This window comes from Lontra canadensis, unplaced genomic scaffold (genome assembly GCF_010015895.1).
Source record: "Lontra canadensis isolate GAN:19392208 unplaced genomic scaffold, GSC_riverotter_1.0 scaffold32, whole genome shotgun sequence".
In the NCBI taxonomy this organism is placed as follows: Eukaryota; Metazoa; Chordata; class Mammalia; order Carnivora; family Mustelidae; genus Lontra; species Lontra canadensis.
In genome coordinates this window covers 16825531-16897619 of record NW_022631026.1, presented here as the reverse complement: position 1 = coordinate 16897619, position 72089 = coordinate 16825531, and positions in this window count along the sequence as shown.

Here is a 72089-nt window from a genome sequence, read left to right as displayed (position 1 = left end):
AAGTTAAGTAACCTAGATGAAATAGATGCATTAATGGAAACCTATAAACTTCCAAAACTGAATCAGGAAGAAATTGACAACCTGAATAGACCCAGATAGTAATGGGATTGAAGCAGGGATCAAAAAACTCCCAAAAAACTAGAGCCCAGGACCTGACAGATTCCCTGGGGAATTCTACAGAACATTCAAAGAAGATATAATACCTATTCTCCTGAAGCTATTTCAAAAAATAGAAGCAGAGGGGCACCTGGGTGGCTCAGTGTGTTAAGCCTCTCCCTTCAGCTCAGGTCATGATCTCAGAGCCCTGGGATAGAGCCCCACATCTGGCTCTCTGCCCAGTGGGGAGCCTGCTTCCCCCTCCCTCTCTGCCTGCCTCTCTGCCTACTTGTGATCTCTCTCTCTGTGTCAAATAAATAAATAAAATCTTTTTTAAAAAATAGAAGCAGAAAGAAAACGTCCAGATACTTTTTATGAAGCCAGCATTACCCTAATCCCCAAACCAGGCAAAGATCACACCAAAAAGGAGAATTTCAGACCAATATCCCTGATGAATATGGATGCTAAGATTCTCAACAAGATCCCAGCTATAGGATCCAACAGTACATTGAAAAGATTATCCACCTTGACCACCTTGACCAAATCCCACTTGACCAAGTGGGATTTATTCATGGGATTCAAGGGTGGTTCAACATTCACAAATCAATCAATGTGGTAGAACAAATCAATAAGAGAAGAGAGAATAACCACATGGTCCTCTCAATTGATGCAGAAAAAGCATTGGACGAGATACAGCATCCATTCTTGATTAAAACCCTTCAAAGTATAGGGATAGAGGGAACATTCCTCAACTTCATAAAATCTATCTATGAAAAACCCACAGTGAATATCAATGGGGAAAAGCTGATAGCCTTCTCTTTGAGATCAGGAACATGACAAGGATGCCCATTCTTGCCACTTTTGTTCAACATAGTACTAGAAAACCTAGCAACAGCAATCAAGCAACAAAAAGAAATAAAAGGTATTCAAATTGGCAATGAAGAAGTCAAACTCTCTCTCTTCACAGATGACAAGATGCTTCATATGGAAAACCCAAAAGACTCCGCCTCCAAACTACTAGAAGTCATACAGGAATTCAGTAATGTGGCAGGATACAAAATCAATGTACAGAAATGAATTGCTTTCTTATACACTAACAATGAAAATATGGAAAGGGAAATTAGAGAATCAATTCCATTTACTATCACACCAAAACCATAAAATACCTGGGAATAAACCTAACCAAAGAGGTGAAGGTTACGTACTCAAGGAACTATAGAACACTCATGAAAGAAATTGAAGAAGACACAAAGAGATGGAAGAGCATACCATGCTCATGAATCAGAAGAATAAACATTGTTAAAATGTCTATACTGCCTAGAGCAATCTATACTTTCAATGCCACCCCAATCAAAATTCCACTGGTATTTTTCAAAGATCTGGAACAAACAATCCTAAAATTTGTATGGAACCAGAAGAGATCCAAAATTGCTAAGGAAATGTTGAAAAAGAAAAACAAAACTGGGGGCATCACATTGCCTGATTTCAAGCTTTACTACAAAGATGTGATCACCAAGACAGCATGGTATTGGCACAAAAACAGACACATGAGCCAGTGGAACAGAGTAGAGATCCCAGATATGGACCCTCAACTTTATGCACAAGTAATCTTCAACAAAGGAGGAAAAAATATACAGTGGAAAAAGACAGTCTCTTCAACAAATGGTGCTGGGAAAATTGGTCAGCTATGTGTAAAAGAATGAAACTTGACCATCCTCTTACACCATACACAAAGATAAACTCGAAATGGATAAAAGACATCAATGTGAGGCAGGAATCCATCAGAATCCTAAAGGAGAATATAGGCAGTAACCTCTTCAACATTGGCCACAGCAACTTCTTTCAAGACATGTCTCCAAAGGCAAAGGAAATGAAAGTGAAGATGAACCTTTGGGACTTCATCAAGATCAAAAGTTTCTGCACAGCAAAGGAATCAGTCAACAAAATAAAGAGGCAACCTACAGAATGGGAGAAGATATTTGCAAATGACACTACAGACAAAGGGCTGATATCAAGATCTATAAAGAACTCCTCAGGAGCAGCTGGGTGGCTCAGTGGGCTAAGCCTCTGCCTTCAGCTCAGGTCATGATCTCAGGGTCCTGGGATCAAGCCCCACATCAGGCTCTCTGCTCAGCAGGGAGCCTGCTTCCCCCTCTCTCTCTGCCTGCCTCTCTTGTCTACTTGTGATCTCTCTGTCAAATAAATAAAATCCTAAAAAAAAAAAAAAAAAAAAAAAAAGAACTCCTCAAACTCAGCACACAAAAAACAGATCATCATGTCAAAAATGGGCAGAAAACATGAAGAGACACTTCTCCAAAGAAGACATACAAATGGATAACAGACACATGAAAAAATGTTCATCATCATTAGCCATCAGGGAGATTCAAATCAAAACCACATTGAGATACCACCAAAAAGCCAAGCAAGATTTTGGTGCTTTTGGCCAAAAGCAACAAGACAGTAAATAACAAATGTTGGAGAGGATGTGGAGAAACGGGAACCCTCTTATTGGTGGGAATGTAAGTTAGTGCAGCCACTTGGGAAAACAGTGTGGAGATTCCTTAAGAAATTAAAAATAGAGTTTCCCTGTGACTCTGCAATTGCACTACAGGGTATTTACCCCAAAGATACAGATGTAGTGAAAAGAAGGGCCATCTGATCTCAATGTTCATAACAACAATGGCCACAGTCGCTAACTGTGGAAAGAACCAAGACCCCCTTCAATGGACAAATGGATAAAGAAGATATGGTCCATATATACTATAGAGTATTATGCCTCCATCAGAAAGGATGAATACCCAACTTTTATATCAACATGGATGGGACTGGAGGAGATGATGCTGAGTGAAATAAATCATGCAGAGAAAGTCAATTATCATATATTTTCACTTACGTATGGAGCATAAGGAATAATATGGAGGACATTAGGAGAAGGAAAGGAAAAGTGAATTGGGGGAAATTGGAGGGGGAGAGGAAATATGGGAGACTGTGGACTCTGAGAAACAAATTGAGGGTTTGGGAGGGGTTGGGGGGTTAGGTGAGCCTGGTGGTGGGCATTAAGGAGGACACATATTGCATGGAGCACTGGGTGTGGTGCATAAACAATGAAATAAAACAATAAAATAAAATAAAACATGCAATACTAAAAAATAAAATATTTTTTTAAAAAAGTAAATATACCATATGTACTCTTATATAATAAGTTATTTTTAAAAACTTGTACTCAGCATTATGTTTGTGAAATTCATCTTTATGTGTCTACCTGTAATTTATGTGCCACAAATCAGTTGTCTATTTCACACGGATGGACATTTGAGTTGTTTTCTTTTTTTGGTAGTTTTGAAAATACAATGCTATGTAACAATTTGGCCATTATCTCCAGGTATGTATTAAAAGGAATTCTCCATGCCATGTATAATAATTGGGAACTATTGGTATATAGAGTATGCAAATATACAAATTAAAATAAAAATGAAAATTAGGGGTACCTGTGTGACTCAATTGGTTAAGTGTTCAATTCTTGATTTTGGCTCAGGTCATGATCTTAGGTTTGTAAGATTAAGCTTTGTGTTGGGTTCCAGATTGGGATAGAATCTGCTTAAATTCTCTCTCTCCCTCTTCTTCTGCCTCTCCCCATGTTCTCTTTAAAAAATAAAATCACTCCAACAAGTGTACCTATTGACTCTCTTAATGTAGTCCATACACATGACTATTTTTCTCTGTGGAATTAGCACATAACCCTTGTTACCACAATGAGGTGATCAAAGATTTTCAGTGCTACATTTTCCAAAGTCAAGAGTCCACATATGTGTATATCTACTTCTGGGAATCCTTTTATGTTCAATTTTCCTATCGAGGTGTCTATCTGGTTTAAATATATTACTTCCTGGTTCTGGTTCAAGATGGCGATACAGGAAGACTCTGAACTCACCTCCTCCACAGAACACACCCAAATTATATCTCTTAATGGAATAATTCGTCCTAAAGATGACCTGAGTAGTGACTGAACAGCTACTGAACATCCAAAAATAGAGAGAATGGCAAGAGAACAGAAAGAGAGAATAACATATGCCATACTTTAACAGGAACCAGCATATATAGCCACAACTCTAGCAAGCCAGCAAAAGTTACTAAGCACACATAGTTTGCATAAGGGATACCATACATAAGACCACTTCCTTCAATGTGAGGAGAAGTAACTGTTTTTCTTAATCCACAAAAACAAACACAGGAAGTCAAACAAAATGGAAAGACAGAGGAATAAGCTCCAAAAGAAAAAATAAGAAGCCTCAGAAAAAGAACTAAATAAAACAGATAAGCAATATGCCTGATAAAGAATTTAAAGTAAAGATCATGAAGATACTCACTGGCCTAGAGAAAAAGAATGAAAGAAATCACTGAGTCCTTCAATAAAGAGATAGGAAATATTAAAAACCAAGAAGAATTGAAAAATACAATAAGGGAAATAAAAAACACACTAGAGGGAACCAACAGTAGATTAAATGATGCAGAACTTATCAGGAATCTGGACGATGATAATGGAAAGCACATGGAATGAATAGTAAAAAGATAAAATAATTTTTATTTTAAAATTTATTTTATTTTATTTTATTTTTTATTTCTTTTCAGTGTTCCAGATTTCATTGTTTATGCGCCACACCCAGTGCTCCATGCAATACATGCCCTCCATAATACCCACCACCAGACTCACCCAAATCCCACCCCTCTCCCCTCCCAAACCCTCAGTTTGTTTCTCAGAGTCCACAGTCTCTCATGGTTCATCTCCCCCTCTAGTTTCCCCCAACTCACTTCTCTCCATCTCCCCATGTCTTCTGTGTTCTTCCTTATGCTCCACAAGTAAGCAAAACCATATGATAATTGACTCTCTCTGCTTGACTTATTTCAATCAGCATAATCTCCTCCAGTCCCGTCCATGTTGATACAAAAGTTGGGTATTCATCCTTTCTGATGGAGGCATAATACTCTATAGTATATATGGACCATATCTTCTTTATCCATTTGTCTGTTGAAGGGTATCTTGGTTTTTTCCATGGTTTGGCAACTGTGGCCATTGCTGTTATGAACATTGGGGTACAGATGGCCCTTCTTTTCACTACATCTGTATCTTTGGGGTAAATACCCAGTAGTGCAATGGCAGGGTCTAGGGAAGCTCTATTTTTAATTTCTTAAGGAATCTCCACACTGTTTTCCAAAGTGACTGTACCAACTTGTATTCCCACCAACAGTATAAGAGGGTTCCCCTTTCTCCATATCCTCTCCAACACATGTTGTTTCCTGTTGTTAATTTTGGCCATTCTAACTGGTGTAAGGTGATATCTCAATGTGGTTTTGATTTGAATATCCCTGATGGCTTATGATGATGAACATTTTTTCATGTGTCTGTTAGCCATTTGGATGTCTTCTTTAGAGAATTGTCTGTTCATGTTTTCTGCCCATTTTTTGATATGATTATCTGTTTTGTGTGTATTGAGTTTGAGGAGTTCTTTATAGATCTTGGATATCAGCCCTTTGTCTGTAGTGTCATTTGCGAATATATTCTCCTATTTTGTGGGTTGCCTCTTTGCTTTGTTGACTGTTTCCTTTGCTGTGCAGAAACTTTTGATCTTGGTGAAGTTCCAAAAGTTCACTTTTGCTTTTGTTTCCTTTGCCTTTGTCTTGAAAGAAGTTGCTTTGGCCGATGTTGAAGAGATTACTGCCTGTGTTCTCCTCTAGGATTTTGATAGATTCCTGCCTCACATTGAGGTCTTTTATCCACTTCAAGTTTATCTTTGTGTATGGTGTGAGAGAGTAGCCAAGTTTCATTCTTCTACACATAGCTTTCTAATTTTCCCAGCACCATTTATTGAAGAGACTGTCTTTTTTCCACTTGATATTTTTCCTATTTTACAAAAAATTTAAAAATTAAAAAGTTGGTAAAAGTAAATAAGATAGATTTTAGGGATATACTTATGTGTAGTAGAACTATATGAATAATAAAAACTTGGGATAATGGTTATATCTGGGAGGGTGAGAAATAAGAGGGCTACATAAGATTCTTCTAAGTTATTAAATTTCTTTCCTTTAACCTAGATGATGGTTTGTCTTTATTACATTGTTATTTTTTAAAATACTGACCATGAATGATAAATGTATTCTTTTGAATGCTGGCATTACTTCTCACTCCTAGGTCTGGTTTTTCTGTATCAATTTCCCATTTGTTTCACTTTTAATGTGAGCAGCTAATTCTGTATTCATTCTTTCAGAATCTGTAGGCACTGGGTCTATCAATATCACAAATCAGAAAGAAACAATGGCTAATATCTGTCTAAAGGAAGGATTTTAGTGTATGTTTGAAAACCTTTTCATTTATGGTGTCAACATAAAGAAATGTAACCTCTTATTTAAGGACACTTGAATTTGGTTAAGGGATCTTTACCTTGAGCAAATAAGTAAAATTGAGTTTTTGGGGGGGCATGGATCCATGATAATGCAAGAAGGCTTGAAGACACCATGTGCCTCTGGTTTTCAGGATATGTGGCTTTATGCCTTTCAATCTCTCAGAGAAAATATTATATGGGTATTAAAACAGCCTTGAAGGAGAACAAGAAGGTGTTAAAAGATGTTTATAGAGAAGCTGGTCTACCTTTATATCTTAGTCATGGTGGAAGTTTGAGCTGACTTTATATAATGGGCCCCAGCCCAAGGGTTTTCTCTATTTGTTTTTATATACTATTTTGTTCACTTGCTTATTTTTTGCTTGTTTCTGTTTTTCTAATACTGTTGATAGTCAAGCTAATTTTTTCTATCTACACCAAAATCTTTATAAATCCATGTTCCTCTTTATTCAGGTCAAGGTGCTCAAAATTATGGAGTCATAATCCTTTATAGGTCTTGGCCACTTTTAGATCCAGATAGAGAGTAGTATCAAATCTATGGCATTTAGTTTATTCTCATCAAGTAAGTTATGATTATCTAATGCTATCTGGTAACCAAAATAGCTCATGTGTTTGTGTTCCATCATCCCAGACATCTACATCTCCTCTCATCAAGTGCTTAATTCAGTATCAGGGAGGAACTTCTCAATTAGCAAAGAGACTTTTACTCTATTGCATAGTATAGCAAAAGAAAATATGACTTTGGGATTGACGATCCAGTTCTATTGTCACTTCTTATTAAGTTTATGAACTAATCAGACCTCTTACCAGGCTTCAGAGACATACATAACTCAGCTAAATTGGAGACTAAGGGTATTCTAGGTAATAAAACTTTTAGGCAGCCTGTGGTCAAAAGGCATGTCTCGACATGACTTGGATACCATCAGGAGACACCCAGGTCCCAAAGAGAGTGATTGTAAAAGCTACAGTGTAGAAATGAAGCCAACAACTGAGAATTAGTAAACATAGTCTAGCTATGGGGAGCCATGCATGTAGTGGGGTTTAGAGTAGATTCAACTCGTTCTACCAAATGGCATCTTTCTTGGTTAGGTCTGTTTGAAGTGTGTCATCCACTCAGTTCCTAAAGCATTTTTGCCTTTGGAATTTTAAAGACTTCAACTGGACACTGAAAGTAAACTGAGTGAGTTGGAATAGATTTGCTTTTACACTCCTTCTTACTCAGGCATTCTATGATATACAAATGACTTTTACTAAAAATCTGTGCACACCTGGATAAGCACATTGCAAATACTGATTCCTTATGGGGGGAAGAAAAAAAGAAAGAAAGAAAGAAAGGAAGGAAGGAAGAAAGAAAGAAAGAAAGAAAGAAAGAAAGAAAGAAAGAAAGAAAGAAACGAACCAAACTTCTGGATGAGTTAATCCAGAGAAAGGACAGATCAGTTTTGTTGGGAAAATTCAATCTTCCCTACTGATCATTGAAGAATCTTATTAATGATATCTTCAAAATCCCACTTTGACCAGTATTCTGGAGATTAGTAGGCAAGGATATATTTTTTTAATCTCTTATATTCATGGTCCTGAGACAATTTCTTTATTTCCTCTAAACTTCTGTTTCCTTCTATGTAGAAAATGTGTTATTTCTCTTTCATAGGTGTTTTGTATGAATTAATTGTTAAATGTATAATGTCTATTAAAATTCCTGGAAAGATATGAATGTCCTTTAAAGAAGATTATTTTATCATGCTTACCATTATTATTCCAAGTAATGGTCATTTCATAAACCTACCAATTGATTGTTGAAGGTTTTTTTTTTTTTTTTTTTTTTAAATGCCTAAAAAGGTACTGTCTTTCATACTGGGGATAGAAGGAGAAAAAGTTTGCATAAAGACTGTGCCTCAGTTAGCTTGTGATCTAACTGGGGTAACAAATCATACAGACATGTGTAAGTAGAGCTTCAGGTAATAGAATCCTGAAGAATACCATAGAAAATCAAGTTCAAACTCTTTTAATCATACTGGGCAACAAGGTTGGAGATAATTCCCTAAAACCTAGAACTTACATGTGGTAGGTCCTGAGGTCTTGAGTTCATTGGCAGATGAGGCTGTCTGTTAAGGAATATTGGCATATGTGGGTGGAGAGGCAGTGGGGACACATGAGATACCATCCTCTGTCATTGTGTTTTTGTGTTCATTAATTTGGCATACACCCTGCTTTATAAACTAGGTATTTCTTGTGACATAATAAGAAATATGTATTTGGTCATCTTTGTCCCTAGATCTGATTTCTGGTACACATCTCCTGAAACCTTAGAAAATCTGGAGTAGTGAGAGTGTCTTTTGTATGCTAATGGGATGACTGGTAGCTTGGACTCTTATATAGCTTTAGGATGAGCTCTGGTCACCAGAAAGACAAAGGCATGATTAGAGGAAACTTCAGCCCACCCCCAAACCCCTAGGTGGGGAGAGGGGCTAGAGGTTAAATTCAATCACCAATAGACCATAATTTCCTCAGTCATGCCTGCATAACGAAACCTCTATTAAAATTCCTAAAGGACAGAGTTCTGAGAGCTTCTGGGTTGGTGAACACATTGAGGTACTGAGAAGATGGTTTATGGAAGTTCTGCTTACCTGACTCCCCATAGCTTGCCCTGTATATCATTTCCATTTTACTGTTATATATGGAATTATTTTATTTATAATAAACAATAATATTAAGTAAAGTGCTTTTCTGAGTTTTGTGAATTGTTCTCTCAAATTATCAAACTTGAGGAGAGGATTTGGGAACCCTTCCTTGAATTTGTAACTGGCCAGTCAGAAGAACAGGGAAGAACACCTGGGACTTATAACTGGCATCTTCAGTCGGGGAGTCCCATGGGATTGAGCCCTTTTAGCTTGAGAAATCTGATGCTAAATCCAGGTGTGTAACATCAGAATTGAATTGAATTGTAGGAAACCTAGCTGGTGTCTGGAGAGTTGAAGAATTTGTTGTTGGTGTCAGAAAACAGTGCAGACTACTCTGTTCATTCATTTGGCAGATACTGTACTTTTTAAGTTGTATTTTTTTTCCTGGTGAAAAAGAAATTTATAACAGTAGCTCCCAGAGAAAGATGTGTCTCAGTATAATTTCAGCCACAATTGGAGAGAACCAGCTTCATAGAAGGTTGGATAATGGGATCTGTGTGCCTGATTACAAAGGTATTCAAAGAGATCCAGAGAAAGCTTCCCCTGAGTAGAACCCAGGCCAGAAGTGAGAATCTAGAGGGGGCTTGACTGCACAAAGCACATTGTGGCAACAAAGTTAACAACTTTATTCTGTGAAATGTACCTAGCCTGAAAGTTGAACTATCTCTTCAGCATGGGATCATATTTTAACAGCCAAGGGGCTTCAAACTAATACTTGTGGAAAAGCCTCAGGAAATAGGCCAAGCTCTCTGGTCAGTGGCAGGAAAGTGATCCCTGCATGCTGGCTAGGATGCGTGAATCTGAAGATGAACACTGTTTCTGATCTTGGCTGTATCTATTTCATGACTTAGACAGCTTGATGCTATCTACTGGCATGTTAGCAGAAAAATTACACATATATATTCTTTTCCAGAGCTTTGTCAGTAGATATATATTACCTGAAAGAAAGAAGAGAGGTGTCCATGCTAGGAGAGGGATGGGAGGAGGCAAGGAGGAAGAGTCAAGCCAGAGAACAAAAACGCGGAGGAGAAGAGCTGTGGGAGAGAACACATTTATTCCAAAAACAATTTACTCAGCCAGTCATTTTCAGTATTCTTCTTGCTATTACTGAGGCAGAGGAAGAAATACGATGCCGGAAGAGAAGACTCTTTATCTCTCTCCCTCAGCCAAACCTTCTGCTGACAGACTCTGCCCAAGAACCATTTTTCTCTCACTTGTCTGTGACAATTTATGTGGATGGCCACAGGGTTGAGTGACTAAGCAGAGGAGATGGGCAGAGGATCCCCCACACTTACCTATGTCCCTGTCCCCTTCCATACCTGCTGGCATTATCAGATAACAAGGGGAATGTCAGGGCTCCCCTGACAGACTGTGACTCAGTTTCCACAGAAGGCAATTATGCTCAGGGAATGGCTGGACTCCACAGCCATTATGAAGGTTTGGTGGGTATCATCATTATTAATATTATGTTCATGTGGGCTCTGCCTTCTGAGGATTCCATATGCTATACAAGCATATTTAAAAGAAACATCCTGCTCTTACTTATAAATTCAGGACCATGTTTTGTAACTCATGGCAGGTGAATATTGGGCTGATTTTGTTTGTTTTAGGAAAACAAATGTGGAATCAGAAGTTGAGATTCAGGTCTAAGACACTAGACCCCTGTAACTGATTCTCTAGTCTATCTGTCATTGGCTGAGCAAGGATCTATCTTAATGACAAAATTTTCTATCCCCGGCTTATGTAATAGTTTCTTAAGGACCCTACTCTCCAAGCTACAAAGAAGTATACCATGTTATCCACTATGCTTATCTTCTTAGTCAAATCTTGTCTCTCTTAATTAATATTCTTATAATCCAAAAACTTGTGTCTCTATTCCATTCACTTATGGACGTGATTTTAAAAACAAAAACTAAAACTAAAATAACTTTGTATCTTCTTTCTGAGTCATTTTGGAGGATAGAGTGTGGAACACAGAAATACTATTTTCCAGAATAGTATAGGAAACCATGTGAATGAAGAGAAGGGTGACAAGTGTGAAATGTTACTTATGTTATGTCAGTTTTGAAAGTGATTAGCAAATTTTGGGTGACAATCATGACAAAAGAGTAATGCTCTTTTAATAATTCTCCATAGATAGAGTATTTACATGAAGTGGTAGATGGGGCTGGAGCAGTTCAGGACTAGTGAATAGACATTTCACTTCCACTTTGATAGTTGACATTCTACTTTTTACAAATTTTTGATCTTGCATATACCACTTTATGTTTAAAAAAAGATCAAGAAAATGAAATGAGAAGCCATTGATGGAGGAAAATGTTTTCAAAAGAAACACTTGATAGGGGCTCCTGTGTGGCTCAGTCAGTTGAGTCTCTGCCTTCAGCTCAAGTCATGATCGCAGGGTCATGGGATTGAGCCGCACATCAAGCAGCAGGAAGCCTGCTTCTCCCTCTCCCTACCTACTTGTGCTTTTTCCTTTCACTATCTCTCTCTCTCAAATAAATAAATAAAATCTTTTAAAAAAAGATACACTTGATAAAGGACTATTATCCAAAATATACAAAGAACTTTTTAAAAATCAACATTAAGAGCACAGATAACACAGTAAATGGACCAAAGACCCTTAAAATATATTTCACCAAAGAGATATAGGTGGAAGATAAACTTATGGAAAGAAACTCTACATCACATGTCATTAGAGAAATGCAAATTAATACAATGAAATGCCACTGCACACCTATTAGAATGGCCAAACTCCAGAACACTGGCAATACCAAAGGCTGGCAAGAATGTGGAACAACAGTAATTCTCATTCACTGCTAGTGGGAATGCAAAATTGTACAGCCACTTTCAAAGACAGTTTAGTGGTTCCTTACAAAACTCTGTAGTCTTACCATAGGATTCAGCAGGTGCTCCTTGGTATTGTCCAAAGCATTTGAAAACTCATATCTATACTAAAACTTGCACATGGATATTGATAGCAGCTTTATTCTTTTTTGTCAAAACTTGGAAGAAAGTGGGATGTCCCTGAGTAGGTGAGTGGATGTTGAAATAGTAGTATAACCAATCAATGGAATATTTTTCAGCACTGGAAATAATTAAACTGTGAAAAGAGACAGAAGAAACTTAATTTTGTGTTAAATGAAAGAAGCCAATCTGAAAAAGGCTACATACTGTATAATTCCAACCATGTGACATTCTACGTAAAAGCTATGGAGACCATAAAAAGATCAATGGTGGGGCACCTGGGTGCCTCAGTCATTAAGTATCTGCCTTCAGCTCAGGTCATGATCCCAAGGTCCTGGGACTGAGCCCCACATTGGGCTCTCTGCTCAGCAGGAAGCCTCCATCTCCCTCTCCCACTCCCCCTGCTTATGTTCCTGCTCTCAGTGTCTCTCTGTCAAATAAATAAATAAAATCTTAAAAAAAAATCAATGGTTGCCAGAGTTGAGAGGGATTGTAAATAGGCAGAGCACAGAGGACTTTTAGAATAATGAAAATATTGGGTATGGTGTTTTACTGGTGGATACATACCATAATACATTTATCTAAACCCACAGAATATACAATATGAAGAGCGAACCTCAGTATAAACTATCGATTCTGGGTGATAATAATGTCGAGGTAAGTTCATCAGTTGTAACAAATACACTACTCTGGTGGGGGTGTTGATAATGGGGAGGCTATGCATGTGTCTGAGTAGGGAGTATATAGGAAATCTGTGTACCTTCTGTTCAATTTTTCTGTGAACCTAAAACTGCTATAAAAGTAGTCTATTAAAAAGTCAATTATTAAAAGCATAAAATATTTAGAAATATTTTTAGAACAATTATTAGTATTTTATAAGATAGAATCTTAGCTTTCTTAACTTATTAGTAGTGAGTGACACATAGTAGGTGTTGGGTCAACATTAGTTGACAGAAAATGTGTATATATGCATGAGTGTCTACTCACTCATGCACACACACCACTCAATAACTCAAAATACTTTTAGCCCTACAACCTAAGAAACACTTTAATTTAATCCAAGTTGGCCCTACTATACTAGATGAAGCAATTCCATCTCAAGAGCTTTCCTAGAAATTTTGTTTTTTAATGATCATGTCTGTATTTTGTTTTGGTTTTAAACTAACCAGTAGTTTTGTAATCAGACTTTGGTTTAGAGATTTTGCTTTTAAAAATCCACTGACTATTTCTGTATCCCTTGAAAGTTGACAGCAGAACTGGCAAAATGTCAAGAATGATTCACAAAAATGCCAATACAGGATATTCTTCAACAGAAGGAATACATCTTTGGAAGATTCTCTGCCTGAGTTAATTAGTGTTCTTTTTGAAACCTTTCAGAGAAATATCTTAGAACTGCTTTTATTAGTGGTTTTATCCATAGCATACAAGTCATGACCAGGCTTTTAGTCTGGCCTTAATACAGTGATATCTGTTCTGACAATCCCTGTCCTTTGATTGGAAAAGGGATTTCAAGAAGACTCATTATTAACTCTTGTTATGAGAAATTGTCTCCTCAGTGTGGAGTTTAGTATTTGAAGTGATTTTTTTTTTCCTAGTCCTAGAATATGGTTGGAATTGAAAGAAATGCTCTGTATTTGGTGGAGTCGGGTGGGGTATCAGCCCAGGATGGCACTATGTGGAAGTCCTGGATATTGGTCTTTCCCTCTGTACTACTCCCCCAAACCTCCCTACATAAAGAAATCTTTTTAATCAAGGTAAATTCTCTTCCCTGTCAAAATGCATCAGCCGTCACCCTGAAGGTTGAATGAGGATGACAGATTCTGAAATATCACTCCTGAACAAATGTCCTTTTACAGCTCCTGATCCCTTTCCCTCTTTGCCTGTCCCCATTCTAGATTCCTTGATGCATGTGGTAGGTGAGATAAGATGGGGAACATTTTCTCTCTTGAGGAGCTGTGCTTATTCTGCAATCATATACTGAGTTTAAAGCCATTTCATCAAGGTATGTCAAACTAAAAATAGCTTCTCCATACATTTCTTTCTGTTCCTCTCTCCTTGCCGAGAGACACAGTCATTTTACTTTCTAAACAATAGTCCTTGCATTTAATACATATCTGTTCTAATAATTGCAGGGAAAAAAAAGTCTGAGAGAAATAACAAGTGACAGGTCATAAGTAAAAAAGATATAGGAGAAATTAGAACAACATAGATGTCTGGGAGAATTTTTGGTAAAAACAAAAAACAGGAGATGCCTAATGTGTAGTATTAAGTCAAAGTTGTGGGAAGGGGAGGAAGAAATGTTTCCATAGTGTCATCCACAATAATTACCCTGAATCATCAAGTAAAGGCTTAATTCCATTAAAAAATAATTATAGAGCATATTTATGTAATACTTTTTATTTGTCAAAGCATATTCTCAAACATCATTTCCTTTGATGTAGAAGGGTAATGTCAGAAGGAAGGGCAGCTTTATAAAAAGCTATTTCCATTTTATTTGGAAAAACTGTGGGCTAGAAAGGTGAAATGGCTTTCAAATGTCCCACAGTAACAGAAAAGTCAGAATCATTGTCTGCTGATTTTAATTTTCCCTGTGCACCATATCTGATGCAAACTCACAGAAAGTCTTCCGCCTCGTTAACAGATAATGGTTCATTTACCCCTGAGTTATTAGGTCCATCTTTCACCGCAGCTCAAAGAAGACATCAAATAACATATGGGTAGAGCAAGGCAGGTTCAAGCTGCTGAATCAGAGAATGGATGGAGATTAAGAGACACAGGATTGTAGTAAAAGATTTAAGTTTTTATCATCCAAAAATTTGGAAGAGAATAAGCAAATAATGTGATGGATTAATATTTTGAACATTTATTGAGCACATATGATGATTCTAGAAACCATATTATGTGTTTAGGGTAAAAGGATGATACATGGTTCCTTTGGGAGAAACACACTTAAACAAATATAGAAAAACCACACAGATGATTCTTCTAGTTAAAAATGACAATTTGAGTCCTATGCATTTAATTTAATTACCTCCCCTCCCAAATTTGCATTTATATGAACATATATACATATGTGCATATTTACGTATGGGTGTATATAAATATACATATGTATATATCTGTATGTGTATATGTCTATGTGCATATGCACACACACACAAATAAGAAGTTTATATCAGTATAGATAAGAAAATGAACAGTGTATAAAATGTCATGTTGACAGCATCAAATTGAAGGCTGGACCAAGAAACCAAATATCCAATAACTGGAATCATATTACAAAGAGTTATTAATGTATAATCTCATAACTAGGAGCGAGGGAAAATTTTGGACCAATAAGTAAACTAATCACTCATGACCAATCACAATTTGTATATATGTGTATAAATTATCTTCCTAAACTTATTTATAATGTTAGAGTTTCTTCCCACCTACCGTCATTATCCACCCTTTCCTGTCACCTTTATTCTAATTCACTTGAGGCACCATCCATCTCAGCCTAGGCCTTGTGGCTAGTGGAATATATTCAGTAGTCACAACTTTGGCCTTAAGAATTCTTTTCTGCTCTGGCTCACCATCCTGTGGTCTTGTGATGCACCATGGGAAGCATCTGGGTCAGATATCTGCTATCCCTGAAAGAGATGTTTGGCACAAACTAAATCTGACCTTCTGCCAGGCCCATTCTATCCCAGCAATGTCATAGCCTATCTAGAAAAGTAAGAAACCTAAGTGCTTGCTATTTGAACCTATTAAGATATTGAGGTGGCTTGTCACAGAAAATCATTGTATCAATAATTTGTACCCATGTACCATAGGTCCTCTATACATGGCATGGGGCACATGCTATTTTAAAGTAGGGGCATTACTGAAGAGGATTTGTTAATAAGCAAAATCACATCCATTAGATAGAGGAAGGGATAGCGCAGCTAACTTCAGTGTATCATAGCTATCATGAGGGAGAAAAATCCAACTATTTTGCAAATAGCAGCAAGATTTGGTACCATATATTGCTCTTTCCAGTTGTAAGGACAAAGATATGCCAGTCAGATAGGAGTACCACTAGGGCCAGCAGCAGGGCTTGGAGAAGAAGGATAGGGGTCCTTGAGGAAAGTTTCAATTTTTGGAAATACAAAAATGCACTGAGCCTTCTCTGGAGTTATGCCAGATAAGGAGGAGGCCTTGCAACTACCTCACAACTTGAACATCTGCACCTCCTAGTAAACAAGGACCAGGCACCTACGAAGGTTGAGTTGCTACATCAAACACAAATGATAACAGCCCCAAACACAGAGAACTAAATTTATGTCAGAAGAGTAAAACTTTCTCATGGAACAAATTTCTATAGTTATAACTCCCTTCTTACTCCTCATTTACAACTGGCATCCTTATCTGGCAAAATAGAAGTGCAGAAAATAGCACAGAGCAAGACAGTAATCTTCAGTGGTTTTCTGAGGAAATGTCTCTGTTTTATTTGGTGTTTCTGTGATTGTGACTGCCTCTGGTCAGAGCTCTGTGAAGGCATAGTGTAAGCCTGATGACCTCAAGGATTTTCCTGATGTCCATACAGAAGTCATTCACGTGGCAAGATTCAGGCTCCCTTGTTGATTACCCAGGTCTTCCCCATTCCTCTGATCCCTGTCCCTGTGTTTCAGAGAACTGGAGGATTGCCTTCCATGTATTGAATCTTAGGTTGGAAAATAATTTTTATATCAAGTAATCCAAACCTATATTATATCTTGGAAATGTTCTCACAATATCGAATATGTGAATATGTGAATGGCATCCTTCCCTGTTTGGTCACACTGATATGGTTTTCTAAAATACACATATTTTTATATAACATTGTAAATATAAATGAAAATTTAGCATGGTGCAGTCAAATATACTGGCTCTGTTTACCATCTTGAATAGAAACTTGGAAGCATTTCCAGAATCTAATGAACAAAATTGACAATGGATTATAAATGGAAGAGATTTGGAGGTTTTGTTTTGTTTGGGAGCCTGAGAAATGAAATTATATAAGGAAAATACATGTAGTGGAAACTGAGTACAATTCTTTGTATTGCTAACATTTAAGGACCAAACAGCAGAAAAGACAAGTCAAGAAAACTTAGAAGAAATTTTCAGGTTGTAAGGAGAAAAATCAGGATATTACATGGTCCTAGAAGACCAAGAGTTTGGAAAATAAGTGGGTAACAAAAAGTGACAAATGCTATTGGAAAATGGGTACAATAAGGATTGAACTGGCCATCAGATCGGAAGGTTGGATACTCCTGGTGACCTTGGGGAGATCAGTCTCAGGAAGGGGTGTGGGCCAGATTGCAGTGTTAGGAAGTGAATGGAGTAGGATGGAGTGGAGATGGCAAAAGTTAATAGCCCTTTTGGAAATTCAGTCAGCTGCCATCTCTCCTATGTTCTGGTAATTTTTCACTTGACTCTCTTCCCCATAGGGCATTAAGATCTTGAGGGTAGGTACTATGGCTTTAATTTTTGTATCACTAGCATCTAGCACAGAGCCTGGCACATAATAAACATTCATTAATGTTCCTAAATGAATGAATTACCAGCTTTGGTGACCAGTAAGCACTATGTTGACAGGTATTTATACAATCTTTGGCTAAGGAGCCAGGGAAAGCATGATCCCCCTGGAGAGAGTTCTTTAAAAGCCTTAGCAATGCTTTTCTGTGCAACCTGGAATAGATAGATTGCCGAAACTACAGTCTGCAGAAACTGCAAGGGTAATTTTAGGTCATCAAGATGTCATTTCCCTAAATGGAATAACTAGTCTCTTGCTGGTTGGAAATCAAGTGTATTCTTGTCATAGAGCTTTCGGTGCGGATACTGGTGATGGCCTTGCTGGTTTGAACTGAAGCTTTTAGCCCTCATTCTATAAGCATTAGATTTGGATCCACATTTAAAATGGAAAATGCTATTTAAAAATATCTGATAGCCCATTAAAGTTTATCGTTCTGTCATCTTACCATCTCCTCTCAAAAGGAAGTGCTGGGCTGTGCTCCTCTCTGCTGGAAGCAGCTTTTACAGTGACACAGCACACAAAAGCTGATTGTCTCTTCTTGAAGGGGTACGATCTTCCCATCTCTGGATAGGTCACTTTTTAGAAAGCATTGTTCCAATTCAACTAATTTCAGTCTGATCATTTTCTTCTGTTCAGACTTCTAAAAGAGCATCCATTTTGCAACTCTAAATTCCATTCTGATTTTTCTAAGGTTTCATCTCTCATAAAGATTTTTTTCTTTTTAATGTTTCCAACCAATGCTAATGTAGTCCTATACCTCCATACATATATTTGAATATATATTTGTGTGTCTATAAATATATATCTATATGTATATTGTAAAAATTTTTATACATGCATGAATTTTATCATTAAGGAGACTAACAGGAATAGATGGGTTCATTTGTCTATAAACAGTGGAATGCTGGCCACCTGTCTGTGATACCCCCAAAAAAGTAGGTTTAGTGTTTACCTTCTTATCTTTTCCTGTTTGGGATGAACGGAGCAGAAGATATTATCTCTACTTAAGCCTTCTCTGAAGTCTAATTCGCTAATATGCCTTTTGTTTCAGTCTGACATGAGGGTCCAAACTGATGGAGATAATAAGCTCAAGGACAGAGGCATACTAAAAATGGTGATACCCTGGATTGAAACAAAGTATCTTTCTCTCATTCTCTTGTTCCTCACCCTCATCCCTTTCAATCTCTATTCCATTCAAGATGTTTAAATATCTAGACTCAAACTTTCTGCTGAGACACCTTTTTCTATTCAATTTACCATCCTTTTCTCCATAATGTTTCCCTAACCATTATACCCATTAGGGATCTCTTCTCACTCTGAAATCATTCAGCATTATTTACCCAGCTCTCTCTGTTCTTCATGTGCAATGATGATATTTTATTTTTTTAGTAGTATATGGCTACATTCTAATCTTTTTAGGTTTGGGATACTAATTATTTTCAGCTCTGTTTCTCCTTTAGTCTTAGAGACTTAGAGAAGGTGTTAGAGAACACCTAGACATAGTAGGTGTTCAATCAGCCTATTTGTTGGTTCACTGACTAGATCATCTTTTAAAATTCTATTTTTAATGTCTGATTGTGGTTTGCAATTTTATGTAACCTTTAGTTAAATGGCTCTTCTCCTAGGCAACCAGTTTGGTCTGATCCCTTAGGACACTGCTCAAGAACAAATTTGTTTTATTTCAAAATGGCAGACAATATTTGGTTGTAAATTTGATAATCATCAAGATAACATATATGCCTATCTGAACATCTCAAAATAATCCAAATATTTGTAGAGTGATTAATGATTTCAGAGAATATCTTACTCATAATATCTTATTTTTTTTCACAATCATTTACAGCAAGTATGTAAGCCAAGTATTACTCCATATTAGAGAAAGTTTAAATGTCTTAACTTGCTGAATGTCACAAAGCCAGCAAATAGCAAACTGGAACTGGAAACCTGGTTTTCTGATTCTAGGACTAGTGGGGTTTTGTTTCTTTGTTATTTGCTTGTTTCTCTTCTAGCAAAGTGTTCCCTTGGATATTTAAAAATTTTGTGTGCTCCCTCATTTGTTTCCCTGGAAATTAGAGCATTTATATTGTTTTTATTTAGTTTTGCACTCAATTGTGGTAACTCTGTCTTCTGTGGCTATATGAAAGGTTTTCCCATAGTGAATTTTTTTTAGCAAATTTGTAGCATGGTATTTTAAACAGAGTCCTTCAAATGAAATTTTAAAAGGTTGGCATGTTAGGGCTGACCTTTACACAGAGTGAATCCAACTTGACATTTCCCATGCTTTAAGATGAGACTTCTCCATGATTGCTTCCTCTCCCCACCCTGCCTGCCTTAATTATTCCTGATCTCTTATACTAAAGCTTTACTTAAGTGAACTCCACTGTACCTACCACTGACCTCCCAAAAGAGCAGGTCAAAAGCAATTACCATTACAAAGTGATTGGCTTTTTCTTAGTAGAACCAAAACTTATAAGAAGAGTACTTTTACTGCCTTTCTGTGGTTGAGTCAGTGCAGAAAGGCTTCCCTGCAGAGCCTGACAAATCATCCCACACAAAGCAGGCTCCCTAAGTATAACGTCATGGTTATCAGCAGAGTCCTTAAATTCTCCCAGTTAAAGAAAGATACTAAACATTAAAAGCAGGATAAGGATATATCTCTGTTCTGGGTTAAAAAGTGCCCCCCAACTGTATGTCTAAACAGGACCTCAGAATGTAACTTTTTTTGAAAATTGGGTCTTTGCAAATATAATTGGTTATGATGAGGCCAAACTGTTTTAGAATGAACCCAAAGTCCAATATATCTTGCCTCCTTATAAGAGCATAGAACACAAAGAGACACTGACACAGAAGAAAAATGGCAGGAATTGGAGGGATACAGCTACAAGGCAAGAAATTCCCTGGATTTTAGGCAATACCAGAATCTAAGAGAAAACCATGGAATAGATCCTCCCTTTGAGCCTTCAGAATATGACTCTGCGGACACCCTGTTCTTGGCCTTTTAGCCTCCAGAACTGTGAAAGCATGTATTTCTGTTGTTTTGAGCTGCTTGATTTGTGACAATTTGTTATAGCATCCCTAGAAAACCATTATAAGCTTCCACCCTTGCAAAACTTGTGTTTTCTTTGAGGAGGCAGCATACCTACAAAACCTAGTGTTAGGCAATGGCTGCCTTGGTAGTTGAAGTGTGGCTTAGCCAATTCAGGGAGGGGAGTCCAATGAACTAGTGTGATCAGTGTAGTGACCATGGGAGGTATGACTTCACATGGACTTTGAATGTTAAGTGGAACATAGAAAATTCTAAGGAGTGGAGAGGAGAGACATTCTAGGGAGATGACTCTTAAACTTTATACTGAATTTAGGGGAGTGGGTGGGAATTATAGAGAACACTACACTAAGAATAAGTCCAGGTTTTTATATTGTACCCTATAGATGGAATGGGGGCATTGAAGATTGCAAAACTCTGAAGAAATGCATTCATCATCTTTCACTGATTATTGATAAGGTTACTTATTCCATTTTCAATATATTAAAAACTGTATAGAAAAATAGAAAAATTAAAAAAAAAAACTGTAGGGAAGTCTGTATTACTTAGAGAAAAGACAAAGAAGACCCAGCTTTGATTTTTCCCAGTATTTTGTTTTGAATAAATCACTGTCAGTTCTTGTCAGCCTGCTTTATTTGGTACAGTCAATGAGAGCCTAGTGTCCTGTGAAACTGTGTCTCAACCTGGCATGCTGTGAGACAGTCATTGAGAGATTGATTATTCTTTCCTTTTTCACTGGAAGAAGTGTTTTCTTGGGAGGCTATTCCTGGTGGGTCTTCCAGGGCAGGTATGCATGTGAGGTCTGCTGCTACCCTATCTTGGTTGAGAATCAAGACCTCTGCACTTGTAATATGTGCATATTTACATGTCTTCTTCCAGAAAGTGAGCCAAACCCATCAAGGCATTCTCTTATATGAAAGGACATTATGGCAAATATTTTTTCTCAAACCATGATACAGTGGTATTGCTTTTGGTAACAATCAAGCAAATTGTGCATCAGAAAGGCTTTTACTTATAGACTATGACCACTCTGAAGGTATTTACTTTGGGAATACCTGAGTACAACACAATAAATTAGGTCAGAAAAATAATGGAATGTGAGATTCCATGATTGTGTTTATTGTTTGCACTTTGATTTTGATAGTTAATTGGTATATTTGCCATTGATACTGAAATATTTTAAATGATCAGGAGTTTCTCTCTATTTTAAACATGTATTTCATGTTCGATAAATATGTAATAATATCAAAAGTCCAGTAGTGAGCAAATTAAATAAGGTAAAAAATATTCACAATGTGAGATATTGAATGAATGAATGAATGAATGAAATTATACATCTAATTTCACCTATACTTCTGGCCACACATATTTTCTAAATATATTTTAAAATACGTGTTTTCATAAGGCATTTTACTAGGTGAAATAGGAATGTGTTCATTTTTGCTTTGAGGTTGGATAAAGAGTTACATGAAAATGTGTAAGAAATTCCTTCTCTTAATTCAAAATCTGGTGGGTAGGTGGGTTCTAGTAAATTAAAAGCTACTACATAATATGATATGTAATAGACTGTTCTATCTCAGGTACAGTCTTGGGGCCAAGGTTGGAGACCAATAAGCACCATTTCTTAGGAGCTCATATGTTGACTTTACTAAGAAAGCTATATTGTACTCTGTGGCAAAAGAAGGATAGAATAGCAAGTAGGCTCAGAGAAGAAGAATCTTTTCTCTGGAAAGGAAAGCTCTAGAGAGGAGAGACTTAACAGAAGAGATGGTTGTGACTGTCAACATCTTCAGGAGAAGGTTATACCATATAATTGCTTGGGATGTATAGTCTCAAGGATAAAAAGGCAGTGGTCAATTGATTCCAAACTTGCAGTGGTGGAAAAGTATTCTCTGGGCTTTCAAGTTTAGCCAACCCTCACACACTTCCAGGATTATCTATTTGATTTTCACTGCCCAGCTTAGGAAGTTTTGTTTTATTGTTAGTTTTTTGTTTGTTTGTTTTGAAAATAATGTTTTTGGATCATTTAATCCCTTTTATTAATGCATCACCTCCCCATTTCCATATTTCAATTAGATGTTGTAGATAACGTTGCAGGAGTGTGTGCAACATTGTAGAACCAGGGGAAGAGACTAACTCCACAGAGAGGAATGATTAGGCAAAAATAAATTATTAATAAGTATGTGACAAAGAGTTAAATTACATACAGTGACTTGTTCACCACATGATTTTGTACAGAGAAAATGTTAAGGAGTATGGAGTAGACGGTTGTATACTCTGTGTCTACACAGTTGTGAGTGTGTATGAGCCCCCTAGAATTTTGGGAATGAGAGCACTGTACATTCAAAAGAGTATAAAACAAATACACAAGCAAATGCTGTGCTTCAGGTCCCCAAATTTCCACTCAAGTCCTTTCCATTCATCATCGAGATGTTTCCAAGATAACTTCAATATCAACCCACAGGCCATTGTAAATCAGAGTCAGTTGCTGGAATTTCTAGGGAGAAATTAGTGGGACCAGCATTCTGCTGTGGCACTTTCTGCTAGTAGGTGAGTAGGAAGCCAGCTGAGCAAGAGTACTGTAGGTGTACTCTTTTGGGTGGGGCTATAGGAGATTAACAAGAATCTGATAGTGAGTTCAGACCATCCCTCTGGCTTTACCTTGGGCAATGCACCTTCATCATGTGTCCCCTGTAGGCTTATGCCACCCGTATAGAAATGCATTCCAACTAGATCCTACAGAAAGCATCTCCCTAGACACCAAACATAATACAACTTCTAGAATGAGCTCATTTGGTTTTTTCCTTCCTAAATCATTGAGATCAAGCCTCAAAACATGCCTTTAAGTCAACTTGCGGGATCAGTGTATCTAGCACTTGTTTTTGATCTTCGGAGCTGCTATAACAAAATACCCAGACTGGGGGGCTTATAAGCAACAGAAATTTATTTCTCATGGTTCTAGAGGCTGAGAAGTCAAAGATTAAGGTGATGATAACTTGGTCAAGTCCAAGATCATGTTTGGTGAGGAACTACTTTCTAGTTCATAGATGGTGACTTCCCCCTGTGTCCTCCTATGGTAGAAGGGTGGGGGAGTGCTGTGAGATCTCTTATAAGGGCACTCTTGGCCTGGTCATCTTTCTTTAAAAGATTTATTTATTGATTTGAGAGAGTGTGGGAGGGGGGCAGAGGGAGAGAAACTTCAAGCAGACCCCACCATGAGCGTAGAGCCCAACTTGACTGGAGGCTTGATCTCAGGACTCATGAGATCATGACCTGAGCCAAAACCAAAAGTTGGATGCTCAACTGACTGAGCTACCCAGGCACCCCAGGGCCCCACCTTTGATACCAACTCTTTGGGAATTAGAATTTCAACATCTGAATTTTGGCAGGCACAGACATTCAGACCACAGCAACACTACATGAAGTCATTTTATCTTACTCGAATGTATCCCACAAGCACAGTGGGTACAGCTTTTCCTTTCTCATTTCAAAAATTCCCCTGCTTAACTTGAGGTATTGGAGTTGCCTAATGTCTGTGTATATTGAAAATATACACAGTCCCTTTAAATGGCACTTTTTGAGATATTGGTACAGACTACCCCCCAAATCATTTTCAATTTATTAGGCTTTCCGTTGAGCTTTTAAAGAGATGTGATTTTTAAAAGAAAAGAAAAAGCCCTCTTTCCACATTTGAGAATGAATGGAACGAGCAGAGAAAGAGAAGATTTTATAAACATTAAAAAAGAAAAAGGAAGAGAAAAGGCAAAGTTCTTTGTTGTTCTATACTTCAGGATAACCTGGCATTACTCTTACCCTGGGCATGGAAGACTAATCTCGAGAACTTCTGTTGCCTCAGGCTTTAGGACCATGGTTGTAGAGGTCAAATGATTTCTGAGGTACTGTAATAATTTTCAAAACCTTCATATTCCCTATCATTTGTAGAGCTGCAGAATATCAATTAGGGACTTTGTTACAACTTTGAATAAGTTTCCTACCTCTTCACCACTGGAGCAATGGATATTTGACTAGGCTTTGAGCTCTGTGAAAGAGACCATTATTTCCCAACCTACTCCATCTTTCTAGTCCCAATTCCAGTTGAGTGCTCATGATTATGTTTTAACAGTAAATTTTTTTGAGTGATTGGGTAAATGAAACAATTATTGAGACAGATGCTAACTGTAGAAAAGGCAAATATAGGGAATCTAGGATAGTAAAATGTAAAACCAAATAGGATTAGAGAAGGTGGCCATCTTAGAAACATAGACATTGTGATCAAGAGTAGAGAGTTGTCTACATTCACTTCCCAGGGAATTTTCTATGTTTTGGAATTGTTTTAAATATCTCGTAATAGAAAACATCTCTCCTAGTATAATATGTTCTTTTCTGTGTCTCTTAGTTGAAACTTTTTTCAAAGAGACTAAAAGAGGAAATTACTACATTTTGGTCCTTCTTAAAATATATTTTTATTGCGGGGGTATTATTTTTTATACCTGGTAATTATGACATCTTACTCTGTCATCAAGAAAAGTCATTATCTGTCCGTTAAATGTGTGATTTTCTCATTAATAAGAGTGTTGATGAAACTGCTGGTGATTAAACTGCAGTCTTCTATCTGAAGTTGTTCACATCCCTGAAGCTCCACCTGGAAAGAGCCCAGAGAGCTCAGAGTTGTATTGAACTCATAGCGAGTCATTGAATCAATTAGTTTTTGTTTTTGTTTTTGTTGTTAATGGCCAAACTAGAGATTTAATTCGGTAGGCTGTGAGTGTAAACACATTATCCATTATCAATGTCCTGATTTGGCCACAAATAAAGCCTTTTAATAATTAGATTTTACCAATTTAAAAAAAAATACTTACCATGGGAGAGGGGTGAATAAGCAAATGTGGTTACCGTAATTATCTCATTTAAGCTAACAGCAGACACATATATTTCCCTCCATCCCCTTCCTCCCCTCCATTTCCCTCTTTGTTCCTCTCATTATTTTCCCCCTCTTTCTCTTCTTTCTTTCTTTTTTAAATAAAAGAATACATGGAATGGGAATGTAAACTAGGAGACATCTCTTTCCTCTCTGCCTCATTTCTAGGAAGGGAGAAGTGGACTTTGGACTTTCCCCAAAAACCTCTGCTTTTACCCTTGGGGGAGAAGAGGCCTTGGGTTTAGGAAATAAGAACACTGTCGTATTTTAGTGTGAGCCATTGTCTGTAAATGCCCTTAACTATCACCTTCTTCTTAACATTATACTTCCCAAGAAGCTTCCCTTCAGACCATGGAAAGGTGCACTTTGGTATGAACAGTGATTGAAGTTCAGGAATCTCAAGAGATTTGGTTGTGATTTAGTGTCAAGGATTTTCAGTTGCCAAATGCTGGAGTCAGAAGGCCTGGTCTTGGGAACTATTTTACTTAGTCTCCTGTCTGGGCCTCTGTTCTTCTGTAACATGGGCATAATATCTCCTTTGCCTGCTTCACTGGTGTGTTCTGAGGATAAGATTAAATAGGGCAAAGAAAGCATTAATTATAAAAGAAAAAAAATGACCATGGAATTGTATTATGCTTGATAAAATAACAAAAGAAGTCATTAAGAGAGAGAAAAAGCAACCCTCATTAGAGAGAATTTATTGACTATATACCTATCCAACAAGGACTCCTATGTAGTATATAGAGTACTCCTAAAAATCAATAAGAAAAAGGGGAAACAATACAGTAGAAAAATAGACAAAAATGAGAACATAACTTCTCAAAGGACGATATCCAAATGACCAGTAAAAAACATGAAAAGGTGCTTAACACTATTAATTATTTGGCATGCCACAGACAATGTCCAAATGGTAAATAAATGTATGAAAATGTGATCAGTTAGGGATAATTTAATAAAAAATGTGATACCACTATACTCTCATCAAAATTGTTAAAAAAATAGTAATAATATTGCCTTAAAAACTGCATGTTGAGTATGCAGGGCCACTGGGTTACTCATCATACAATGATGATGATAATGGTGTGTATTTCCATAACCACTTTAAAATACTGTTTGTTAGTATCTACTACAATTGAACATATGTACACTCTAGGACTCAACAATTTCACTTCTGAAATTTTCCTGTAGAAATTCACATATATATTCACCAAAATACATGGACAAAAATTTTCTGCAGCAGAACTATTCATAATGCTATAAATAAGTAATTACCAACAGAGGAATATACACATTGTGGTTAATTTAAAAAATGGGATGCTACACAGTAATGACACTGAATGAATTACAACTCCATGCAACCATATGGGTGACTCTCAAATTTAATGTTGACTGAAAGAAGGAAGACACAAAGGAATTATCATGTGACTTCATGCATATGAAATCAGGCAAATTAGTTGTTGGTAATAGAAGACAGGGAAGTTTTCTATTACCTCCTTGGGTGGAGGGTAGTGACTGTTGAGAGGCCATGAGGGAGACTTCTGTTGTACTGGTATTCTTTTTCTTGAGCTGCATAGCTGATTACAAGCAGGTATTGAATTCTCAAAATTCAACTGGCTGAACACTTATGATGTAAGCATTGTTCTGCATGTCTATTATGCCTCAATTATGAAGGTTAAAAAAATAGTATCATATAAGTTGTCTTGAGATTCAGAAATGATGGAAAACTTTTCCAGTAGAAATGCATTTTTATTTGTCAGAAATTCTATGCATGGGAAAGAAAAATTATGACCTGTATCTAGTCAATGAACAAGTTCAGACTAAGAAAAAATTGGTGTAGATTTGAATTCAATAGAGAAGAATCAAGGAGTTAAAGAAAGGAGAATATTTATGGTATAATTCTGGATTTATGTGTAAACAAGGCTGACTAGAAATTGGAGTAAAAGTGGCTGGCATGAAGTTCTGGTAGAACTCCAACTTAAAGAGTTTGTTCTGAATTCTGAGATATTCAAAGAGTTTGATCTCTTACCACAGAATTAAAAAAACAAGTAGAATGACAGAAGGACCAGGTGTGGGGTCTGACGTCCAACATGGAATGAAGGGGAGAGCTGAGATGGAAGAAGGGGCAGTTAGATACAATGAATAAAGTCCTTGGTCATGAGGTTACTGAGGCCTGTAAATTCTTTTTATTTAACCAGACTATCATGTATTATGACAGCAATTAAAGTCAACATCTGTTCTAAAGGTTCTCACAGAACTGGAACTTCATCATAAGTTTATGCATTTGTCCACATATTCTATATATATTTACAGTGAGGAATCTTAACTATTCTCACATTAATATATGGGAAAACTATAATTTGTGTTTTTTAAAGCATCGTTAAAAAACCTGGCGGTCTTCTCTTCCTTCTCAGCCAAAATGGAGTAGTAGATTGCACTCCATTTATGAACCGGCAGTACGTTAACTTGCAGCGTGGGTAGGATTACCATAAATTAAGGCAAAACTACAACGCTAAGCAAAAGAACAGAATGTGTTTGGCAATGGGCTATCCTTGACTTTGTAATCATTTGTTTTAGTTCTAATCTGCACACTCCAGTAATCTGCCAGCCAAAGAAGCTTGTGAATTAGCAAGGTTTAGCTGTTTATAAAACACATGCATAAATATATGCGGGGACTTTGCATACTGGGTGTGCGCTTCTGTGTGCAGATGCAACTATGTAGGAATGGGCAAAACTCTGGATGTCTTGGGGAGAATGTGAATGTGTGGGTCTGTGTATCTGTGTGTTGAGTGGGTACGTATGGCAGTGTGTGAGGAGGAGTTGGGGTTGCCATGCACACAGTTGTGCTGGCAGGAATGTTCTCATATAGGACTGACAGAGCCAGAGGTTTGTGCAATTGCTGCCTCGTCTGTTCAACCACAATCAGTATAATCATGGAGCAGATGGGGATCTTTAAGATGGTCTGTAGAAGGGGTCACAGCGAGAAGAGGTGGCATGCTCAGAGTCACATGGATAATAGAGAACTACTCCTGAAAATAAATGAAGAATGAAGGAACTTTTAAGTCCATTGAGTAACACTGGCTCTGAGAGTTGTGATCAGAATCAGAAGTCAACAATTGGAAGGTAGGCGGTTCCCATTCAGGGTACTCTCAGTGTCACTTTATTTGCTTTTGTGTGGTAAAATGGTGGCCGTTGTCCCACTTGCTGGAGCCTCTGGAGGCTAAGACTGAAACACAGGGAGGATATAAGGAGACATTTTTCTGTTTCTTTAAGAGATCCTGGGTGTGAACCTACCAGTGTACCTATATGTGTGTATACATGGCTTTAAATATTCAGAAACTATGTAGTGACAATATACTATGAGGTCAATAAGGGAACTCCCCTTTCATGCTTACCTTTGTTTTAAATTCTCCTAATAAGAGGAAACAGCTTTTTCTTTTCCACATGACAGGAGGTAGGTCATCTGGAGCAGTAACAAGTGTTGTTTAGAACCCTTCCCAAAAACAGGGCTGAAAGCTGGACAGACAAGACAGTGTGAAGAGATCAGGAACAGGGGAAGTATACAAAAGAGAAGAAGGGCTCTTGAGCTAAGTTTCATTGGTGCAGAATTTGCTGAGCATTGGCTGTGTGTGTGTGTATGTGTGATGTGTGTTGTTGGGCATGTACACACATGAACACATTTTGAATATATAAATTACCAGCACATTTTCTCTGTTGTGAAGTATTTAAGTGCCAAGATATAGGTGGTTCTTGGAAGTGCTTGCAGAACATATGCTGTGCTATTCTACCATCTGTAGCCTAGGACTTTGGATCATATTCTGTTGCTTTGGTTTGGGGCAAGGGAGAAGGAAATGAGCAGATTTCTCTCTCATTTGTGATCCTCTGCCCAATGAAGTCCTATTTACTCTAAACTTAGATGGGTCTAGCTCATGACTTTCCTTGGGGTACACTTGAGACCTGATCTTTCAAGTTAAGAAACAGGTATGTTCTCACTTGAAGGGGAAAATTTTTACCCTTGCAGACAACGCTGTGGAAGCAATTGTACTTAACCATGTGTTTGTCCAAATTCTTCAAATATACCAGTTTTTTGCTTCCCTCAGGACTTCATGAATTTCATGCCCAACTGCAGTTGTTTTCCTTGCCTTGATGATATAGTCTAGGTACTACTAATCTGATCACTGTCTACCCATAGCTTTTGCAACAAAATGTAAGCTCTTAATTTAGCTACATAAAACTGTTCATGGCCAGATTCTGCCTACCTTTGCTGACTCATGTCTCACTACTATTTTATCTGTTCTGTTGTCCCTACCACTTAAATGTATGTGAAGTTACACCAATTCGGCACTCTGTAGGATGCCAGATATGTTATTTCTTCTGCCTGGAGAGATGAGGGGCAGTAGGTATCCCTCCCACAGCCCCCTGCTCCACCGAGCTCTCCATTCCTGATGTCACCACACCAGACTCTCATAACACTGTGAGCCTTCAAGCTGTCCTGGCTGAGTCATAGAAAAAGAAATCTTTCCATTTGTCCTCTACAGATAAGGAAACTTTTTTTTTTTTTTTTTTTTTTTTTTTTAATGAGAACAGTGTGGGGGAAAAAATAGAAAGAAAAAAAAAAGCATGCAACAAAACGTAGATTTTAATAAGTTATACAAAATGGGTTCCTTATTAAAGGAACTCTCCCAGTTTTCTCCAGTCCTGCCTTGGCTGAACCAGGGAAAAAACAGATTTCCTGAGACCACAGCCAGTATTCTGCCACTGTCTTGGGAGGTTTTCTCCTTCACTCCAGGGGACATTGCTGATTCATATTGCTTTGTTCTGGAAATTTGAAAAGGACAATCAGATGTTACACTGTATGATTTTTCATCTCCATGCTCACACAGAGGGCTGCAATGAGGGCATTGAGTGAGGTGACCTCCAGGATTAGCCCTCCCCAGGTCTCTCTCCCTAATATCCTCCCTTGCATCCCTAGCTGAATTTTTAGACCTTGCAGCTGAAACTTGCTTTTCACTCATCCTCAGGGTGTTCTGGCATGACCAGACTTGGAGTAGAAGAGGCACACTCCGTAATTAATTACGATCTGGGACCTCTTAATGACGCAGCTTGTCAGATGGCAGCAGTGATGTGAATGGAGACTTGAAGCACCACTTGTGGGGTGATAAGCTCCATTCGGCTCTTGGCTGTCTCTTGGTTGCCATGGCAACATCTTTGCTCTAGGGCTCTGTGACTATGTGAGGGGTTGCAGGGATGAATTTGTGGCAGCCTTTGGGAGTCAGTCCTGAGGCTGAAGGACCACTCCCCCTAACCCACTAGGAGTAGTACTTTCTCTGCTCTATCAGTAAAAAAGGAGCATGTGGCATTGCCATTTTGAGGCTGTTGGTTTGTGTTGTTCAAAAACATACTTGAACGCTGGGTTGTGAGGAGTTGGAAAGCTGAAGAGTAGAACAGGGGTTCTTGGCTGCTGAGGACTGGCATTAGCGGCAGTGAGGAATGAGTTACGACTTCAGACAGTAAATAACTTGGGAAGCTTTGATGCACTGAGGCATTGTCTGGAATGCTGGATGTTGTAGAGTAGAGCTGGCTTTTTTAACTCATGTTTGCCCTATGCTGGTGGTTCTTAGGATGGATCCTGTCTCTTGCTCACTTTCATATGTTTATATGAACTCTGTTTCTTTTTCCAGTCCCTAGGAATCTCCCCTGCATTCCAATTCCCAGCAGGGCCATGGTTTCTGAGCTGGTGTTCTTTTTTTTTTTTTTTTAAGATTTATTGAAGTATAAGTGACAAATAAAAATTATATATGTTTAAGGTGTAGAGCTTGATGTCTGGATACACATACATGTTCTGAGATGAAGTCTGTGGGGAGGCCTGCAAGGCATGTGGAGGGTGACCATTTTGCCCACGTATGGGGTGGCCTCTGCCTTTGCTCCCACTGTTTGTGTCCATTCTCATACTGTAGGATGTCTGTGCTTTAAAATATTTAGAGAGAGAAAAGTTTACTTACCCCATTCCTATTAGGGAGAACATTGCAAGAATTTCAAAAAATATCTTAAGTATTTTGAAATGCGAGGTAGTATTCAACAAGGGGGATCCAAGTAGTGAAAGCTGGTGTTGAAACAGGTTTTTGAGGAGAGTGACAGCTGCCACTTGAAGGGTATTAGTTTCACTTAGTAAGTGAAATAAGGAGGGAATTCAGGTCAGGTTTTGGACAGAGATGAATTGCTCTACAAACAGCAAGGAACAGAATTCGAAATTTAGGGACATTCCAGAATGGAAGCAAGAATTGGATAATAATCTAGATGCTAGAAACAGGGATGTGATAGGTGATAATCATACCCAATGCTTCCTTAAGATTAATACTTATGTTCTTTTATTAATTAATCTTTGGCATATTACCCAGTGTACTTCTCATAAGCCAAGATAGCAATAATGACACCTTCTAAATGTGTATAAAGTGAAGTAGTTTTCTTGCATTATCTCACTTACACTAAGCAGGTCAAGATGGTTTTGCTTGTTTTCTAGATAAGAACACATTGAGTATGTTTTCTAGATAAAAACACCTTAATTTTACCAAATATTATTTCCTGGTATAATCATCTGTTTACATGGAAAGTCTCAGACATAAAAAATTACATTAAATTTATGTATAATTTATTTATTCATCAACATATATTCTTTCTTAAAAGAATAAAAGTGCAGGCAAATTCAGGTTATAGCGTTATTGTATCATGGATGTCAAGGGTCAGGCAAATTCAGGTTATAGCGTTATTGTATCATGGACATCAAGGGTCATCTTCCATACAAGGATTGGCTTCTAGAGTCTAGTGTGGATTTCTTGGTGTGTCTCTGTTCTTCTCATCTGCACTAAACAGTGTGAATCCTACCTTGTTATTCACTGTCATCCCTCCCCTGGAATTCTTATTCTGGTCTATTCAAGTCTCAATCAGTATTTTCTTGTCTTATAATTAGGAAAAGGTGATATGTAGTTTCCACTCTTGGGGTTAAGGTCCTCAATCTCATAGATTAATCTGTTACTCTTTTCAGAGTACCTATTGTTTTTTAGAAGGGGGTTTTGGGGAAAATTATACTGGAGCCAGTTTGCTGCTGAGAGAATATGAGTCAAATTTTAGAAGATGGCCCTGCTTTAAGTAACTGGGTGTTACAACACCAAAGGAACTTGCCCTAAGCAGGGCTGTTAAGTTTTATACATTATTTTAGAACAACCTTGCTTCCTGCAAGTTTAATATTTAGAGACAGTACTTTTACCTTTGGGTTCTCCAATTAGGTTATAGAGAGGGTATCTCAAAATATCTCTTAAGGTCCACAAAAACTCAAATGACTTCATAGTCTCTTATGAAGAGGGCAAGGTATAGTGAGGACAATGAGGACTATGGCAAATAAGCACATAAACTTATATATAAATATGTATTATACATATAAATATATACATATATGAAACACTGTACCTTCAAAAATTACAAATCTATAGCCATAAGGAGTTTGAAGTTTTTCTGACTAAAGTCCTCTGAATATTATTGGACTAGAAAATTAATTCCAAATTTGAAAAAAAATCAGAAAGGGTCACAGATGAAGAGTTTAGGTTTTTGATTCTTTAGTCTGCAATGAATCTTATAGATGGATGCGCAGTACATTCTGGTGAAGGCTCGTCAGCCCACGGAGACCCTGGTGGGAACCTTGAATTACACTGTCTCCAGAGCCAGGGATCAGAAATGGGCATCCCAGGAAGACATATTTCTGTCTCTGAGCCTCTCATCACCTGGAAGGGGAGGCAGCCTTGAACAATGACAGTGATGACTGAAGGTCAGAGTAGAATTAATTCCTTAACCAGTTACTTGGTATAGCAATAATTCAGACTTTACATTAGATTATTAAGAGAATGACTTGGGGTAAAATATATTTTGTGTCTGAAGATTGTCTTACTGAGTCTTGTTTTCAGTGTGTTGTTGATACAAGTCACTTTGAACCATTGGATTTTTTCTTTTTCACATTTAGATTCATACTTCAGTATGGTACATTACAGCTTCAACCCAACTGCTATCAGATTCTGCATTGGGAATTTGGTTGAGATAAGAGGTTATCAAGTAAACAATTAGAATCATGAGGGAGTAGGGAAGGTGTTCTTCTAGTGGTGTTGCTTCAGGGGATATGTTTGTTAGCACTTGGCTTTGTTGAAATGTGCACATTATATTTGGGAGATCTTGAGAGGCTTTTTAAAGTTTAATTGCTGCAAATCTCTTGTTATCATGCTTTCCTGTGAGATTTACACAGCCCTAAATGCTTTCCAGTATGAAAATTATTCTTTCCTATATTGTTTTGCCTGAAAAAGTAGAGTGTGATGAGCTGTAGGAAAGAATAGCCTTTTTTCTCTAGAGTCAGTAAAAGTGTGTGTGTTAGTTTGCTACAACTTCCATAATGACATACCACAGATGGGGGGGGGCTTAACCAACAGACCATTATTTTCTCATAGTTCTGGAGGCTGGAGGTTCAAGTTTAAAGTATTGGCAACCATGGTCTCTTCCAAGACCTTTGTTCTTGGTTTGCAGATGGCTACCTTCTCCCTGTGACTCACACAGTCTTTCTTCTGTGTGTACACATCCCTGGTATCTCTTTGCATGTCCCAATTCCCTTTCCTTGTAATGACACTAGAGAATTGGATTAGTGGCCAATCTAAAGGCTTTGTTTTAACTTGATCATCTATGTAAAGGTCTAATCTCCAAATATGGTCACATTCTGAGGTCCTATGGTTTGGAGATTCAACAAAGGGATTTTTAAAAAGATTTTATTTATTTAAGAGACAGAGAGAGCGAGCGCATGAGCAGGGGGGGGAGGGACAAAGAGAGAGGGAGAAAGGCTGAAGCATAACTGCTTTCAGGGTTGGACCAAATGACGGGTAAGGACTCTTTTTGGATATATAAGTATAGGATTCTCTGATTCTGGAACTTGCTTTACCTATGACTTCTGAAAAATCAGACCTTAATAGAAATCTGTTTTTCTGTCTCTTTCATGCACTGTGTTGGCCAGCTAGCACCAGCTTCCCCCAAAGAATTAAACTCAGACATGACGTGATGTTTGTTTGTTTGCTTTAGTATTTTATTTTTAAGTAATCTCTCACCCAACATGGGGCTCAAACAAAGATCAGAAGTCATATACTCTACTGACTGAGCCAGTGAGGTGCCTCTGTAACCTAAGTGTCTCCCCACTGTCACCATCATCCCCATTTATAGCCTTCTCAAAGTCATCTTTTCTTAATCAGAAAAACTACCAGATAGGGACAATGCAAGTTGCTAAGGAGAGAGGACAGACTGCTAAATACTGTTTCCTTTAAGGGAACTGCATCTGTTGACACATCCTCATGAGAAGTGATGACTCAAGAACAAGCAGAATAGAGATTTAAGAGAAAATTCTAGGGTAAAATTATAGTGACTTAATTATTAAATATGGTACATGGAAAAGGGAGACATCTAGAATGCCTCTGTGAGTTCTGACTTCTCTGCTGCTATGGATGGTGGAGCCATTAACCAAGATCACTAGTAAAGAAGTGAAGTTATTTTAAAAGTTATCTAAAGGCATTTGTATGTGTATGTGTGTGTGCATATGTATGTACAAACACACAGACACACATATCTATAGTTGCCCACTGACACATTTTTAACTGTGCCAGCTAAGCAGAATTTCTGCATTCTTTCAAAGAAGCCCAGTCACAGAGCTTGACTTCTTGAATGGTTAACAGAAGTATAGCCCCAGGCTAAGGTGCCTGAGAGCATTTCTGTTTTAAATGGAAAATGGGTAAGTGCAAGAACTGGACCATATGTAAACACATGGCATTTATAGCTTAGACAAAATAGCCTGTGTTGAAAAAAGGAATCTGTAGTCAAGGATCCAGCATATAGAATTAAATAATACATGCATTAAATCAAAGGAATCCAATCCTACAATTCTTTAGTTCTTTTGTACAATTCCTTTTTATCAAAAGGATAATGCTCCCTACTCCTCAGTAACTAATTAACAATAAATAATGTGTGGAAAAGGTTGAGAAATAAAACATTCATAGCAAGCATTTCATTATGTGATTAAAGATCATTAGATGCATTAACTGCCTTACTAATGAATGCATTGTTAATTACTTGTTAGCATTTTGTCCAGGCACATTACTTAGAATACTGCTGACTCTTGTGAGGAGATATGTTGGTAGTTGAAAGTGGAAATATTGGGCTATTTTTAGAGAAGCAGCAAATCTATGAGGTTCCTCTAAGATGATACAAATACTCCTTTCTGAAATTAGTATGCAAAAACCATCAATGTTAGTTGACTATTGATATTTAGATGCAATAGAAGCAGAAGGTATGTTGATCTTCTCTGGCCAAAAAGATGAATCTCTTTATGTGTGTTATGCTTTATTGCTAACTTAACTTTAACTTTTTTCTTCATTCTGAAAGATGGAGTTCAAAGGCTGATGACACTAGGTTTCAATATTGCCAAATCCACAAGTGGACCACTTAGGGATCATATAAGCTTAAGTGTAGAATAACCCATGTTACCCAACACAGAGAGAACATTTGTTTTGTTCAAGAGTCTCAGAAATTTTCATTGATGAAACATGGTGAAGTAGATAATTACAGCAGATGCCTAACCACATCCATGTAACCAGCTCATCAGAATAATTTTGTTCAGCACTCCATTTGTAAACATACTGAGCTGTGTCCAGGCACTCTTATCTCATGGCCTACAGGCTCCATACCCCTGTTCCCATGCCTATCTGCTCCTGCCACTGGTGCTAAGCTTATCACGAGTCAGTAAATATATTTATGCCAGTTGCCCTTGCCATTGTAATTGCATAACTCAATTAAATATTATGTAAGTCAATGAGCCATGAGTGTAATGAAAAAAATGTTTCAAATTGTTTTTCTGAGAAGGTGAGGTGCTAAAAAATTGTTGTGAAATTAGGTGTGGTTAGACAATTATGAAAGATAGAGGAAATTTTGTAAAATTTTTGAACTCTGGGCTCAGACAGGCTCTTTAGAGAGTTTGCATTCTCATTCTCACTTAAAGATACCAAAAAAAAAAAAAAATGGAATTGTAAAGACCATTCATCATAAATGTGGCTTTTACAAGAAAACTATGGCACTCTAATCAAAGGGCCTGAATACAAAGAAAAACCTGGTCCTACATCTTAAGCATAGCTAATGATTGTACACTTATATATGTTAAGTGACAATAAGGTGTTTAAGCAATGCACATGCTTTATTTTTTCTAAATTTTTAAAAGAAGATTTTACTTATTTATTTGTCAGAGAGAGAGAGAGAGAGAGAGAGAGACAGCACAAGCAAGGTGGGTGGCCGACAGAGCCGGCAGAGCAGGCAAAGGGAGAAGCAGTCTCCCTGCTAAGCAAGGAGCCTGATGTGGGACTTGATTCCAAGACTCTGGAATCATGACCTGAGCGAAAGTAGAGGCTTAACTGACTAAGCGACCCAGGCATCCCATGATAAACATGTTTTTATAATGATTCTCTGATTTACAGACTTTTTTAACAGATTTTTTGATCTATTTGATTTGATTATTTGAGTTATTCTGAATGCACTAGATAGAAGAGCTTTGACTGTATATGAATGAAAAAAGGAGTGAGTGTACAATAGGTTTATAATGTATTCTCACTTTAAAAAATATACAGGCATGCAAGTATATCTATAGAGAAAGTTAGATGAGAATATTAATATTTAATGTTGGGGATGTTTATGCCAAGTTTTTAATTTGTTATATATTTCTATATTAAATGTTCCTATAATTCTTCCCATTTCTTTTATATTGAGATGGTAAACCACTGAATACCTTTTTATGGTTTTATTTTTAAGTAAACTGTATATTCAGCTTGGGGTTCAAACTCACAACCCCAAGATCAAGAGTCACAAGCTCTACTAACTGAGCCAACCAGGCACCCCAACCACTAAATGCTTTTTAAGGTGCTATTTTTTTTGCTCCTCTGTCTCTATCCTCATATCTCCACTAGGGACATTAAACCATTTCTGAAAGTGAAGCTGGTCTAGGTTGCTTCCAAGATGACACAAATGGACTTTGCAGCTGAAAGACACCTTTTAATGTGTCTCATTCTCATGGTCTCTTCTTGGTCCCAGGGACAATTTAAAGGTGGTCTCTGTGTGTTCTAGAGATACAAGTGCTCCCTTTTCTGTGTTTTAGTGAGCCTTGATCACCACATCACCATGGTTTAACTGACTAGTTAAGGTTGTAGAAAACTGAAACATTTTGAATCTCAGCAACATTTGCAAACATTTCAAATTGGTAATAGTTTACATACTTTATCTCCTTGTGCCCATGTTGTGGAAAATAATTTATTTTGGTTGGACCTGTACTTTGAAGTGCACCTGGGTTTTTTTTTAAGTCATTGTTGAATAAATAGGGGAAGAAATGACTTGTTTATTTATATCAGGAAGACTGAGCAGATATCTACCATGAATGCTGAAAACTCAGAGAAAGAAGACAAAACTCTAGAGGGGTCCTAACAGGGGGTAACACAGAGGCTTTGTTACTGTGGTCCCATGACTCTTGTGCCATAAAGCACACAGTGAGACAGAGCACTGAAGGCAGCATGCAAGGCATCTAAATCTCTGCCCATAGTGTTCTAAGAGTTTGCCAGTCACTGGTACATAACAGATGGATATGTGGTTATTTTCAGAATGTTTTGTCTGATTATGTTTACATCTGAATTTATTATTTCGGTTAGATAAAATTTAGTTTAATCTTTCTTGTCCTGTGATGTGTTGGCATTTTTCTTTTGTAGGGCTCTGGTAACTTTTTTTTTTCCTGTCATCATATTTTTGTGTCAGATTATCTTAGAATCACTGGATAGATCAGAGAAAACAAGAAGAGTGAGGTCAGGAGTCTAAGCTACCTCATGATCATTCAATCTGTGTTCCTTGAGTATGCTAGGGACTCCTCACCACCCCTGTGTGGGCTGTCCTTTGCCCCACCGGTGGGTTGTGTATGAGAATAAAAGTGGTACTTAAATAAATTGAGCATATATGAATACATAATTTACATATGTTCTCTTAGCATAATCCTCACAATTGAGAACATTGAGGCTGTGTGAATATAAAATCAATTGTCTTGTGATCACACAACTAAGAATGGTGATGGCCAGGGTTTGAACTTATTCCAGTTGTGTAGGTTCTAACAGACTAGTTGTACATTTGAGGAGGGTGCTGCACCTGTCCCTTCATACAAAACTGGATTGTTCACACACAGTGCAGAGAGCAGAGGAAAGTCAACCATATACACCCACCCTCAACTTGGGATCTCATTCTCCATCTGTTCTACTCTACCCCCTTCCTTGGATCATTGACTCTAGATATTAGCTCTTCTTGTTTACAGTGAACTATGAAATATATTGTCTGGTATTTTTTTTTCTGCTTGAAAAATAATAAGGTATAATTTTATATAATAAAATATACATATTTTAGGTGTACAATTTAATGAGCTTTGATAAATATGCATAACCATTAAACCACTAACCTAATCAACATATAAAACATTTCCATTACTTCTAAATATTCCTTCATGCTACCTTATAGTCAATCCCCACACTCCAGTCTCAAACATTCACTCTGATGTCTAGCACCATGAAGTGGTTTTACCCAGTGTAAACTTCATTTAAACCAGAATTATAGAATGTATACTATTTTGTCTGATTTATTTGACTCAATACAATGTCTGTGAGACTCAAGGATGATGTTTCATGTCTCATTTTTATTGCTCAATAGTTTCCCACTGTACAAATATATCTCAGTTTGTTTATCCATTTTCCTGTCAATGAAAACAGGTTTTCTAGTTTAGGGCCATTATGCATAAAGCCATCATGAACATCCACATAGAAGTGTTTTTGTGGACATGTGATTTTATTTCTCTTGGGTAAATACCTGGGGATGAAATTAAGTCACAGGAAATGTATACTGTAAAATTTATAAGAAACTGTGTGCTGTTATCCAACATGATTGTACCATTTTGCATTCCCACAAGCAACACAGGAGCATCCCAGTGCCAGATTTCACATCCTTGCTAACACTCAGTATTAGAAATTGTTTTCAATTGTAGATGTTCTAGTTGGGTGTGAAGAGGTATCTCATTGCGGTTTGAATTAACATGTCCCTGATGTCTTATGATGCCCAGGCACTTTTCATTTGTGTATTGGCCCTTAATACGTCTTTTTTATTGTTACATCATCTGTCCAAGTCTTATCCTAACATAAATGAAAAAAAAAAAAAGTTGTCAGCATTGAGTTTTCAGAGTTCTTTATATATATGGGATTCAAGTCCTTTGACATGTGTATGCATAGTGCTTATTTTCACCCAGTTTGTAGTTTATGTTGACTTTAGGTACTCTTTTCTTTTTAATTGCTGTCTTCCCACAGCGAACATTCTTAACTTCTTCCTCCCCAGAGTCCTCCCCTGACTAATGCACTGGGATGTGCTAGCAACACTCAAGAGAGAGGTAGTTGTTCCAGGGAGCATCTTGTGGCCACAAGGTCATGAATCCCCCTCTTGTACCTCTTTGTCCTCCCCACCAGAAATCTGACATGGTCTTAAAATTACGTGTAGCTCAAGTATTTCAGATCCCCCACTTCTTTCTTCTTTTACTTTATAATTTGCTCCTAAATGCCAATGAAAAAATGGTTCCTATCTTAAAGATTTTGTGATAATCTTTGATTTTTTAATAACAACATCTGTCAATCTGGTGACTAACACACACACAAGAACACATAGTACATTTCAGTTCATTTATGCTGCATACCTATATTAAGGGGAGATGGATCCATGAAATTCAGGAACAATATCTTCAAATATAGAAAGCAGTTGGTCTGGTGAGTTATATTAGATTTGGCTGTATTTTCTGAGGTGGCATGTATGGTAGTATAAGTAAAAATTGCATTTTTTAGCAGGAGGTTGAAGTTTTTTTGGATCCCTGAAGAAAATGAAATTGTCAGTTTGAAGTAATATAAACAGTTTGAAGTTGAATGATCTATGCAGCCTTCACCAATAGCAAATAGCTTCTGGTAGAGGATACAGTACAATGTAAAATGTAGGATATATTGTCATTTTTATTACAATACAGAAGCAATGGCAAAGCATTCTGGTGTGCTGGAAACTGTTTCAATCTGTCCTAGGGTTTGCTGGGTTTCTTTGCTCCACGTCCCCTCTGCTTACATCCACTGGTGAATAAGATCATTTCCCACATGGGCATCAAGACTACCCTTAGTGATGGGGCAAGAATTCAGAGTCCATGAAATCCACAGATGGACCAGGTCACGTGGACCAGGCTTTGGATGTCAAAGTAGAGCCTAAACTTATTGTCTTTTTAGGTTCTATCCTCACTGGCCCTCAGTGGGTACAGAATATATGGAGATTTCAGCAGAGGTTTTCTATGGGGTACCAAGCTGAACTGGAAAAACAACAGGGAGTTTCCAAACTTCTTGTAGGAAACTCTGAATGCAGCAGAAGGATCTGAGATGATGATTGGTCCCTAATGCATAAAATTCATATTGCATGGAATTCTAACCTCTTGAGCCAAGGGTATCACTGTTCCTTCTATGTTTAAGTTAATGAATCTATAGTACATGGAGAGACAAAGCTAGAATCACTTTCTAAAAGAAGTATAGTTTAACATATTCCATATTGGACTACTTCTCAGCTTAAGAAATTGTAAAGCATTGTGATGCTGTGGAAATAAAAATTATTAGTTCTGATTGTTATATCCCATATACAAAAGAGCTAGAGGATCATGCAATAAGCAGTGATGGATCATAGCAACATTAGAAATTTCAGCTCTCACCTGAACCCAGAGTGTTAATGCTTGTGTTTACAGTGGACTTGCATCTGCGTGAAGAATGGCCTTGTTTCAGCAATCCTGACATCTACAGCTGCAGTTGAGCTGCATCTATTATATACCCTACATTTTTTTCTTGACTGATGCCTTCAATCCTTTTGTCACTGAGACAGAAGAATGTCACATTAACCTTCTGTTTCACTATGATAACTGTGTTTTGTTCAGAATTCAGCATAGTTACATAAAACCAATAGTCTATCCACAGGCTTGGGGGAGGGGTCATTAGTAGCTTTGGCTGCCAAAATTATTGAATGATCCATCATCTTGAAAGCCTTATCCTCATGGTTCTCCTTTTATGTAAATCCTCAGCTGCAAGATATGTTTTCCTCGAATTGTAGAAACCAGTCTTATGGTAATAGCCCCACTGTCACCCTCTATGGAGAAGGAACAATCCAAACGTGGTAAAGCACATCAGAAATGATAGCCAAAAAGTGGTGTCTGGGCTTCTGTGCCACACACACGCACACACACACACGCGCGCATGCACGCATGCACACACACACACACACATACACACAATCAGAATAGCAGGTGACGGCAGAGATTCCCCTACACTAAGTACACAAGAAGCTTAGTAAATAGTCATGGATCAAGGGAACCAGTAAGTCATCTTGTTAGACAGAACTGTGCTAATTACTGATTACCTCACCCAATATTCCAGAGACTCTTCTGTGAAGAACCTGTGGGGAGGTTGATCTTCTTCAGGTTGGCTAAAAAGAATCCTTAGTTTCTACAGGATAGATCTAACATTTTTAAAACAAAAATTCATGGGCAAGAGGGGAGAGGATTAAAATATTTTAACAGAAGGTAAAATGTATTGTCCAAGTTTACAGTGTAGAATGTTAGACCTTCAGAAGTTCTGAAATAAATGTCCTTGAATTTAGACTTGGTATGCCTTCTCAAAGAAGAAATTAATTATGTCTCTAAGAATAAAGATTTATCTCATCAGAAACAGTGGAATATTTCCCGCAACTTGTAGTTGTTTTGTCAGTTGTAATGGGAAGAAAATGTTATGATAACCTTTTATTTAAAGTATTCTGGAATTTATATATATATATACATATATATATGTATATATATATATACATATATATATGTATATATATATATACATATATATACATATATATATGTATATATATATAAAATTTTTTATTTTCACTGACCCAGAATGTCAAAAGTACTGAACCATAATTATGGATGCCAATCTTTGAAAGCTTGTTTGTTATAAACTGCTTACTCAAATATGAGGTGGAGAAGGCAGATCAACAGGCAGGGTTGGCCTAGGGAGGGGGCCAGGGTACTGCTAGACAGGCTGAGATGCAGCTCCATCTGTAAGAAGTGAGCTCTGGAGAAGGTGGGCAGGGGAAAGCAAGGGAAGAGGCAGAGGAGAAAGAAAACTAGCTCTGGAGCTAGTCTAGAACTAACCAGATCACACTGGCAACTCTGTCTCCTGAAGGTACCAGACTAATCTTGATTTTCCACTTTTGTTCAGTGCAACAAATGTGTGTGTGCCAGAATCTATGTTGGGTGCGTGGGAGAGAAGCATCAGTTGAACATGATATCCATTTATTATTTATTTATTTATTTATTTATTTATTTACTTATTTATACATTTAGTGTATGTGTTCCAAAATTCATTGTTTATGTACCTCACCCAGTGCTCCATGCAATCTGTGCCCTCCTTAATACCCACCACCAGGCTCACCCAGCCCCTCACCCTCCTCCCATCCCAAACCCTCAGTTTGTTTCTGAGTCCACAGTCTCTCATGGTCTGTCTTCCCCTCCTATTTCCCCCAACTCACTTCCCCTCTCCATCTCTCAATGTCCTCTGTGTTATTCCTTATGCTACACAAGTGAGTGAAACCATATGATAATGGACTCTCTCTGCTTGACTTATTTCACTTAGCATAATCTTACCCAGTCCTGTCCATGTTGATACAAAAATTGGGCATTCATCCTTTCTGATGGAGACATATTACTCCATAGTGTTATGGACCACATCTTCCTTATCCATTCATCCGTCGAAGGGCATCTTGGTTCTTTCCACAGTTTGGCGACTGGCCATTGGTGCTATAAACATTGGGGTACAGATGGCCTTTCTTTTCACTACATCTGTATCTTTGGGGTAAATACCCAACAGTGCAATTGCAGGGTCATAGGAAAGTTCTATTTTTAATTTCTTAAGGAATCTCCACACTGTTTTCCAAAGTGGCTGTACCAACATGCATTCCCACCAACAGTGTAAGAGTGTTCCATTTCCCCACATCCTCTCCAACACATTTTGTTTCCTGTCTTGCTAATTTTGGCCATTCTAACTCATGTAAGGTGGTATCTCAGTGTGATTTTGATTTGAATCTCCCTGATGGCTAGTGATGATGAACATTTTTTCATGTGTCCATTAGCCATTTGTATGTTTTCTTTGGAGAAGCATCTGTTCATGTCTTCTGCCCATTTTTTGACATGATCATGTGTTCTGTGTGTGTGTTGAGTTTGAGTTGTGTTGATCTTTATAGATCTTGTATATCAGCCCTTTGTCTGTAGTGTCATTTGCAAATATCTTCTTCCATACTGTGGTTTGCCTTTTTGTTTTCTTGACTGTTTCCTTTGCTGTGCAGAAACTTTTGGTCTTGATGAAGTTCCAAAAGTTCATTTTCGCTTTTGTTTCCTTTGCCTTTGGAGACATGTCTTGAAAGAAGTTGCTGTGGCCGATGATGTTGAAGAGGTTACTGCCTGTGTTCTCCTTTAGGATTCTGATAGATTCCTGCTTCACGTTGAGGTCTTTTATCCATTTTGAGTTTATCTTTGTGTATGGTGTAGGAGAATGGTCAAGTTTCATTCTTCTACACATAGCTCTCCAATTTTCCCAGTACCATTTATTGAAGGGACTGTCTTTATTTCCACTGTATATTTTTCCTCCTCTGTTGAAGATTATTTGACCATAAAGTTGAGGGTGCATATCCGGGATTTCTACTCTGTCCCACTGGTTCATGTGTCTGTTTTTGTGTCAGTACCATGTTGTCTTGGTGATCACAGCTTTGTAGTAAAGCTTGAAATGAGGCAACGTGATGCCTCCAGTTTAGTTTTTCTTTTTCAATATTTCCTTAGCAATTCGGGGTCTCTTCTGGTTCCATACAAATTTTAGGATTGTTTGTTCCAGCTCTTTGAAAAACACTGGTGGAATTTTGATTGGGGTGGCATTGAAAGTATAGATTGCTCTAGGCAGTAAAGACATTTTAACAATGTTTATTCTTCTGATTCATGAGCATGGAATGCTCTGATCCATGAGCATGGAATGATCTTTCATCTTTTTGTGTCTTCAGTTTCTTTCATGAGTGTTCTGTAGTTCCTTGAGTACAGATCCTTTACCTCTTTGGTTATGTTTATTCCCAGGTATCATGGTTCTTGGTGCTATAGTAAATGGAATCCATTCTCTGATTTCCCTTTCTGTATTTTCATTGTTAGTGTATAAGAAAGCAGTTGATTTCTGTACATTGATTTTGTATCCTGCCACATTCCTGATTTGCTGTATGAGTTCTAGTAGTTTTGGGATGGAGTCTTTTGGGTTTTCCATATAAAGTATCATGTCATCTGCTAAGAGAGATAGTTTGACTTCTTCATTGCCAATTTGAATATCTTTTAATTTCTTTTGTCTGATTGCTGTTGCTAGGACTTCTAGTACTATGTTGAACAAGAGTGGCGAGAGTGGACATCCTTGTCATGTTCCTGATCTCAAAGGGAAAGCTGTCAGCTTTTCCCTATTGAGGATGATATTTGCTGTGGGTTTTTCATGGATAGGTTTTATGAAGTTGAGGAATGTTCCCTCTATCCCTATACTCTGAAGGGTTTTAATCAGGAATGGATGCTTCATCTTGTCAAATGCTTTTTCTGCATCAATTGAGAGGACTGTGTTGTTCTTCTCTCTTCTCTCATTGATTTGTTCTATCACATTGATTGATTTGCAAATGTTGAATCACCCTTGTATCCCATGGATAAATACCACCTGATCATGGTGTATAATCTCTTTAATGTACTATTGGATACTATTAGCTGGGATCTTGTTGAGAATTTTAGCATCCATATTCATCAGGGATATTGGTCTGAAATTCTCCTTTTTGGTGGAATCTTTGCCTGTTTTGGGGATCAGGGTAACGTTGGCTTCATAAAAAGAGTCTGGAAGTTGCCCCTATGTTTCTATTTTCTGAAAGAGCTTCAGGTGAATAGGTAGTATTTCTTCTTTAAATGTTTGGTAGAATTCTCCAGAGAATCCTATCAGTCCAGGGCTCTGTTTTTTTTTGGGAAGATTTTGATCACTGCTTCAATCTCATTACTAGATATTGGTCTATTCAGGTTGTCAATTTCTTCCTGATTCACTTTTGGAAGTTTATAGGTTTCCATGAATTCATCCATTTCATCTAAGTTGCTTAACTTATTGACATATAACTGTTGATAATAATTTTTGATTATTGTTTCTATTTCCTTGGTGTTAGTCCTGATCTCTCCTTTTTCATTAATAATTTTATTAATTTGGGTCCTCTCTCTTTTCCTTTGGATTAGTTTGGCCAGTGGTTTATCAATCTTATTGATTCTTTAAAAAAACCAGCTTCTAGTTTCATTGATGTGTTCTACTCTATCTCTAGTTTCTATCTCATTGATCTCTGCTCTAACCTTGATTATTTCCCTTCTTGTGGGGGTTTGGCTTAATTTGTTGTTGATTCTCCATGAGCATGTGGGTTTTTTGTTGTTGTTGTTGTTGTTGTTGTTGTTTTGTTGTTGTTGTTCTCAAGTTGCTCAGAACATTTGAGGATTACAAATTTATTAACTTGATTTTTTCACTTTGATTTTTCCTGAAGTATTATTTAATTTTTAAGTTTGTTATTTTTTTCTTTGTACATGTAATAGATGCTTAATGGAGAGAATTTTGTAAAAATCAGAAAAAATATTCTTGTTTTTTACATTTGATTTCAAGATTTCTGTACCTTTTTAATTTTTTTAAAGATTTTTATTTATTTATTTGAGAGAGAGTAAGAGTGGGAAAGATCATAGAGGGAGAAGGAGAAGCAGACTTGCCACTGAGAGAAAGCTCAATGTGGGGCTTGATCCCAGGACCCTGAGATCATTACCTGGGCCAAAGGCAGATGCTTAAACAACTGCACCACCCAGGCACCCTGTACCTTTTATAGGCAGGATTTATTGATACATGTTTTAGTGGTATTTTTCTCTTTACTCTTCCGTTAATGAGAAATCTTTACAAATTTGTTGTTCTAGGTCTAGGGAGAAATAAGCCTCTGTTTTGAGTGAGGCTTTCTTGCTCAGAGATGCAGTAGAGGATGGCCCACGTTATAGCCCATGGGCAAATTGTCAATACCTGCCCACAAATTACTGAATGGACTTCAGAATCAAACAATGACCAGAGAATAACGTGTATTATGCAAGATGTGGTCAGGAGGACAGAAGTCATTCGAGATATTTCAAGCAGGAAGGATTTAAGATAGGGAATTACCTTCTTGGAAAATTTTGCAGAAAACCTAGGGAAGCCATGAGCCAACGTCAGTTCAAGCAGTTGGCTCTGTGGCAGCCAGAACATGCAAGACTTAAGGGGATCTCCACACATGATCTCAAGACCCACAACTCCAGAGGGGGTGATTCATAGAAGCATACCCACAATGCTCTGTGAACCCCACTTTTGCCTTCTGCCCTCTTATCTACTTGGAGGATGAGAAGGGTTGCTGCTCTTTCTCTTCTTTTTTTTCAGTTTTGTCTAGATGATTTTCACTGATGACTCTAAACTCGAACCTGTGAACCTGGGAAAGGTACTTTCTAGACCTTGCTTGAATGGCTTAGGACTCTGTATGTGTGTGTTTGTGTGTGTGTGTTTCTCCTGGGGTATATGCTGAATACCAACAGACAATCTCCAGGATATAACAAAAATAGAAATAATAAAACTAACAGGTACAGAATGTTACCTTGTTCTAATCCCCATACTAGGAATTTTACATGTATTCTCAGGGGACCTAGGTAAAGGGGTAAGGGGTCACTAATATTATCTTTATTTTATGGGTCAAACTTGCTGAATTTTAGAAATATTAAGGAAATTTATCAAAGCCCCCCTACCACCATATAGCAGATTTGGCATGAAAATGGGCCTTGGCATACAAATGGGCCTATCTTACTCCCAAGCATGGAATCTACTTAACATTGTATCTGGATTCTACTGTTTGATCAACTAATGGTACAGAGAGACATTTACTTCTGAATAATTAGATGCATTCTATATTTATCCTCTTGCCATAAAGCAGAAATTAAAAAAAAAAAAAACAGTTTAGAGAGTTCATCAGTTTCCCAGATCTTCACACCTGTTCCTTTCATCTAGCCATTTTTATTCCCTCAAAACTTTATCTGTGTTTTGGTTAGTAGAAATTCCCTCAGGGTTTTGGCTTAGTGTTGAAAAATTTTAAGTTTCTAGTGCTGTTTCCACTTGGTAATGCTTGTGTGTGTGTTTTCATAAATGTTACATCAGGGCCACAGCGGAGAGGTGTTCACGGATCTTTTCAATAAAATATATGTCCATTAATAGAGATATGCATTCAGGGCTGCAGAGAAGGAAGGGACATGCATTGTATGTCTTTCTATTGTGCTATGAAGTATTTAAAAAATATCACATACTCTGCTGTTTTTATTCAAATAACATGATCACTATATGCATGGACAGGAGAAAGAAGATTCTTAGCTATACAAGAGGTAGATATTAGCACTGGACTGCATGCTGCCCACCTACCTAAACTTTCTGGGCTTGGTTCTTCAAAAGGTGAAACAATATTTTCATACTTGAGATGTAGTTAAAGAACAAATAGAATAAAATAATCATAAGTATTATGTAGTTATTAAAGTTTTAAGAATTGTAATTCTTTTGCCCGCATTATCTCATTTGATCCTTTTAACCAACATAAAGAGTAGATAGAACACATAATATATCCTTATTTACAAATGGAGAATCTCTAGTTGAAAAGGATTAAGCATGACATAGTGTGCTCAGTTAATGGATGCCTAAATTTATCTCCCATGAAGTCAGCATTGTGCAAGAATGAAGCCTGTTACAACCCCTGCTCTGAAGTGTTTAACTTGGGGACACATAACTGATAGACATGATCTGTGAAATGCCATTTAAATACAGAATATGGTGTGGCAAGCTAGATGTGTAGAGTGTCCAGATGAGTTGTGCAAATATCCAGTGCTGAATGTGCTTGGAAAAGGGACAGAGGCATACAGAAAGGCATTGTGGAGAAAATTCCCTTTGGGCTCTGGGCGGTGGATAAGAAGCAAATAAATGAGATGTTGGCCAGAAACCTGTCATGGGTATGTTGCCAAAGCAGGAGAAAAGAACTTTCCCTAAACCTCTGCTATACTCTAGAAATCACACTAGTCATTACATACATTAGTTTTCCCTTTAAAACCCATCAGAGACCCATGAATTAGGTAAAATTATCCCTTTTAAACACACACACACACACACACACGGAAACCAAGGACATGGATTTGAAGTTACTATTCCAAAATCACACAATTTTTAGGTGGTGAGGACAGGATTTGAATGCAGTGTGTCTGACTTTGAAGTGCAAACTTGGGACTTTCTTCTGCACCAAACTAGCAAAGCAAAGACCATGCTATATCACTTCAATTACCCACTCATTTATCTCTCTCTCTCTCTCTTTTTTTTTTTTATAAGATTGATTTATTTATTTCAGAGAGAGCATGAAGGAGGGACAATGAGAGAGGGAAAGGAAGAGAATCTCAAGCAGAACCCCTGCAGAGCATGGAGCCCAATGTGGGGCTCCATCCCACAACCCTGAGATCTTGACTAGAGCTGAAACCAAGAGTTAGCTGCTTAACTGACTGAGCCACTAGATTCCCCAGTTGCCCACCCATTTCCTCAGTAATGTTTAGGAAGCACTCCATATGTTCAAAAGGAGAATCTTGCCTTTCAGAATCTTAGGTGAATGAGAAGACCCTGAAAACTGATAGCTGGGTAACAATGTAGCACTTTTCATGTCACTGACTAGGTATATTGCCTGTATACTAATATCCCATTTGGGGATCTCCTACTTTAGTGCAATCTTCATAGGGTTTAATCAGGGTATTTCCACTAAAATTTTGACTCTTTTTTACTTGAAGGTACCTTAAACAACATACCCAAATCAGTAGAACCTCCTCCTGCCCTACATAATCAAAGGCATTGTTGCATACTTTATAATGGGAACGTGATTTTCCCTTTCAGGTCTAGAGTTCCAAAGCACAGGGCAATGGTGGTTGAAATGCTTTGGACATGAATTTAAAGTATAAAGTACCATCTGTTTTAAGCTGTTAGGATAAAGATAATGTGAGAGACAGCTTCCAAGATAGATGGCTATTTGAAAACATTTGGTTGAGGAATTACTAAAACAGCACACCCAGGTCATTTCTAATCCACCCAGCTTTCTATGACAGGAGAACAAAGTCGTGTGACAACTGAAAGGGTGCCATTTTCCCAGGAAGTGAGGTCTGTTGCGTTACATGGAGAGGAGACCTCACAAGTTATCCACAGGCATACTCTGTGAGTCTTTGGTAAATAAGACCAAGAGCTAGTCAAAATGTAGCCATCTGCCTTTTGCAGCCCTAAACCCCTGTCCTCCAACAGCATGAAATCAGCTTTCAAGGTGTTGGTACTGGACTTCAGGCATGGAGCTTCTGCATTTTATGACAGTGTCCACAAACATTTTAGGCAGAAGATAAAATAGTGGGGGTACCCAGTGTCCTAAGTTATTCTGATCTGAGCTGTGTTAACTGCCCATTGTTCCATATTTGTGCATCCTCATTTCAGTCATTTTACTCGTGCCTTTTTTTGGAATTATAGACATGTACGAAGATCTTATTTTCTTGTTTGATTGTTCCTCTTGCATTCATCCCTTCTGGTATTAATTATGCGTATAATTCTCTCTCTTTAAAACATAGAGACCCAAAGCAAAATGGTCCTGCAGATCCAAAACATCAGGCACACAGAGGCCTTTTTTTTTTTCACGTTGGTTAGATGAGAGCTTTTTGTCCACAGCCCAGGTGATTCCTGTGTGTCTGTTCCCATCTCCTCTTGGCAATATCTTTATGATGAAGCGTCCACTTTCACCAAACCCTCATAGTCCCTGCTGCTCTGCTTCCCATTAACCGTGTGTGTTTCTGCTTGTTTGTCTCCAGATGTATTTGTTAGCATTTTTCCAGTTGAATCTGATCCTGCTATTTCTTGCTCATATTGCTAACCTCTCCAGGGACCCATATGCTTCCACAGCTCTTGTGCCAAAATCACAGAGCATCTTAATACAAACCTTCCTTCAACGTCTTCATACCAGCCAAAACCACAGGCTCAATGGACTTCCAGTCTGATTTACAACCAGCTCTGCTGCAGCATAATAGGACAGGCACCAGGTTTGGAGCCGAAACATAACCATGCAATTTTCTAGTTTTGCAATCTTAGGCAAGGTGGTTCTGCCACCAAGCCTCGGTTTCACTCAAGTCCATTCTAAAAATGGTAATCCTCTTGCATAATCAGAATATGAGCTTATGGTTGGTAAGCACTTCCTATGTTCCTTGGCATACTGGGAGTACCTCTCTGTCTCCAGGAATAGCAGAGAAGAACTGAGATTGTTGGTGAACACCCAAGGAAAAGGAGAATGTGCCACAGTCATACAAGGCTCAGGCATTAGTGAGATGACTGCCTTGAAAAAATAAACTGTGAGGGCAAATTGGTTAAAACAAAATTGATGGGCACAGAAAACTGACATTTGGGGCAATGTCCTCCTCCTAATTTATTGGATTTTTACTTCTTGTGGACAGGCTTCTAGTTCCTTGTACATACTGTGCTTGTCCACACCTGCATACCTAATTAGCATTTTCTCTAGAATGCTTGTTCTTTCCCACATTTTTTTCCCACCCAACTTCTGTTCAACCTTCAAGGGTCAGGCCAAGTATCCACTCCTGCCAGAAGCTGCCTTAAACTCCCCAGACTGAATTAAACACTTATACTTCTGTACTTCCATATTAACCTCTGCAAATATCTCAAAGCACAAATCACATTGCTGTGATTTGGGCTTATCTGTCTATCCCCACACTTGTCTGTGTACTTCTGCACAAGGGCTACATTCTACTTTTCTCTGTGTTCCCAGAGCCAGAACTGTGTTTGAGATACTAAATAAATGCTGATGAGGACATGCGTGGATGAATGAGTGAGTGAATGAATGAATGAACACACACAGTAATTTTTAAAAAATCCATCATTTTCATTCAATTTTGGCTAACTGCCATCCAGAATGATGATTTTCAGCCTTGTTCTTAGGATCAGAGAAAGAATAAGCTCCACTGAAGGTACTGCACAATGGCTATCCACCCAATACCATCAGAAACAGCACTTGCTATGCCCTCTTTCTACTGCCAGGAACAGAGGAAATCAGATTATTTTTCCTCTGAAGCTGGCTTTTGACTGTTTAATAAGAACAGATCAGAAATTGAGGAAGCCAAGCAGCAAGATGGGGTCTGCTTGCTGCAGTCATGTACAAAAGGGAATTCAGTTGGTTAGTACAGTGGGGAGCTCAGAATGGGCTGACAGCTCTAGGAGGGTACAGACTATGTCTTTCTATGTTTGAACATACAATGTTAAGCTTATGTAACCTTGGAAATCTTTCTAATATCTAACCCTTTCTTTGGAACATTCTTTCCCAGATCACCTCAGGGTTAAGAGTGGGCTTCTTTGACCATCCTTTTTAATGTGGCTCCCCATCTCTCTACTCTCTGTAACAGTATTGAAGTCCATTTTCTTCCTATCACTTATAACTTTATAAACTTATCTTGTTTATTTGCTTATGTCTTTTCCCATTATTCTGTGTCTCTTATCCCAAGACTCTAGACCCCATGAGGACGGATTTTTTTTTGACTTAGTAAGTAATTAATAAATATTTGAAGACTTACTGATTCATTTCTCATGCTGTAATGTTTCCCTTCTTCTTTTGCTTATTCATTTGATAGTTATCAAGCACTGACTGTGTGTCAGGCACTGATATAATAGTAGGGGTTGATGTGGTTAATTTGAGGGAAATTAACTTGGAGGGTTTGTAATGGAGAAGGGCCATCTTTGAAAATCAGTTATTTCTGAAATTTCAAGGTAGGTCAGTAACATAAAGTAATGTATGAGCAGTATGTATTTTTCAGAAGTCCTTATTTTTTCAAAAGATGGGGATACAGTAAGGTAAGAGCAAGGCAAACTACGTAGACATTTCTACCTAGCATAATTCCTGGCTTACAGATGAGAAGTTGCCTGCACAATCCATTTACCTATTTGTCCAAGCTACCCCCTAATCCCAGGACACATATTTAATCTGAACTGGATGATAAGCCCATGGGAAAGATCAGAATCTCAACCTATAGATTTTTAACACCCTTAAACTTGTAGGTCTTGAATTATTGGGCAATGAGAAGCTAATAGTCATTTACCACAATTGACAGTTTTTGCTCTTTTAAATTACATGAATCTAGAGTGTAACCATGGGTAAAATAGGAAATCAAGCACTAATTACCCATTTCATGTGTGCTTTCCAAAAAAGCTTTTTTCCTTCTGGAGGTTAGGAAAAATACAAAGGAAATTTTGAAGTCAGTAACTTGAGGAAGACATAGCATTCTGTCTTGGAATGGAATCTTAAGGCAGGAGGCCATAAATATGAATGAAGAATATAAGAATCAGAATGAATGCACTTGAACTTGGGTGATGTTCCATTGTCAGAAGCTACGTGAACATCTGAGAGGTGGAACAAAGAGAGTGACAATCAGGTGCTATCCAAATCAGGCAATGTCATGCAGAGCTCTAGCCAAGTAAGGAAAGGAGAATGGGTCCTTCTGGTGGTCTCAATGATCAGAGAAGTGAATCCATGGCTCCTGATGTGAAGACATCATCAGTGACAAGCATCATGACTTACATTAATAATTTAGGACCTACGTTTTAAGATTCATTGTATTTTCCATATATTCATATTTATAGACACACACCACACACACATGCTTAAAATAAAGTAACCACACCTAAAGAGACTCCTTTTAAAAGAAAAATAAAGCCAAAACTATTTAAAACCTTTGTAGAGTTCTGATACAGGTATCAGATACAAGACCAACCAACACGGCAAGGGAATTTTCATGTCAACTTATTTTTCTCTCAATGTGTCAACTTCTCCCTTCCTCATCATGGTATAACTATTATAAGATCAGTACAGGGAGGGGCATATCCAGAAGCAGAGAAATGCTGCCACTCAGAGAGTCTACTCATAGCTGCCAAGACAGGATAATATCCCTAGATTTGGACTATCAGGAAGACTCATACTGCTGTGGAATGGAGGGTGATGGACAATGGTGAGAATTTCTCCTCAGCCACTCCTTCCTATGTTCCTAGCTGCTGGCTACTTCCTCCTTACTATACTTGGTCCTCTACTCCCTGCCACTCTCCTCAGGATTGCTCCAAGTGTTTGATTCTTAGCCCCAAAACTTAATGGGACATAAAACCAAGGATAGAGGAAAAAAATTTTCTGTAGAAAATGAGGGGAAAAACCTGTGACTGCACTTTACAAAGAACTTCATTCACTCAGCTGATACTCACCAAATGCTTATGTTGTGTTCGGTACTGAGACAGTCTGAACGGTAAGGGTTGCTTAGGCCCTAACCTTTAGGACTCAGTCTAGGGAGAGATACAAAAAAGTTATTGGCCAACTATAATGAAATATGACTATCTTGTTATTGAGCCTATCTCTGAATTAGATTCATGCAAGATATTTGATATAAACTCAGATTTCTTACCCCCGCCCCCAATTTATTAAAACTAGGTCTCTCAGGATGGGACCTAGAATTCTGTATTAAAAACACAAAACCTTTTTTCAGGTGATTCTGATGGCCTAGTTCAGACTTCCTTTGGGAAACACCACTCTAATAAATATATGCATGATATACAGTAGATAAACAAAAAAGTGATACCCTCTCAGTCTACAGCTTCCTCAAAGTTTCTCCTTCAACATCTTTGACTTTATAGGTTTCACATATTTTATGCTTAGGGAAATTGTTTTACTTTTATTTGCCATCACTAACAAAATGCCTCAGAAAGGATGGTTCCTTTTGTCTGTGTAATATTAGAAAAAAATCACACTATGTGCTACACATCTGTAGAAAAGTCTTCGACTTTCATGTACTATGGATTTCAGCTCATGTTTTGAGCTTAATAGCAATGTGCTTTAACACCTGGTCTGTGATATATTTTGGAATGCATTCAGGAGCCTGCTACTTCCTATGCATAATTTAAAAATATAGACACCATGTGTCGTTTAATGGAGGAGAAACCACCAACTGCAAACTGACCTTGCTTGCTCTTCCATTCAAGTGCTTTAAGTTAATTGTCACTAAGAAAAAAAAAATAGCATTTTATGAGAGAACATACCCTGTGATCAGCCCCAAAGTCCCAAACTCATCCCCTGCTAATTGACTTGACCAAAACCTTTTTGTTGAATACATTGTGTAAAACTGGCAAGGAATTTTCTGTCTGAAACTCTGTTGACTCTCAAATCAAAAGTTTCAGTGGAAAGAAATCGATTATGTCAGTCTTTTTTTTTTTTTTTAATACCAAGAAGCATTTAATATAGATAGAGCCGAAACTGCTTTTGAAAATCTGAATACCTTGGTTTATACTTTCTTGCACTTCACTTGGAGAGAGTTCATGATCTAGGTGGAGCCCAATTTTTCTAACTCTAATGTAAGCACAGATGTATTCTTATACTTAAAAGAAATTTTGAGAGACTAGGAAAAAGAAAATGACATCAAATCTTCTGATTCTGACACCATTATCACCATCACTACCACTATAATCTGTCCCACCTAATAGTTCGAAATTGTGAGTCTGGCCATTTGGGCATCAATTTATTTCTTTTAAGACATTAAGTCTCTGAAGGGGTAAAGTTTATGTCCTATTTCTTTCCTGTTTCTCCCCTGCATAACCTAGAGCTTATATCTGCTTAGTAGGTATGTAGTATCCACGTAATAAGTCTTGCTGATCTTATTTGCTTGGTCATGGTCTTACAGTTCAAAGCTTTAACTTTAAAATGTGCCCTTCCATAGTTCAAAAGGCTACCCTTATGCAAAACCTTTCCACCCCAGGAGACCTCATATGGAAGGAGATGTGCCATAATGGTAACATAACCTATTACTATCCTATAAATAGTAATACTATTTATTGACTATCCTATAAATAATAGTGCTATTTATTGATGTTTACCAGGCATTATACTCAAAGAGCAGATGATAATTTCACCCAATTTTACATATGAGGAAACTGCAACATAGTAGTAACTGACTTGCCCAAGATGAGGTCGAAAACTCAGGAAATCTAATATCAGAACTGCCATCCTAATCACTATCCTCTCTGAAGCACAGGTACCATGTTGTCCACTCACCTTTTCAATACTCCCCAAGCCCCAGTTAAATAGTATGGTTCTGAGTTCACTAGTTTTATATATTGAGTTTTCACAGGATAGTTCAAAGAAAGTGGTTAGTGGATAAACCACTATTGTACAATTACAGAGACAAATATCTCATTATGTATTCATAAGGTGTCTTTTCTAGAGCCTTTCTTAGGCTTCAGGTAACATCATAAAAGCTAGTACTTTTTTCATTCAAAAATGATATCATTTAGAGGAAAATGGAAAGAATGCCAATACCTGAACATGCAATGAGTTTCATTCATCATTTAGTTTAAGCTAAGCTTTGCCTAAGCCACTGAGTTTGGACTGAGCTACCTTTGATTAACACTCTTGGTAGCTGAATATACTGATACTCTAAATTACCTAAGCTGCAATGATGATACTGTCATGTTTATTAAATGTAAGTCACTATATATAGCAAGATGCAGCATTTTTTATGTACCATTAAGAAGAAAAAAATACAACTGTTAACTATATGATGACATGCAACAAACGAAAGATGAGTTTCATTTCAGACATCTTAAAATGTGAAAATATGCATCTAGGAATTAATTAAATGTAATTACCTTCAATTCTCTTGTGAAATTGCTAGTCTCAAACTTTTTTCTTAGAAGAGAAATAGTTCAACCTCTGTAGATAGAGTTGTGGTTGAGAAAATGAACTCTGTGGGCACCTGGGTGGCTCAGTGGGTTAAAGCCTCTGCCTTCAGCTCAGGTCATTATCCCAGGTCCTGGGATCGAGCCCCGCATCAGGTTCTCTTCTCGGTGGGGAGCCTGCTTCCTCCTCTCTCTCTCTCTCTCTCTCTCTGCCTGCCTCTCTGCCTAGTTGTGATCTCTATCTGTCAAATAAAATAAATAAAATCTTTAAAAAAAAAAGAATAAAAAAAGAAAATGAACTCTGGATTTGGACTTCATAGGTTAGAATTCTTGACTCTACCTCACATAAGCTGTATGATATTAGATAGCTTACTTTCTGTTATTTATTTTCATTGTTTATAAGTAGCAATGAATAATATTACCTACTTCATGGCATGGTGAAGGTGACATGGGTAATTTACATAAAATTGTTTAGCACACAATAAGGTTGCTTGGTGCAATATAGATATTAAGTATTTGTAATTTACAATCAGATATGAAAATAGTAAGGAAGAGAGGCGCTTAGGTGGCTCAGTGGGTTAAAGCCTCTGCCTTCGGCTCCAGTCATGATCCCAGGGTCCTGGGATTGAGCCCCGTATCAGGTTCTCTGCTCAGTAGGGAGCCTGCTTCCTGCCTTCTATGCCCCAACCCCCCTCCTACCTCTCTGCCTGCTTGTGATCTCTGTCTGTCAAATAAATAAATAAAATCTTAAAAAAAAAAAGAAAGATAAAATAGGAAGATTATGAGTATTTTCTTCAAAGGTGAAAAATGAACAAAGTCTTTGAAGTTCCTCTTATCAAAAGGAACTCTTCATCTCTCCACTCTTTGAATAGGAGCTTGCCATATGAATTTCCTTGGTCAATGGGAAACCAACAAACATAATACAAGCAGAGTTGTCCTTGGGTGACACAGTCAGTTAAGTGTTCAACTCTTGATTTTCAGTCAGGTCATGACCTCAGTGTCCTAGGATTGAGCCCTGCTTCTGGTTTGTGCTCAGCATGAAGTCTGCTTGAGATCCCCTGTCCCTCTCTTTCTGCTTCTCCCCCTGTTCATGTTCTTTCTCACTCTCTAAAAAAAAAAATCAATAAAATCTTTAAAAAATAATACAAGCAAAAACGTGAAAAGTGTTATTTTCCACCATCATTTGACTGAATTACTGGATGATGAGAGACATGTAGGCATCACTCCAGCTGACACAGCCAACATAAGAAAAACACTACCCCATATCCCCAGCTTGTCAAATGCCAGAAATATGTGTGGGGCCATCCAAGAGCAAGGAGCCCTCATCTGACCTGTTGTCTTTCTGTAACTGGATAAATAAGCTCAAGAAATAGCAGGAGGACTGCTCAACAAAGCCCAACCCAAGTTGTTGATCAACATAGTTGCCTGTTCTTAACAATAGCTATTTTAAGCCATGAATAGTGTTAGAATAGTTGTTACACATCAAACCTAACTGATACAACTACAGAGGCAAATATTTCCCTGTGCCTGTTTTTTACTGCTTCTTTTTTTAAGCGTGAAGAAAAAGCTCACTGGCCTTATTGGTCTTTTATTTTTAAATGAAGGTCAATATGTGTAAAATCCTACTTTATGTCTATTAAATACTTTAGCAAGATCTGAGAACCTTTCAAATGTTTTCATTATTTCTTTTGTGTGTGTGGTAGAAACAGATTTCAGTTCCTTTGCAGTTTAATTTTTAATTTTGAAGCATTTTCAATAGTAAAGATATATTTCAGATAGAGGTATACTGTAATTTCTCAACATCTCTGATTCAGAGTGTTATAAAAAGTAATAATGAAAACCTGGGGCATGTAGGTAAGCATAAGATTGACAGTTCACAACTTAAAAATGTCTTTGAGAGTCTGCTTGTTTAAGTTTTTTTTTTCTAAAGTAGTAACAGGCCATTTAATCCTGGCCACAATTAAAAATAAATCCACAGGAGAACCTTGGCATGTAGGAACAATGCAAAGTCCCTGATGGTGTCCAACGAACAGCAAAATGAATGTGCAATGAACACAGATCCCAGAAGAAGTGTGTTTAAAATGCTACAGGTAAGCTCTCAGAAGACACTGCCCTTCTGGCAACCAACTTAAACAGCTCAATCTTTCATTACCCTTGAGAAGTCAAGTCAGTCTTTTCCTAAAAGTCCTGAAAGTCCATGGAGGACTAGAGAATTGTATGCTCCCCTTTTAGTCAAGCCAGCCTTAGTGAAGTTACAAAATGAGGCTCATTAAAAACATTTTTTTAAAGAGTATTAAAACCTTCTGACCTCACAATAAACAGGACTGAACAACAAAGCAGCAGTATTATGTCCAATTTGTTGTGTGTTTGCTGTTGAAAAAAATTCTGTGAGATTCAGTTTAGAAAATACATGTCAGCAGTTGCAACATTTCATTAATGTAGGAAACTATTCTCCGAAATCAGGGACAGCTTCAGAAGTGTCTGCCTTGGTGTCAGTTTTATTTTCTGTAGAATTTACTACAATGTTCATTTTATTTAAAAAGATGAAACACATTTATGTGGAATTATTCTTATAGTTCTGGTATTATTATTAGTAGACATAGCAGTAGTACTAGGAGCACGTGAAACTATTGTGTAAACATGAGTTGTTTTCTCCACTAGGGAGTTACCTCATGGAGGGTAAACCTGTGCCTAATATACTTTGGATTCTCCTCACCTTCCCCATCCCATGTCTTTTGATACCATCCTTGTCCTGTTGCAGGTACAGAGTAAAACCCTTTCTGGCAAGTAAATTTGTTAAAATATTTGTTTATGGGCTTTTACAGCATATGTTTCTTGCTTCTTTTTCCGTCTTCATGGCCAGCATGGTGCTGAGCATAAAGAAGGTAGTTAATAAAATGCACTAGCTTTGAGGACAACACATTCTCTGAGAATGATAATGCCAGCTAAGAAATAGGGTTGTTGTTTTTTTTAAAATTCTGAACATTCTAGATTTTCATGTATGTACAGAATCAAAAAGAATACCTCCTTCTTGCACCATTGACTTAATTGGAAGTTATTAAGACTCCTTTAATAAAAAAAATTAATTTGAAGAACTCTGGAAAAACTAGGAGACACAAACTAAGAATTCTCTCACAATTATTTTCCCCTTCTAAATTGCCAAATGAAAACTAGCAAGGAATTTCAGGCCAAAGCTTTATGATTGTTGAATAATTAAGGAAAGGACAGATCTGAAAATCTATGAGATTCTTCCAAGAAATTTTTCTACTGGTCTGTGAACCATCTTGCTACTTGTTTTTGGTTTCTTACCACTGCAAAGAAAGTCCTGTCTTCATGTTTTGCACCAAAATATAGGTTAGTGATAAGACAGTTTCCATCATACTTAATACATGTTTTTGTAATATGTCATTAAATATTTATATACCCATCTCTTCTACCCATCATTGAGTTATTCTAGAAGGTATACTTCTACCTTTTATCTTTTGTGACTGACATAGTACCAGTAGCATAATGCTTCAGTTATCTATTGCTGCACAATAAAATACCTCCAAATTTAGTAGCCTAAAATAACAGCAGTCTCTTTCTTCATGATTCTATGAGTTGATGGGCCTTTTTCTGCATTCTGTTGGGAGCTGAGCTGTGGCTTGAGAGTCCAAGATGGCCTCATTCACGTTTGTCTAGCAGTGTTTGCTGTTGGCTAGGCAGCTCTGTTCCCCTCCACATGGTCTCTCTTCTCCCATTAGTTTATACCAGCTTTCCTAATGTATGGTGACTAGAGTCCAAGAGAATAAAGCTCAAGCTGCCAGGCTTCTTCAAGTTGGGCCCAGAACTGGCACAGTGTCCCACCTGCTGTATTCTATTAGTCAAAGAAAGTCACAAAGCCAGATCAGATTCAAGTGGAAGTGAAATAGAGTCCATCTCTGGAAGGGAGGAGTCATAAACCAGTTCCTGGATGGGAAGAATTGTTGGTGGTTATCTCTGAAGGCAATCTTAATCAGTTTTTTCATCTCTAATAAATATTTGTTGAATGAATAACTGAACAATAGGAAAACCCAGTTAAGATCACAACCAGAAATGAGAAGCATTAAATACTGGACAGAGAACATATTTTTTTCTTTCCCTCTCCCTTATTCTCTTCCACATTTCTCCTTTTGTCATTCATTCACAACTTTTGAATAATGAATCTGCATTTGCCTGAAAAAGAACGAAGTCACTGACATTTCAGATAGAGGGAATCTCCAATCAAAAAACTAGGACAATGAAATTACATAATGGGTCTGAAGAACAGCAAGTAATTGGATTTGGCCAATAAAATGGGATGCTTGTAGAGGAGTGGAGGAGCACGAAGAAGAGGATATGTGAGGAGCTTGTATATTACAGAGGGAGATTAACATCTGTTCTTTAAGCAATTCAGAGTTGAACAATTAGAAGTAGGATTATTTCATGGACATCAGGGTGCATTTTTTCAGTGTATGTCTAAAATGGATTATTTATGGACTCTAGTGAGAACAAAAGTCATATCTGCCTTATTCTTTGCTAGGTCCTCCCTTCTTAAAGCTCTGCCGTAATGTACCTACCATATGCTAGGTTATGCTAAATTAACTTAAGAAGAAGGTTGAGTACTTGATTTTAAGTGAATGAAGCTATCATATGCCAGATTGTTCAGAAAAAAACTGAGTATGAGAGAGCTCGTGCACAGGATTTTTTGTCATTAGCTGGAGCCATAGGTGATGAACTTTGCATGTAGGCTTTGAAAGCCATGATGAAGATGAATGGATCAATGTGAGATCTTATTTAATAACCTTTTCACAAGGAAAACCCTTTGTATAGATCACATCACTTTATTTTATACCCAAGACATATTCTAAAGAAATATTTTCCTATTAATTTATTTACATATATGTAAGTTGCCTCTGTTATTTTAACTTATTATTTTACTATTTCATAAGTATTTTATTTTTGGCATTTTACCTGTTTGCCTTATCTCTTTGAATTTTTGGCCTTCCTGAAATAAAGACTCTCATGATATACTTTGCTTACGTCATGTTATGATTAATTTGGAGGGAATGATGAATAACATTTCACCTTTTCACATTTCAAAATTTCTAGGCACAACCCACTTTTGTGTACATAATTTGATTATAATATTAACTCCCCATTGCAACTACAACCAAAGATAGGTTGTTTGGGCATTAGAATCTCTTTTACAAATCCAAAGGTTGGGGGGGAGGTGAAGTTTTGATTGTTTAAGCAACTGCTCACATAGAACCTTTGCATTTATTCTGATTTCAGAGAAATTACTCACAATAAACCATAAAAGTAGAACCAAATAAAAGATGGATTCAGTGAAATTTGGAACAGACCTGAACTGCTTCTTGTATCTTACATTTGGGTTCTTTGCTCCATGACCTGTGGCTTGCCAATTTATTGTTTCTCAGTAATTGCTTATTTAATGCTTCAAGCTGAACACTTTCTGGGTGACCAAGACCGAGAACAGCAAGAAATACATATTTCTCTTTCAGATCACCTGACCATTAGGACCACAGGCCAAGTCCAAATTTACATCATTTTATAATGCACAGGAGTGCCCAGTTACCATGCTTCAGCATGCACAGAGCTCCAGACATGCCTTTGGTTCTGCCTTCAGCATCCCAGACAGCCTTTGGACATAAGTTGGAGAGCAGACTATGGATTTTAAAAGACCATCCATATGCATTTGGAGTCTGTTATTCTATAAACTGAAAACAAATTCCAATGAGTATTAGAAAATAATGTAAATTTGGCTTAGATCTCCTTGTAGATTGTCACTTACTCTGATCAATAGAATGGTTATACTTAAGAAAGTGGTGGTAAGAAAATATGATTTTTTTTTTCAAAAATTCTCTCTTCTCAAAAGGGAGTACTTTATAAATGAGAAATGAGGAGGTACGTTCCTGGGTTTCATCAAGGATATACAGAAAGAATAAACTCAAGTGGGCCCTTACTGTTATCATTCTTGCTTAGATCTTTTTCCTTTTCCTCTCCTTACCCTAGTGTGTTCACTTTCACATTTCCCACAGTCTCACTTATTCTTTTATTTTAATCATATGGTTGGACCCAGGATGCTTTTAAATTCAATATATTCAGACAAAAATTCATTCTGGAAATACTGCTGGGTAGCACTAGAATGCATTAGTCCTGTCTTCCCTTTGTCTTTCCAGTATGAAGAATTATATTGTGAATGAATTAATGATCACATTTCTAAAGATGGCACTTGGGAGGCTGATCAAGTTACTTGTAACTGTCTGAGTATTCAAAGTTATAGTTTTAATGTCCTAGTTCTGGCCATCTAGATGTATTATAGGATCCCATACACACATATTCACACAGACACACATATATACTCCTTTTCAACCTGGCCACTACTCACTCTGATTTCTCACTCAAGGTAAAGTTATGTGATTTCAGTATGGATTGTTTATTTCCACTCCTCAGGTTTCCACTGAGAGAGATTTTCCCTTATACTTCAAGCTTCTTGCCCCATTCCCTCACTCCTTTCTAGGAAAAAGGGAGTATATTATAACTAATACTATTGGGAACAGAGACTAAAAAGGTAAAACCAGATTCTTCCCTTTTTTTCTTTGGAATGTGCTTGCCTGCAGAGAGCTTATGCTTTGGCCTGTCCTTGGGCATGTGGTGTGATGACCTGCAGGTGAGGCCCATGGTTTCCAGTAGTGTTCACAATGTGGTAATTTAAATTCAAGGATGCAGTATCATCAAGTCCACCTGGCTAATAGTCTTAAATCCATATCCTCCAAGCTAGCCTTTGAGAACCATACACGTGATATATTCATCTCTATCTTCCTTCATTTTTCTTTCAATGTGATCAGAACTGGGATAAAGAAGCAAGGGTGCAATTGATTAGTCCCCTTGAACTCCAACGTCTATGACTAAATTTTTCCTCTATAGCTTGTTGTCAGGCTCCTCTGAATGCCTTTCTATGTGATAGGAATGATCTCGTTATATCCTATTTTGCTTCGGTTAGTAAGCTCATATTAATTCCCTCCATAGAACTCAAAAGAAAGGTACTTTGCCTAAGACATGCATGATGGTGAATAATATAACCATAACTGCTAACAAATACCAACAGGACTGTGGAAGCTGAGAGGAGTGAAATTTATTTAGAATCTTCCTATAAGCCACTATTTTTTTCCTGGAGGAAGGAGAAGTACCAGAATAGAGTGTGATTATTTTTAATTTTTTTCTTTCATCAAGATAATCTCTTTGTTTGAAGATTTATTTTAGTCCAATATATAGAAGAAATAAAAATTTGCCACCATAGATAAAGTGGGGTGAAAGTTCACAGTTAGTACTACCTCATTTTCCATTATGATGCCCCCATGATACCCTTAGAACATATGGCTCAAACTCATTTTTAAGGCCAGAGGAGAAAGATCACTGCACTGGAAGTCAATCACATGAGTATTTATGTCCACAAGCATCTCAGTGAACAAAGAACATTTGAACGGGTCCGCTTATTTTCTCATCTCCTGTTGGAAACAACTGGTCTCTTAAATGCCTCGGGTTTATAGAAGTAAAGATAGTATTTTTAAAAGTGGAAAATGACCCAATTTCTAAATTCCTGTGGTATCACATTTCAACATTCCATTCTTTAATTTTCTACAGTGTCTAGAATAGTATACCTGGCACAGAGCTGATAGTCAATGAATGTTTGATGACTGAATGAGTGAATGAATGAATAAATAGAAAAAGTTGATAGCTGTCTCTAGGTGCAGCAGAGTGCAGGAACCAAGCATGCAATATGCAATAGAGAAACTCCTTCAGAAAGTTCTCTATTGCCTTTTCAAAGATCAGAAATCTATAGACCTAAAATTACCTTCTTCATCTTGAAAGGTAAATTTTCAGAGAAATCCCTGTCTGTTGAAATATGACTCTCACCTGCTGAAAACACATGTTCCTGATAAATTTGGCTTCTTTATCCTGTCATGGCATTGTGAAGAGACTACTCATAGGCTTCCAGAGCAAAACAAAAATACTAGGAAAAAACATTGTTTCATTTAGGAGGCAAGACTACTTCTTGATGAGAAAAATTCTTTTTCAGGAGTATCTAAGTTTCTAATTTCAACCACCTCTTCTTCTTTTCCTGTATAAAATAAATACCAGGACTTTTTAAAAAATAAATATTTTGTCTCTTACCCCCATCCCTATCACCTTGCACCTCTAAACCGTAACTATTGACATTTATAGGAAGACTATGAATGAGACATGACTCTAGTAGTATTCGTTTATATTTGTGGCTCCCAAAATGTGTGCTGAAGTGCTCCAGAGTACTATGGCAAATTCATAGAAGGCATTGTAGGATAATTTAAATGTTTGGGTGAAACAAAACCCTTGTTGGACATTGCTCAAACTACTATTTCAAAATAATTCACAGTTTTAATATTAGATTGAACTACTTTCCTTTAGATGGTATCATATCTTTACATGACTGGACTTCAGGAGGTTTCTATTAAAAACAAGTTTCACAGTCAGGCCTCAACTCTTCTAGGAGTTGTAACAGGGATTAAGCCTAAATGGCCCTTTCTCATGAACTGGTGTGCAGCATTTCCCATGTGATACCTAGTTACTGTCATTTATAATCATGGGAAAGAAGAGTTGCTGAAAAGACATAATAGGGAGAAAATTGATGCTCCACTATCTAGAAATTAGAGAGCATGTGCCACAACCAGTGTCTACTACCAAAGGGAGAGGCTATAGGTAAAATATATAGGAAAAGTCATGCAGAACATTTTGTGAATCCTGCATGGGCAGTAATGCTTCAAAAGTCACTGGAAAGATGAAACACAGAGATTGGAAAAGGACATAAAACAGTGTGACTTCCACAGAGTGAGGCTTGAGAGGAGGACCCTGCTGTGTGATTTCCCAATGGCTGCAAGTTTGGCACCCTGGGTAAGAAAACAGAGAGCATCATGGAGGGTACCTCTCTCCATGTTCAAGAGGAAGAAATTCCTGACTTAGTTTGTAAACAGTGAACTTGTCAGGAAAGCAGAATCAGAAGGAATAAAAGGACATATTAGGAACATATAAGAGACTCCATCTGGGGACACCCAGAAATGCGTGAGGTGACTTCATGGGGGGACAGGTTTTGATGCTATTACAACAGGAAGTTAGGGTGATTAATATGTTAATATGAGTACAATTATGTCCACAAACTGCTGGGAACAGAATTTTTTTTTTCTTTTTGCACATTCTCATTCCCAATAGAACATATTTCTTTCTCTGCTGTGTCTTGTCTTTTTCGCATTAACTGTATAGAGGCAACACTTCCATAAAGCCATTTCACTTCTGTGTCCACATGCCATCTTCCTGACTATACCGTAAGCTCTTTGAGGCCAGGCACCGTGATCTTTCCTGTATTTTTCTTCACTGAATACAGTGCCAGGAAAAAGAGTAGATGCTCATTAATGCTAATTAACTAGAACTGAATTGCCTCAGCAACCTTAGAGAGAACTGGATGACTGAAGTAGTATTTTCTAATTTGCAACTAAGAGGCAACTAGCAAGCTTCCTCATAATCAAAGAAGTGATAACTATCAAAGCACTATTAATCAAAATGTGTTTTATTTCCTACCAGGCTTTACTCATTAGGAAAATGAGGGAGGGGATTTACGTGAGGCATAAATCAAAATTTGTGATGCTAAAAGAGTTGCGTGCTGCTAGAACCAGACAAATGACCCCCCGTTTAAAAGAAACAACATTTAAACCTCTCTGTGCATAGAATTCTTTCCAAGAACACTCAAGCTTTCTGTAGCTATGGAAATGTTGAAACAAGATGTAATATTGAAGAAGAGAGATTTGCTTCCACATTGAAGCCTTGTTGATATCTTTTCTATGTAATTCCAAAATTATTTGGGTTTTCTTCTTCACCATGTTATTGAAGTATCCCTACAGTTTATACACATCAATAATAGAACTAGGAATTGTGTTGGAAATAAAAATAAATAAAAATTGCTTTCTTTCTATTGGTAGTTATGAATAATGAATATTCTTCTTTTGGCTAAAACTTCCCCATATTTCAGGAAGGAGCTAGGGCATCATGATATGGAAAGACTGGCAAAATCTGCCCATGCCTGGGAACTAGGTCTGAATCTTGGTTATCACTGGATGCCATGAGTGTATTGTCTGTAATGGTGAACATAGTCCTGCCTTTGGTTTTGCAGCTATAGGTAGAAAGGTTACTGGCTGGAACATTCCTTACTTGAGACAGAAGTGAGGGTAATCAATAGAAATGTAGGGAGAAAACCTGGTATGGAATATATGATCTCTAACTGGGCTTCAGTTTTTTGATTCTTGCTCTATAAAACAGAAGGGAAAGGAAAGTTTTGCAGATGCCTTAGGCAGCATAGATAATTATTAAGGATTCATTTGGTGGTAGCCTTAAACCCCACTAAAATGTCCCTTTTATTATTATTATTATTATTACCATTTTCCCATGAAGAACCTGAACTTATGGAGTTTAGGAAATTTCTCCAGTTCTTCATGTGGTTCAATGGGATAGCTGGATCTTGAACCACATATCAGTGAATGACATTGATTCACCACTAATTATATTGCAACAACCTTCACAGAAACAGAATATGGTTTGTAAAAACTCAACTAGTTCAAGTCATCAATGAGGGATGATAAAGTCTTTTCTAGATGGATTTGCAACTTTCTATGCTGATTCAAAATTTCTGCATTTCTTTCTCTGGGCTAGATAAAGATGTATTCTCTCATTCCAAGAATTTCTAGGTCTAAAGGGAGGAAACATTCTTAAGTTCCCAGCTATGAAAAACCATGAGAAGTGCTATAAAGAGACATACACAATGACATGAGAGGTTCAAAAAAGGAGAGACTAGCTCTGAATTAGAATATCTACTAATTTTACTTGAACTCAGAACAAGACCTGGATGGAATAAGAGACATAGACATGGAAATGCTAAATCTTATAGGCAAAAAGGCAGCATAAACAAAGGTGTGAAAGCAGTCAGTGAAGACTGTGGTTCAGCATGGGATATTTTAGAGAAAGACTTGGGATAGGATATATAGAAATGGAGAGGAAAGATAAGGCTAGGGTCTTAATAGATATAAAACAAGTTGTTTGATATAATTTCTCCTTTCCATTTAACATATTCCTGGAATTTCTAACATTAAGATTTAATTACTATACTTGAGAGAGATGTTGATCAGAAGGGAGTGCATCTAGATTTAAAAACTTTTTATAATTTTCAAAGAGACTAATGTCCAGCATATTAAACATAATAAGTAAATATTTATTAAATGACTGAATAATCAAACCATTAATGGCTACCTAGAATTTGGGATGAATTTTCAAAATCACTGATTTTTTTTATTGTATAGGCAATATGAATTAATTTTAATGAGTTTTAATTTTAAGTGGTTCCAAATGTGATTTTTTTTCTGTAATAAAGCATCTTCTAATTATTACCAGAGTAGTTCATATTTGGTAATGGCTGGCAGTTGGGTAGTCCATTAAATCATGAAGTGATTGATTTCCTTTTCCTTTTCTACTTTCAAGGGGATTATTTTTACCAAATAAAATTGCCCTTTAGTGAACAGTGTTAGTTTGATGTACTGTGAACTTCCTTGGGGATGATCAGCTTCTGTGAATAGTAGCATTAATCTAGTACAGAAACATTAGTGGCTTGTAAGGATTAATTCTATTTTAAGAACCTTTTACGAACCTTGAGTGTACACATGCTCCATAATAACTTGTTCCCAATTTCTCAACTGTCACATCTTTAATTTGGTTATTCACATTGTTTCTTCACAGTTGTTGATTCAAAAATCTGCTATACATTCTTTACATAATATTTTCAACCACCCCTGCCTTTCTGAGGATGACAAATGGATGACAGGAATGCCATTGGTGTTTAAAGCACATGCATCAAAGGTAGAATGAGTTTTTCAATCTTCCTTCCTACTGTAGCAAATAAATAGCCCAGGTTTTTCCTGATTAAGTTCTGTTTCTTCTATGTTGTTAGCAGAAATTTAGGTTTAAATTTTAGATTCAGATTTCTAAAACAATTATCACTTCACCTTGGCCTTCCAACAAGTTAATCAGTGGTTGAACTGAGATCATCATCACCTCATCAAGCAATTGCACAGAGTATCTGCTAATTCAGTTCCAGTCAATTAATCCCCAGTGGAATGAAGCTGCACCAGATGGAGATGGAGGGAGTCTCTCCTATCCAACTCATCATTGGTCCTAACTCATCAAGGAACCAGTGAGCTTTCTTCCTGGAACTTACAGTTGATGCATGAAGGCCATATCATTTTCCTATTTAGCATGATGGATTATGAAATTCACAGGGAAAATATTTGCATTGTGTAATGATCATAGGCAGGAAATGTTTTTCTTTATAGAGGGCTGTTCAACAGCAGATTTGGAATGCCTGTCTGTTTCTGGCGGGAGAATTAAAAATAAATAAATAAAAGGAAAGCATAGTCTAATATTATGCTTGGGATTAATTCTAATTGATCCTACAGTATTTAGAACCTAAGTCTGGAGAGGTTAACCAATGAAGTAAAGCTCCTTAAAAATAAATGACTTTTCTATTGACAGTTTGATGGCTATGACATCTCTGGGCATAATAGACTTTTTATCCAGAAAGATCCGCAAATTGAATGTAAGGACAGAGCTGAGCTTTGGCTCATCATCATTTGTCCTATCTCAGTTCTTTTGGGTAATAGTATTGTTTACTAGTGCACCAGAGTGTCTTTAAGCACTCAAGAGAATATACATGTCATTTGGACATAGGAAAGCTTACTTTATAACCACCCACTGGTAAATGTTCTCTGGCTGAAGCCCAACATGGACTAATAGGAACTTGGTAAATTAATGAACCATGTACTCTTTTTAAAAGTAATTATTTGTGTTCTCAAGTAAATTTTACATCTAGAAAGCTATAGCTTTTGAGGTAGGAGACATCCACAATTTGAGAAATGGAGGGAAATCAGCATGCCAATGTATCACTGTGGCTGAATTCATCATTCACTTTTTCACATATACAACTCTTCATAATTTTGATTAAACATATTTCATGGGGATAATGCTGTGAGAAAGCAAGTTTGAATGATAGAATTCCTTTATGCAAAAAGGTTTAAGGCCATCATTCAATGAATTGTGATGATTGCTTTAGTGTTCGAGGGGGAAGAAAGAGGAATAAAGAATTTAAGCTCCAGCAAACTAAGCATCATGTCATCTTTCAGCCACTTCCTTGGCCAACGTAGGGCCAGGAATACATCAGACATTTGCCCCAAAGCTCAAGAATAATGGTGATGCCAAGGTCAGGAGTCTGGTCTTTTCTCTGCAGTGATCCCATACATCTCACAGTTATGTAGAAGGAGAATTGTGGATGCTTCAGAATAATAATGCCCTTGTTTTAGTCAATAAATCCTTTCTTTACAAGTTATTGGCTAAAGTTAGGTTGGGGGTAAATGCTCAGTAGTTAATTTGAAGAACTGTAAATCTTTGGAGCAAGCCAGAAGAATGGTGTAACTTTGTGTATATTGCTAACTTCTAAGTCTTGTTTTTCATTTATCTAGAAGGACATTTTGAAAGTTAACAGACATCATGCAGAACCCTCTAAGTGATTCCATTTTTTTTTAAAGGCAAATCTGTTAAAAAAAAAAAAACTATCTGATTAATATTCTGCTTTGTAACTTACATAATCCATATTCAATTGCTTAATGAGTTTTTGATTGTCACAATGTTCCTTGTATGTACTTGAAGGTGAATTGAAAACAGAAGTAGTGGAAAAATATAGTGAATACCCAAAAACTATAGAAAAATCATTCAATAAATAATCAATATTTGATATCTAGATAGCATATTTGAGATGTATATTTCTATATTTAATTATTAAAAGAATATCAAGCTTGAAGTGGGATTCAAGAAAAAGTGTATAACATGTGCTTAAAGATTGTATATTTATATAAACTACCAGAACCATTCTGAGAAGGAACAATGCATTGGTTGTATATATACAGTTATAAATAATATAGTAGAGATTTTCTTCCAAATCCCTGACATTTTAACATATTCTTAAATAATATGACCCAGTTTTTAGGTGAATTTGTCATGACAAAGAAAGTCAAAAATCCTCCAATGGACCATTCATTACATCACTGTACATAACCATTATTTAATCCTTTAACATATTATACTATGATTACATATTTTCATCTTTTTATTTCTTATTATACCTTTGTGTCTTATCATTCTATTTTTGTAGATTCAACTCCTTACACAGGTGCTGTAAAAGAAATGAATATTTATTTGATAATTTATTATATATTAATAGCATATTAATTTGCAGAACTTACCTTATTCTTCTGGTTAGTACTATAAAGAAAAAAAAACCCATAAAATCAGAACATTTCATTATTTTGAAGAACAGTTATACCAACATTACAAAATTTATTTTTGTCTAATATTCCCCAGCATTAACATAAGCAATCATTGAATGCCACCAAATACCTGCTAGGGATTTATTGCACAATGGCTTTTTCTGGGGTGGGGAGGAGGTGTGTTCAAAATTCATATGTTCTATAAAAGCCATTCTGAGGTAGCAGACAACTTGCTTAAAAAAAAAAAAAAAGTATGTCTGGGCCCTGTGGTCCACCCCTACACTATGACGAACGGTGTTACATACTTTGACAAGGTATATACTTGGACAAGAACAACCTTGGGAGATTAAAAAAAAAAAAGAGTGTTTCTATGAGTAGGATATGCTGATAGGATGTCCCTACAACTAGTCAGGAAAAGAAGTTTGTTTTATTTGCATAGCTGAATGTTAGCTTTGCTATCTGGTCATCTTATTGGTCAAAGACTAAGATACCTATAGCTCAGCACAGGATATTGAATTGATCTTGACTGGATGGTTATGAGTTTCTAAATATTTTCTAGAATAATTATTTCCAGTTATTCTATTTTAAATATTATTTTATTATAAATTACCTCAAATAATTTTGAAAATCCTCCACAGTATATATTATGTTCATACAGTGCTCATATCGGTTTATGTAACAAGATATATGTATTTATAATAACACCTGGCTATGCAATTTTTTGTATGAATATCTAGTTATGAAAATTTGAGACCTCAACAAACTTTTTGAAATGAAAGAGGTATAGTGGATCTTGAGACATGGTTAAGATTTAGATACACACATATTTATTCACAATTTTATGTGAGATTGACAGGACCCTCTCTTAATCATGGCAGAGCAGAATGGTCTGTATGACTATTTAGCGGAGGTATAATAAAGTAGAAATAAAGAAAAAATATTGAGATTATTTATTTAAGTAGTTTCTACACCCAATATGGGGCTTGAACCCATGACCCTAAGATCAAGAATTGC